This window comes from Condylostylus longicornis, unplaced genomic scaffold, assembly GCF_029603195.1.
Source record: "Condylostylus longicornis isolate FDR11 unplaced genomic scaffold, ASM2960319v2 ptg000010l, whole genome shotgun sequence".
Classification (NCBI taxonomy): domain Eukaryota; kingdom Metazoa; phylum Arthropoda; class Insecta; order Diptera; family Dolichopodidae; genus Condylostylus; species Condylostylus longicornis.
The window spans coordinates 19,408,553-19,480,641 of NW_026577979.1; the positions used below are offsets into that span (position 1 = coordinate 19,408,553).

Below are 72,089 nucleotides of genomic sequence, written 5' to 3' on the forward strand. Positions count from 1 at the left end.
TTAAACTTTGGTTAAACTAAAGATGATGTTTTTCTTTTAAAAAAAAGGGGTGCTACTAAAAGTAACTACTGTTTATAACATCTAAAATACTTTTAACGTAATGATTAAAATAAGGAAAATGATGGCTTTTTTGATTACATGCATATGATGGAAGTGTATATAACCAAAGACATTATTATTAATGTTTGTAAAATCTTTGGTATAACACAAATGTTCAACTTTAATGCTAAACAAGGTTTTTACTACTATCTTTAAATTTACGTGAGCGTTTGCGTCGTTTATGTGGGTGGAAATGGCGCAAAACTTGGAAATTGAATTATTGCTTATCTTATTTATTACGTCATTCTATTTTACATTAATTAGTTATTTCTTCAACAAGAAAGACTATATGGTGACTAATTTTAAATAAAGAATTTTAATAATTTTTAATTGGTAACATATAATTTAGTCATTTGACTTGACACTTGAAAATTTAATTTTTGGTTAAATGCAAATTCATTAAAGTTGTATTAAATAGGTAATGTAGTCAAACTTCTATAATAACGCGAACTCCTGTGGTACAAAATTACTCTTAATAAAAACTATTTTTTAGTACTTTGCATCAGCAAGAGAACCTATTGGAGGATTTGAATGTTTTGCAAAATATTAAAGTTAAGGTTGAAACTTGATTCAATTTGATAAAAACAGGGAATCGTATTTAAAGAAAATTTGTAGAATCTTCAAGAACAACAAAAAGTTTCTAAAAAGCAATTTCAATATAATTAAATATAATATTAAAGTATTATTGACTTAAAATTTATCTAGAGAAAGTAGATAGATGTGAAAATTATCTTACTACTTTGTAAGAAAGTTGAGAGCTTTAATTTTTTTTTTGGAATGTGGTTGAATTTTGTTTAACTAAATTCAAAATATATAACTTGTGAGTTTTAAAATGAGTTTTATGTCTAAAAAAGCCGTGTATATACTTCATAACGTAAGAAATTGATTCTGCAATGAGTTTAAATTAATATGTAAAGTTCTAATTACAAAAAACCACCGAATTGCTAATTTCATTTTCATCAATTTATACTTGAAATTCGAAATTTTATTAAAATTGGTTAATTTATTTTCAAAAAAAAACTTAAAATTAAATAATGATATAAAAACTTATGATATTTAAATTTTTCAACTAAAAATATAATACATAATCTTATTAAAAAGTATATATCTATTAACTCCTGAATCTTATATAAATATAATTTATTCCACTATACATAAATGTCTAATATTTTACTTTTATCACAATGTTCGTTTAGATAATGTTATCGGAGTGTTTTAGCTACCTTTATATTTTTACAAAAAAGAATAAAAAAAAAGTTTTCATTTTTGGTATATTCTCTCTTAAAACTATGTACATATTATTATTTAAATTAATTATATTAGGGAATTATATAACTTAAGCTAATTATTTTGTGAATTAATAAGAGTAAAGTGATGCTATAAAGATTACAAAGATAAAAAATTTTAAGATTAAATCATAATTAATTGGATAATTTTCATATAAAAATTTTTTAATATAGTTAATTTAAAAATAAAATTTATTTAATTTAATTAACTAGTCGTTCATCATCTCCAAATATAAAATCATATTTTTCAATTAAAACCTTTGCTAAAGTATTCATTCGTCCAATATCGAATGGTCCTGTATTTTCGGATAATAATATACAAGGGCCCCAAACTATAGCTAAATTAGATGCAGGCATACGATTTTCTGAACTATATTGCGCCACACTAAAATATAAATTGAAAATTAATTTTGTTATTTGTATTTAAATTTGACAAAAATATTTTTGCTTTTAAACTTACGTTGTTAAGTGCTTTAATAAATATTTTAAGGTTCCCAATGATGGTTGTGGTATTTCATTCAATATTTCCTTAATTAATGGTAAATTTGAATTGTCAACTAAATTATCGGGTAATTTACGATAATATGATTCTGGTATTAATGGAGTTTTTAATTCTCTAAAGAATAATTTTAAGAGACCAGTTATCGTATGAATATCTTCATTTTTCATTAACATTTTATAATCAAATATATAGTTTTCAGTTAATCTTTTTTTTAAATCATCAATAGCAACTTTATTTCCAGATGCCCGATATAATCCATCAATTTGTATACAGTCTTTTTGTTCAATAATCTCAATACAATCAACTACAAAACGTGGTACATTTTCACATATACCATTCATTTCAACTTCTTGCAATTCGGCATCAAATATAGGATATTTTGGTTGATCTTCAAAGCAAACACTATTCACGTTAAGACGCTTAAAGCTTTCCTTTCCTTTTTTATTGCCACTATCTTTGACTTGACGACTATTTCTATAGAGAAAAAAAAAAGAAAAAAATTACATTTAAAATTGGAACAACAAGCTACATTTAAGAAAAGAAATAATAGTTAATTTTAGCTTTAAAAATAAAATTTTTAAATCAATTACGAAATTTTTAATTTTTATTCAAAAAATTTTTTTTGTCGTAAGTGAAACCTCAATTTTATTTGGAGCCTATAAAGGCTATATTGGATTGTAATAGATTTGAATTAAATAACTAAAATTCAAATGGAGGGTGACAAAACTTTGATTCGTTTTTAAAAATTGGATGTTTTAAAATACAAAATTTTTTCTTATCGAAAACTGTCAGGCTTCGATGTAATTTTACCTATATATACAATTTATATGAAAGGACACAAACATGCGCACACTTGCGCTGAAGCGCTTACAATTATTTTAAACTTAATAAATGAAATTTTCAAAATAATATCCAATTTAAATTAATAATGCTATATGAATAAGTTAGATTTGATGGCTTTAAATTTACAATTTTACTAAAATAAAATTCATAAACACTTACAATTTTAGAACTCCTCTTTGCACTAAAAAGAAAAAAAAACAAAGAAATGGTTAATTAGAAACAATAATACGGCTACTATGTAAATAATAAAATATGAATTTTAGAAATTTGCTATTGGCAGCACTGAAATCGTTCATTGCGTTTAAGTTAATTGCAAGTTTCAAAATCTCATACTCCTATAAGGTGCTGTTACGGTTCTTCTATGACACAAAATTTAAAATCTAACCTGAGTTTGATGAAAGTTTTATATGTAATTATTGTTTAGCAACAGATTTAATCTAACAACAAATAATAGAAATTACTCTACTCTCATCAAATTTGCTCTTAAATTTTCTAAGATCAAGATGACTATAATTTAATTTTTTTATGAGCACGACAGCAAATTGGAAATAATAAAGTGATTTTGTAAAGAAATAACTCACACTTTGACATACATATAAATATTCGATATGAAAACAAAAAAAATTTCTTAAAAACAAGTTTTGATGTTAAGTCTAAGTTTTGTCAAATAATTTTACTATTGTAAGACAGCGTCGTAAATTTGATCTTATATTTTGTCATATATGTAAACGGCACCTTACAGTTATAAAATGAAATTTCAAAAAATCATTATGTAAAGTCATAATTTGCTGCTGTTACTGATTACTGTGCATTATTTACAAATATACTTAATTTAATTTTTTTATAATTATTATTTAATATATGCAATAATTAAATTACTAAACATTATTCGCAAAAACTTTCTCTTTTCTTAAAAGAAATTGTAAAACAGAAGATTTTTTTTTCAAAACAAAAATTTTCTTTTTTTGTTTTAACGAAATAACAATGCACATTTCTTTTTTAACTGCTTTTGCATACAGCAAAAAAAAATTTAATAAAAAAAACTTACATTTATTTCGGAATCTTTCACGTATTGATTTTTTATCTTGAGCATCAGGTATATTATGTAAATTATCAGTTGATTGACTTTTGAATTTCTGAAAATTATTTTGATCCGATTGTACAGCAGTTTCTTTGAGTTTTAATATTTCTTCCTCGGAAACAAACTAAAATAAATAAAGAAAAAAAAATATTTGATTATTAATATGAATGTTGTACTTACAAACAATGTAAAATTTAAAAAAAATCCTAATCTAACCAATACTAGTTTCCGCCTCCTAAACAATATAATTTATTTACAACAAGAGCGAATTTATACTCTTAATAAAATTACGAGCCATATTAAATTTTATTTAATATTATTGACTAAGCAGAACTAATTTCCTAAAAATTTCAATACCTGTAAAGAAATTTCACACTATAATAAATAAAATTTGCTACAATAATCACATATTAGTGTTAAAAATTAATTTTCAAAATGGAAAACGTATATGAGACCGACTTATCATTACAATAATTATAAACTCTTGTTATACTTAATAAAAAATTATCCGGATCTCTTAATTAACTTTCAAGGATTAACTTTTAAATATGAATTGTTTCAATAATATAGAAACAATGTAATTGTAATTACTAATTATGATGTAATTAGCTACAATATCTTAAAAAAATATCCACTTAATTATAATTTCTCCTGCTACCAGTATCTTATAAAAACTTACAAAAACAAATGCAATTATGAGTTTATTAAAAATTTTACTTTTAAACAATATTAAATTATGAATTGGTAATAATTTCAATCACCTTTTCCGTCTTCGAAAATACTAAATAACAATAAATTTACCTTTTTACAATTGAAACAACAAAATATAATATTAATAATAAAATCTATGCATGTTCTCAATATAAAACTCTTTGTAATACTGAATAGTCGCCAAATATTTCCGTCCATTTCTATTAACTAGTTATTTCCAGGCCTTAAATAACTGACGATTTGATCGCGACCAAAAATTTAAGTTTGAGTATTTTACGGATATCGGTACCTGTAATATTTTTTTTTATTTTGTAAAAACTAATCATCAAAAGTGTTATTGAAAAGAATTACGCATAGTTTTGTTGTGTTGATGTAAAATTACGAAAGTAATTAAAGAGCATTATTTTTTACCAAAATCCTCAACAAATACTTGAAAATTGTACCAATTCAATGATTTTGAACGATTAAATTTTTAAAAAGCTGTATTTTAATTCTTGTCAGATGTATTAGTCAATTAAAAAATAATGCTTTTTTATTCTTAACATCTGCAGTTTTTTAAGTTGCAGCAAACAAAAAGTTTGCTAATCAAAAGTCATAATTACTATAAAAATCTAAAAAATCATTGAAAATCTACGCCCAAAGCCACAGTTTTCAGGAAAACTTTTGGATGTTTTTCTTTAAATTAAGTCAAAAATACTGTTGCAACAATTTTCATGTTACAAATAACAATTTTTTGCAACAATTCATTCGAGATTTCATATATAAATTGTAATAGCCGATTCCTTAATTCTGTCGTAATTTGTCGCACCATACAACTTGGGCTTAGTTGAAATTACCGCATTTTTCATATTTTTTTCTTTTATTACTATTGCGGATAGAGAGGAAAGAACAGTGTATAAATAAGTATATAATGTCAACGTATTTACATTGTTCGGAAAAACGAGAGAAAAATTAATTACTCAAATTAAACGTTCCTATACAAAATACGATTATAAAACAGTTTTTCTCTTTTTTTGTCTTCTTTAGAGTAGAGTTAAATAAGTTACTTACTAATAGATAAGGTGCTAATCTTTAGAGCTACAATTTTTTGTATCTTAAATTTTGTTGTTTTTGTTATAAAAATTCTTACTCAAATGCTAATTTGTGTACTATGAACATTAGTAATTTTGAGTTATTAATATTTTTAAGATTTAATATCAAATACCAGATAAAATTTTAACTTTTGACCTAGTTTAAAATACTTATTAAAGAACACCAAATCATAAAAAAATAAACAAATTATTTACGTGTATAACCAATTAGTTTTGTACTTTTACCCAAAATCAACTTTAAATTAATATAATTAAAAGCATCTTATATAACAAATAAAATTTTTTCGTTTGAAATTTACGAGTATATTCTTTAATAACAAAAATTAATATAATAAAAACAGCCAAAGAGAATACAAAGCTGTTCACCTTTTTTATTTTCACAAGAAATATTTCATCAGAATTCAACATCGCCTTTTCTTCCACATAAAATCATTTAACCTTTCAACTTCATTCACATTTCGGAATATAAAACTCACCTAAATAATTAAATAATTAGCTAATCTAAATACTGTGCGTGTTGAGCGCACAAATTGTATATTACACAACACTTTGGTTGTATTTCGAATATTCATTGTAACATGCAATCACAATAACGAATCTTAGTCATTAAACTTTAATAACAAACATTTTGTTTTATTTTTTTTTATTTTTTTTTTATTTCAGGTTTTCACCTTTTTCAAAGGTAATTTTTATATAATGAAAAAAAAAAATTGTTTTGTTAGCATTTATTCCCTTGTTTTGATGACGAATCTATGATGCTTAAAGATCATTTTTCTTTGATCTTTTTTGTAGGTTAGTTTATTACCTGAATTTTTCTGTAATTCTATGTACCTTTGTATGTGTAAATTGTGTATATTAGTATAATTGCTATTTTAAATGCTTAGCTTATACTATGACGTACATGTATAAAATTCAATGATATTTGATATTTCTAATAAGAGAAAAGAAAAATAAAAAGATTATTATTGGCATTAAAAAAATACAGCCTTCATGGTCATGTAATTTAAGCTTCAAAACAAAATCAAAGCAAAAAATATTTTTCTTTCTATGATTAGCATATTTGAATAAGTAGTTAGTAAATCACTTTTCACTCAAGTCAACCATAAAGTTCTTCAACACTTTAATTTTTGCTTTTCTGCATTTTTTTTTATTTTTTTTTTTTTAAATATTAATGCTAATTTAACAATAGAAAAAAAAACTGATCACTCATTTTCATCTTTAGGCAAAAATTAGACAAATTATGCTTGCCATTCGAGGTCATCAAAATTAAAATGAAAAACTAAAAATAAATAAAGTAAAAAATGAATGTTTTTTTGATGAATGGTTTTGAAAACTTCATGTCATACTAAAAAGAAAAACGGAATGATTAGATATTTGAAAGTATATAAAATATAAATAAATAAATAAAACCACATTTTCAAAACCAAAATGGAATTCCCATGTTACATGAAAATGAACACATCCCATAACAGTTAAAATACTGTATTATCAAAAATAGGTTGTATGTCGAAAAGCATTTTGTCTTTAAAAGAGAAATTTGCAATTTTTGATGATCCCATGTCAAAATTTTAAATCAGTTTCATACGACATAAGTATAATCACACATAATATTATATACAGTATATATACTTACTAAGAATATACAGTATGTATGTGTGACTATTGTTAAAGGTTTTTTAAACAAAAGAATCCCTCACATGTTTTCTGATATTAAAAACATGATATTTAATTAATTTTTTCTTTTATTGTTTCAGAAAAAATAATATTTGAACGTTTTTCTCTACATTATACGTAAAACATCAGATCATCAACTACTACAATATTAAAAATCCTGATGTGATCAGCACATATTCGACTGCAATGTATATTGTCTAGTTTAGGGAAAATGTTACAGAAGATTATGAAAATGTTCTTTATACACTTCTCTACAATATTAAGCACACTAATAAGCTTTTAGTTAACATTTTCTTGAAACATGTAAATTTTGCTCTTAGTATAGAGTTTCTCTTGTGCTAGAACTCAAATATTAAATTTCAAGGCCAGAATATGTAAAATCGGCCTTCAAAAAGGTTCAAAAGTTTATTAACCAAGTCATGGCCGAAATAGACTCACATAAAAAATTTCATTAAAGTCGGTTCAGCCAAAAACTCGTCCACGTACAAGCCGAAAGACAGACAGGCTGACATCTTTTAAAAATAGTTTATTTACGTTTCTTTATTATGAAGAAATGCGTTCCCACAAGAAACGTTCTTTCATTCGAAATTTGATGCCATCACATCACCTTCCTTCTTGTATTTAATACGGTTAGTAAAAATAGGCGCTACAGTTAGTAAAGTTATAATCATTAATAAATGTGTGCTTCTATTATCTACTTCATACATATCAGTCTGTTAGTTATATACACATTATAAGTGTATATACTATATATACAAAAATTGTATTAACTTATATGAAATTTTGCACGTACATTTATGAGCGAATAATTATTATACGTAGTATCGAATATGTAATGTCATTATAAATTAAAACATGTGATTTCTGACACAAAAGAAATAAGTATATTTGAAATTTTTACTATACATGGAAAAATATGGGATTTACTTACATTTATTCATCCGTTTATAAATTAGTCAGAAATTGTTTTTTCATAAAGTCAATTACTCTTAAAAACAACATTTTTAATTTAAACGTGTATTATTTTCGGAAACCAAATTTTAATATAATTCAGAAATTCAATGTACTCTCTTTTATGGAATTATTTACATTCAATTGTTTATGCATAAATATTTACCACAAACTTTTCTATTTTAAAGCAAAAAACTATATATTTTCATTATGTAAATTAAAGTTTGTGATTAAAGTTTAAAAGAATCGAAATCGGAAGATATAAAATATTCTTGACCACTCTCGGAAAAATTGGGAGCGATTGGCAAATGGAAGACAGTTTCTTTTGTATAAAAAATTATTTGAAAAATATAAAACCCGATGAATCTACCAGAATAAATTGTCGTTATTAAAACACTCAAAATCCTTTATAAAGAATGGTATGCAGTGCGCCTGGTGTGTTCATACATTTTGAAAAGTTATACAAATCTTAAAAAGTGAAAGATATATGGCCTTTGTCCGCTTTATTATAAGCTCATGTTCTACACATATTGTACACGAATATATTAATAATCTTCTAATTTTTGCTCCAATATTTTTAGTCTACGGAAAAATTGATCTTCTTAGCTTAACACAAGTTCGTTAGATTTAGTTTTAAAAATTAGTGTAAAACTTTAAAATTGAAGGTAATTTTTGTTTTTTGTTATTGTAATTTATTGTTAAATTAAATTCAGCATATACATATGAGATAAAGTTATTAACATTTGTAATAAAATTGACATTTATTTGAATTAAAAGTTCAATTCGAAACATTTAATTCACATTAATTAAAGCGAAATAATGAATTGGAAACAAACTATTATTCCAAAAAATATACACAGACAAAAAAAAAATATGAAATTTAATGAAAAGCTAATTCTTTCTTAAAAAAATTAATTTGTTTAACTGGGGTCAGAAGTTTGTTCATCAAATTTATTCAAAAATTAAAGCAGTTTGAAATAAAATTATAAAAATTTTGTACTTAGTAAAATGAAATTCTCAAATGGACGCCACTGATCTTATTATTGAAAATATGTTTGTATCTACATACTGTAATAAATACATAAAAATAAATACATATTACATATGGATATATAAGAAAAAATAAAAAATTAAATTAAAATAAAAAACTGACTAAAAAAGAAAAAAAAACATTTTCATTCACCTGATTTCAGAATGTGGAATAAATTCACCTGACAATAATGTTGAGGTTGTTTTCATTTTGTTTTCATTTTTTTTTTTAATACAGTGCTTTGCTATTATATTTATTATACAGGTAAAAAAAACGGTATCATATACAAAGCAATATAACAGAATACACACATTTACATACTCACAACTAACTATGAATGCTATTAAGATTAATTGTTTTTAGTTTTTATTGTACTTTGGTTTTAATTCTTATTCATTTTGTTTTGTTGTTTTTTGCACGTTACATTCAATGATTCCAACAATTTAATTTATCTTATACTATTACTAATTTTAAATAAAACATTTTTGATAATAGTTGTGTATACTACATAATTATATGTATACATGTTTATGTCAAATAGATATAAACATTGCAGTAAAATAAGTTAGAAGCCATCTTAACAAAACTAAATTAATATAATTGTATGAGATTCAAAGGGTATTTTAAGCGCGTCTAATAATAATATACCCGAAAATATGTGCGATCTTATGAATAACAGAAGTTTGTCAAATAAATTTAAATTAAGCATAAACTTAGTGAGATTTACGGTAATGCAATTTATTAAACAATTCAACTAATTTGTTGAGCTTCAGATTTCAATAAATATAAGAAACGAAGAAAGAAATTTATAATATCTCACAAACATTAGGGTATTGCTACACGATAAAAAAATTTATATTACTTTTAAATTTAAAAATATTCATCAATCACATAAATTTTTCTTAGAACAGGGACTTCACTGTAAATTTTTCATAATTTTTTTTTTTATTTACATTCAAAGTAACGTACGATCAACTATTATATTTTAATATGTATTGTTTGTATATTATATAAAATTTAATACATACACATGCATGTATAAGAAAAACACTAAATTTAAATTGGAAATAGAAAAAATATGGAAAATTTCAATTTAATTTTAATTCAATTTTAACATTATTTAATTAAAAAGAGAATAAGAGAAAAATAAACAGAGAATGAAAAATTCCGAATAACGTCATGTCTTACCATATTTCCGTATCACAGATAGATTATTTGATTGACAGCAACTATGTACATAACGTATGTTTGTTGATAAAATACAAATATTTTTAATAGGGAAATCGGAAATTTCAAAAGAGCGCCATGTAGGTAACCATAAGTTAAAAGTTATGAAACAAATTCATAAAATCAGCGAATATTTGCGTTTTTTGTCACCAGAAACAAAATTTCCAATATCGGAAACTAGAACTCAATGTCATTGTCGATTTTAGATTTTAAAAGCTGATGTTTTCACTTTTTAGCATGCGAAACCAAATAAATCAAATTCCACTAACAATTCTTTTTTAAATGGAAAGTAAATTGCACTTTATATGAACTTATAAGTCTATATAAAAAAAAGTTTTCAAGTTTCATAATATAGTATGTACATATGTGCATTTATAATAATTGATACGTGGTTACATATGATACTTCTTGTGGCACTCTTGTGAAACTAATATGTAATTAGACGTGTACTGTACAAAAAAAATAATTTAGTCAAGTGTTTGCAATTTCCATAAAAGAATAAAGTGTTAATTAATTATGCAAATACAACTAGCATACTATTTATGTACATACATATGTAAACTTTGTATTGAAAAAAAAAACTATATTTTTTTTAAATTGCAAAATAAAAAATAGCAAAAAATTAAGTTTCTCTTGAGTTTTTTTTAGTTTGTTTGAATTTTCAATTTTTTCTAAATAATAAAAATTATCTGAAATGATAATTAAATTCTCAAGCTTTCCAAATAAATCGTAAATTACTATGATTTTACTGTTGGCCAATGCAATTTTTTTTACCAAAGCAATGAAATGAAATGAATATACTTAAATTGCGTACACGATCGACCAGATATTTAAGATTACATAAATACGTAGAAAAAGAAAGGCCTAAAATAAATTTAATGTAACAAGAGCAAATAATTAAAGTATAAAAAGACCAACCTGTAGCAAAATAGAACGTGGATCAATTCAAAAAATTTATTCTGAAATTGTATATCACATATATACTAAAAATTGAGTTTAAAAATGCTTACTAATACCTTTTAAATGGAAACTTGTAAAAAAATCTCCCAATAAAAAAATAGAAATCAGAAAAATACTAACTTAACAAATTCGGTACTTCCCGAACTATAATTTGTATTGTACAAGATATTTTGAAATTTAGAATATTCTTTCAATTATATATGCAACTTTTTGAAGGTATTATAAAAGGAGTAAAAAATCCCATTATTTCAACCAATATTTCAATATAAGCACCATTTAAAAATTAAATGTAATTCTTTATTAATGCTACAGTTATAGTCATATAATTGCTTTGTAAATTACTTTTTAAATATTTTATAATTTTCTGCTGCAATTTATAACCTCAATAATTTACAAGAACTTACACATTTATTATGTTAAAATTATATTCTATAAATAAAATGATATTTATGAATTCATTCAACAAAAATTTCTTATATTTAAAGCTCTTAAACTAACACAGAAAAAAAAAAAGATTTCTATTAAGAAACTTGAGAATTAAATTGAGTCAATGAAATTTAATATTTTCAATCCATAAAAAGCATGCAACAAAAATAAAGATCATTCAAGTATATTCTCTTTATAGAAAAATTAGCAATTATTTATACTGATTTCGAACTGCATTATGGATTTATAAACAGAAAGAATAAGTTTAACACACTATACAAAAATTTTGTTATAATAAAATTTAATAGATATAAAGCCGACTTTCGCAAAGAATTTTAATTAGATTGCAGTCAAAATAAAATAAAGTTGAGTGCATAACTAAAATCAATGAGGAAGTACAAAATTTTTGAAACTGAGCTCATGTTCATATTATGATAAAATATATTTGCCTAAAATTATGTACAATAACATTTTAAAGGTTTAAAGAAATGCTGCTTAATTTAACTAAAATTCTTACATTAAACTGTTTAAAATACTACTTAATAGAACTCAATCAAATTTGCTAGTCAATTAAATGCCATTAAGTTTTGTAAAATATTTAGTTAAGCTTCAAAGACCGTTTAATTTACAGCTAAAACTAAATGATAGCTAACCATTTAGTCTAATTGGGTATTTAATTAATTGAAACTGTATAAGTACTCATAATAGCATTTATAATATTCCCCAAATAATTAACCCTTGATGAATACCCAAGGTTGACACGATCAACTACGAATAATTCCCATTTCTTTGTAAAGTTGGTAAGAAACCGACAAATATTTCAAAGAATTTTAGCAAACCAAAAACGAATTTGACGTGTTTTACTTATAATTATGTAATTTGTCGATTCATATGTATCTTCAATAACATATACCATATTCTATAATAATTAGATATACTAATAAAAATATATTCTTGCTTAGAATGTAAAGCAAAAATATGTTTTAGTATAAAGAAAAAAATGTGTTATTGGTCGCATACATATGTTAAAGAAAAAGAAAGTTTATTAAAGAAAAATCAATCAATTTTAATGTTTGGATCTTGGATTTTCTGAAAAGGTTTCACATATATACATTTATACTCTGAATTTTATGTATTATAATTAAATTCATAACTTTGAAAATTAAGCAATTTCAATAATAAAACAGATGTTAATCGAATCATTTAAAGTAAAACTGATATAATCTTGGAATGTAACTTAAGTTGAACATCAAGATCGGAAATTCTTACAAAGCGTGATATATGACGCAACCAAAAAATATGTTTAGCGCTTTTATAACTCCAGACAATTATATACATACTCGTATTTACATATAAATGTTCGTAAACTTAAAAAAAATTTTTCACATTTTTTACCACTTAAAGCATATTGTAACTTTTAAACTTTAAATAAAAAAAAAAACAAAAAAGATAACATTTTTTAGCGAATTTTATTTTTTACTTTTACCGCAAGACATACATAATATCTTAAAGATTGCACATACATATACATACATATCTATTTGTGATTAAAGCAATATTAATTTATTTCTACCATATATTCTACATTTAACTGCAGAATTCATACATACACACGTTCGTGCAATATAAGAATGTATGTAATAAAACAAAAAGTAAACTAATAATCTAAAGTTCATTAAAATATCTTTGTTCAGTGATTCAAAATGGACGTCATGAATTTTAAAATTAACAATATGATTTTTGAACGAAAAAGGAGTTTCCCTATCTACACTGATTAGTCATAAAAAAAGAGCATAAAATTTTATTAACAAGTTGTTTCTTCTTCCCTTGTTTTCCTCATTATAAAAAATAAATATTTATGATGGCGCGGTTATCTTTCAAAGTCGGAATATACATACAAAAACCAAAGTCAATTAGATTTGTAGATTAGCACGTGTTTCTTGGAATATGTAAAAGTAAAAATATTTACAGTCCCTAAGATTTAATGTAAAGAGAAGCTAAATTTTTTGTTTTCGGCACACTTTAAAAAATTATTTGAAAAATATGAACCACCGATTTGATTTTGTCTTGTCTCTTTACAAAACTTCTACACCGTTTCAGATTTCCATTATCTAAGTTATAACTCAATAATTATGAAAATGCAAGTTTTTGACAAACTACTGAATCAAAATCTAACTCAAATTCTAAGAAAGTTCAAAAACAATTTCTTCGATTGAAGGAAGCTCGAACAAATTTCACAATTAAATGTCGAATTAAACTTTCACTTTGATAACCATATCAAACCGGTTTACTATACGGAAACTCAAATCAGTCTCAAATTTCAACAGCTTCTTAATTAAGTACTATAGGTTATTTCTGCGATACTACACAAATTAGGTTTGAGAGTCTATGTAGTTTTTATATTTTTTGAGTAAAAAAAAATTTATAAAATTTATTTTTGGATATGAAAATATCTTTATTGTGTTCAATGCTGACCTGCAATAGTCTTTAATTTCTTTCCTTAAAATTCTTAACTATAATTTTATTTAATTGCAGTTAACTCTACCGGATTGCAATTCGAAAATTTGTGAATTATCAAAATCTTGGTACATATATGATGATTTTTGTATTAAATATGCAACAAATAACTGGAAAGATTTCACAATAAATTCCATTTAAACAGTCAAATATTAGAGGTGTGTGAAATTATGAACTCAAGTTCATCTTGACAAAAGTTAAATTAAATTAAAATATTAACAGCCCTATTTACTTTTAACACTTTAGAGTATTTCTGAAAATTCAGTGCTTAAGGTTAGAGCTGAAAAGCTTGCAAAGCTCTATATACAAATTAAATGTAAAGCTTCTCTAAAGCTTTGCAGCTGTAAACTTAAGAATTGCATTTCCAGAAATACCCTTAATTTCAACTGATTCTGATTATTCATTATTATATTGACATTCATTCAAATTATACATACATATATATATATGTATATATTTACAATTTTTCTTTCACATTGTTAATTATGGACAAATAAAGAAGCCAGCATAAGTACATATATAAAAAATATTAAAATTAATTAAAATACAAATAATTAAAGTTATTAATAACTCAATTCATACTAATTTTAGCTTAAAAAATAAGTTCCGTAAGGGGAAAATTACATCTGCTTTGGAAAACCTCTTATAGAATATTCATCACAATTCTTATTCCAAAATATTTCCAAGAAACAATTAAATTGAATAAACCTACAGTTCATTCTATAACTGGTACGACAATTTTATTATTCTCATTGTAATATTCTGAAATCAAATATGAGTTAAAATAAACAAAATTTTTTGGAAGCGTACCCAATCTTAAACCTTTTTTGGAATGTTTAAATTATTTCAGTATGTACATATAAAATTACTCAACATTTTTATTAAAAATAATGTGTATATTTTTTAAAATTTTAACATATAGAAATTGAATTATTCAAAGAAATTGTGACTAAAACGCCCACTTTATTTATTTAAATAAGAAATAAAAAATAATCAAGGAATTTATTAAATTATTGAGAAAAAATAATGATATAATTAAAAAAATATTAATATATCAGTTTAATATTTGAAACACGAAAATTATCAAAAAAATATGAAATTTAAAAATTATAACTAAATTCTTGTTTATGTAAAACGCGTGACTTTTAAGAAAATTTAACACTCTAAGCATACAACACTCTTAGCTCCGCCGACCTTAACAGAACCGTGCGTTTTCGCTAAGAAAATATTTCCAAAACCGAAATATTTTGAGTAACACCCGGGAATCGATAAATACTTTTTGCATATGTGGTGTTATGTAGTTATACAGCAGAGAGAAAGACACTTAAAGGCAAAATTATTTCGTTACCAAATATTGTTTATAGTATAATCTTGGAAATACCACAATTGAAATTTGATCCTTAATTTTTTCAACGAATTTCAAAGCCAAAATAATAGAAATAGTAAATAAGGAAATGTGCACTCCAATAAAACAATCAAGAAGAGGTTTTTTTTAAAAAATTTTAAAAAATTTTAAGAAGAGTATAAATCTAAAGTCATATTGGATTTTACAAGTGTCCCAATTATTTTGTTTGCCAGTTAATATACAGTTATTGTATATCAATCATATAACGGCATTTGCCTATTGTACAATATTATGAAAAGTACAAAATTCTTAATTAAAAAAATAAATTAAAATATTTCAAAAATTTTGTTACATATACGAAGCTATAAACAAGCCAAGAATTAAGTGCTTTTTTCAACTTCTTCAATTTGTGAATCCCCTCATGAAATCATTGTTTCCATTTATATCCACATCAAATTATTCATATAGACTTCAGGAATTTTATTCGACAATTCAAATTTTTTTATGAACATTTTTCTCCAAAGTAAACGTTCTCCAAACATAAAAACGTGAAAAAAAAAACAGAAAACATAATGATTTTTTAAATATTTGGACTTCCTCTAAGAGACCAATTTTTAATAAGGCCATTTTATCAAAAAAATTCTATCAATCAGCATAATTGCTTAAATAAATGCAAGAATTACCAAAAAACTTGATTCGAAATTTAATTTTATATGATTTTAATGGTTTCTTATTTATACTCATAGTGGTATTACTCATAGTGAAATTACAATTTACTATTATGACAATTTTTTACCCTTGTAACACAAACAGAATTCTAAAAACAGTAAACTCTTTTGGCTCTTTTACTTGAACTAATATAGAAACTTCCTAAAACATTTTTTTTCGTTTTACGAGGAAATTAGTGTTTAAAAAATAAAACAAAAAATTGTTTAATTTTGTGCTAGCCCTTCTTAAAAAGGATTTCTGTCCAAAAAAATAAAATAATTTCACGTTCTCTTCTTTCTTTTTTCTTATTTTTTGTTTTCGAATAGTTTATTTTTAATTTTGACAGAACAGTGTTTCCTTTTTTATATGTATATTGTAGTTGTAACAATTTTATTTTTGGCATATTAAATATGACATTGTCGTATAATGCGGTTCTTAAAGAATTTATGGCCTAACCAAAAAAAAAATTCTTTTTTTGAACATAATTTTCAAAAAATAAACAACTGAAAAAGAAAAATAGTTGTTTCTTTTTTATTATTTTTTAAACAAAACAAAACTTCTTTCATTCATTCATTCTTAAAGGTCTTTTTTCAGACGTACATAAAATATAGGAAAGAGATATTGTCGACACTATAAAATCAGAAAAGTTTAATATTCAAAACGCATATAATTACAACATTTTCTCACATAAACAACAACTAACAAAATTTATTTTTTATTGTTCCGTTTAAACAAAAAAAATTTCTATAAAGATGAAAAACTCAAGAAGAAAATATGAACAAGAACTCTTTTCCCATCATAAAACTCTGCTGTTAATAAGAAAGCAGAAACCACTCGAATAAAATTAAAAATATTAAAATTTTATTTAGATTTTTACAAAATATAAATTTTGTATAAATTAACATGCATTTAAGCAAGTATATCAGCAATTTAGATTGTTTATGCTAAACATAAAAATATCCAAAAGAAAAATAAGAATAAAAATATCATGTGTATATCACTAAATCTCAAAACTTACCATATCTTCTTCATCTTCAATAAGATTGATATTCATTAATGTTTCCTTCCATGCCAGTATAATACTTTGAAAATTATTATTGAAATTTTGTTTATAAAGAAAACCATATTTTTCAGATTCATCAGCGACAATTGTAGCATTAGTTAAAGTTGTTAATGGTGTACTTTCACTTGTAATATTGTTATTACAATTTGTATTGCTACTATTCTGAGAACTAGCAATTGCTGCCATTGCAGTAATTTTTCTTTTTAATGCAATATTTTCATAATTTCTATGTAATGAAGTTTTCATACGAAATGAATCGGAACGTAATATAACAGTATTATTATTATCATTTTTATTATTATAATTATTATTTGTAATATCTAAATTAAGTGATTGAGGAAGAGGTTTCGTTGTTATCCTTGATTCCAATTGAGTTTCATTATTATTTTCAAAAGAATTATTATTTGAATTATTATTATTATTATTTGTAATTGAAGTATTTAATTTGATATTGTCATTTATATTTAAGAAATTGTCATTTAATTTAAAATTTATTTCATTGCTATTATAATCATATAATATTTTACGATATTTTGCAACAGATGGACTATATAAAATGCATACTGTTTTCCATGAATTAAAATTATTTTGATTTGTATTATCAAAATTTATCATTGTTGTTTTTTGATCATTTTTCACATTGTACGAATTCGCATTATTAATTAAAAATGATTCCATTTTTAATTCTGGATCTGATTTTGATATTCTTATACAATTACTTCCAGTTAAGGTACTTCCGGTGGAAGTTGATAGACTACTACCACAATTAAAATCATCATCATCATTTTCCTTATTTGTTTTTATTAATAAATCATTTGAATTCGTGTTCGAATTTCGGGGATAATTTATGGAATTTGATTCTTTAATATTCATTTTGGTTGAAAACATAAACTCATCGTCTGTTTCCCATTGACTGTGATCGTCTTCAGTTGTATTTATGGTTATCTTTTCTGATGAATCTTCCGTTGTTGATGAATCATCTTTAATGTCAGCCCCTTCAATAAAATCTAATGAAGTTATTTTAAATTTCGGTTCTTTATTTTTCAGATATGGTGATAATAATGGTGATTGCGACGATTTGAAAGATGTCTTGTCTATATAATATAATATATTGGCTAAAGTTAATACAATAAATTCAATTTTTTTTAAGTTGATGAATATTTCAATATTGCATTAGTAAACTTATAATAATTATTGTAATATGAATTGATAAATTTCCGAATTTGTAATTTTCAAAAAAAACTATTTGCTTAATATTTGTTTAGTAAGATTTAAGTTCAAATAAAAATTGAGTTTATTGAAATATTGAAAATTAAAATTTTATAAAGTAATCTATGTATTCTATACTAATGTTAAATTTTTGTTGACAATCAAGGTATTTATAGACTTAGTCGAAGGTTTAGACATCAAATATTTTTCAGAAATTTTATTGGATACAAATTGAAAAAAGTCCGCATAAAAAAAAATCTGCCGACTTTAGTCTAGTTATCAAACTTTCAACTATGTTTGATAGCGTAAACCTCACTCACATAGATCTGATATGCATAATTACAGAAATCTAAAACATCCATAACTAAAGAAATTTCCTGATAATTGCATCGGCTAAAAACACATAACATTTAACGCAACACAGTTGAACACTTACTCGTAGAAATAATAAAATGTTTAACTCATAAATTTCAAAATTGGAAAAATTAAATTTAGAAATTCTTAATTAATTGCATACCCAGCTAAAATATCAAGTTTGAATATCATACCAAAACCAAATTGTTGTTTTATTCTTTAAAAAGGTTTTAAATACACATAATATTTAGTCCTGCTCTTTATAAAGAATTTCTTTGAAAAATAGTCGCAATTTCTAATTTTAAAAAAGTATAAATTATATTTTAGTTGTATATTTAATTTAAATAAAAACCACAGCCATGTATGTATGTACATAATAAATACAAGACTCTCATAATTTTGCTTTAAAAACTAATTTCACTGTAATTTCAGTATAGATATAATGTACATAAATACATTACAATACAACATAGATAACGAATAAGACTATACCTCAATTTTAAGGTAAAAAGTGATAACACGAATAAAATATGAATAATTCACCAATGGAAACCAAAATAATACGAGAAAGTTTTACAATAACTTTATAGTCTGGCGCCGACATATGTACATAAAAATACGCGAACGCGACTATACGAAATATGTACATAATATGTCATGCGTAATTATAATGAAATATAAAGAGTAATCGAACTGACTTAGAAAATAGAATAATTTTCTTAAAAATATTTTAAGTGTAAAAATAACTTACTTGTTATTTTTTCAATCATTTGCAAAACGTATATTTTTACCTCAAAATCCTAAATATTTAAGAGAAATTAAAATAAAGGTATTTAAGACAGAAAGAAACTAAAATATTCCATTTTCATTACTTAATTACAAAAAAAAAATTAATAAATTCAAAGAGAAAATACTACAAGGAGATGTTCTAAGCAAGTTTAGCATTAAGTTGAATTTAAATTGAATTTTGGTCCAAGTGCTCTGACGGATATGCAATTTTTAGCTTTGCAATTGTTTGCTTACTTATTTGTGTTCCATAGGTTCGCATTCAAGCGCGCACGGATTTGTTTGTGCACCAAGTTTTATCTTTCTATCTTAAGCAGTTTAGAAGTCTTATAGAAAGACAGACGAATGGACTAAGAGGCACAATTTTTCCATAATGTTTTTGATAATGAAAAGAGTTTTTAGTGGAAAACGAAGCTATTACTTACGCACTCTTCTTGATAACGAAATTAAAATATCTAAGAAAAGCAAGTACAATTAATTTTCTGTCACTTACTAAATAACAAATTGGAAAACTTTATGATACAAAAAAGATATAAAAAATGTTTACGAGAACAACTGCTTCAAGTAAAAATTCTTCAAAACAAGACTCTTAAGTTTAGAAACTTTTTTATAAAACAATTTATTTAATATTGTGAAAAAATGAAAAAAAAATACAAAAGCTTATCAACAAATGTCTCTTTTTATAGCGTTAATGTATCGCGCTCTAGAATTGTTTGTTTATTTTTTAACTAACACAAATAAAGTTGAATCTACCTTGATTTTCGTATATAATATATATGTATGTATGCTATGTACATATTATACAATAAAAATATTTTGGAATAATATGTGAATATGAAAATATTATAAAAATGTTTGTGTTGGCTTCTCAATCTTGTAAAAATAACGCCGCTCCAAGTATACATTTTATGTAAAACGTTGATTTTAACACGCATACATTATTAAATGAAGCAATTAAATACACTTAAATCTTTAAAAAGATACTATTTATCACTTTATTTATTATTGATTACTATTTTAATCGAATTTATTTCAAAATCGACCCAAAATTAATTAATTTATATTAAAGTTGGCTAAAATAATGTAAATTAAATGCAAGTAAATAGTGCAAATAAGCAAAGTTATTTTTCAGGTATAAATACAGATGTGTTTGTTCTACAATCAAAAATTTCAATTTATTACGAAAATTTTTTTCGAAATTAAGCATATTGACCTTTATGAAATAAGTACATATTAAAAATAAATTTTAAACCTCACATGTTAAGCCTTCTGTTTTCAACAATCAACTTTTTGAATTTACTTTTCCTTCGAAAAGCGTTAAAATTTGGGAGCACAGTTTCATACAATAGTACTTACACGCAAAAATCAAAAAAAAGAAAACGTGGTTTGAAAGGAGGCATGTGTTCTAGTTATTATTATTACGAGTATTATTAAGATAGAATATTAGGTTATTAGCGCAACTCAAAATTCAATTTTATTAAAGAAATTAATTGGTTTTAAAATAAATTGTATGTTGGTTATAACAACACCATGTATTATCAATTACATATAAGAATCTTATTTAAATATAAAGAGAAACCTAAATTAATTGATAGACACTTAAGTATTGCATTTATGCAGGTTGTGTAAGAATATGTTATAATTAATTTAACAATTTAAAGTAAAATGATCTTTTAAAAACAGAATGATTTGTTTTTTTTTAATTACTTTGTCAGACTATCAATAAGCTCATTAAATAAACATTTTTCTGTCTATTTAAGTATATAAAACGAATCTTTGCTAAAATGTTAATTTCCATTAACCTATTTTGCAATATTTCTGACTCATTTTAATCTTTAAAATTCTAAACTAGTTTCACAAAATCTTAAAATTTTCATAAAAATTGAATAGTTATTTAATATTATGCGCATATGTATAAAATAGCGTTTGTTTAACTACAATTACACATTAGTAATAATTATTATTGTGTACACCAACATATTTGCAAAGCTAAACGTTTTTAATTATCAATTATTATAATATGAATGAATGCAATTCAAAGGAAATATTCATCAAAATTAAAAAAAAAAAGGAAAAAAAAATTCAAAGCTCTTATTAAATCTTACCTTTATTATTTATATCTGATTCATTATTATTACTAAAAGACGACGCCTTATTATTTCCTACATATTTTGATTCAAAATCAGATTTACTATTATTATTATTTTTCTCTACTGTATTTAAAGTTTGACATTTCCATATTGGTTGATAAATATCATCATCATCTTTTAATTGTGATCTCATATCATGAGGTGATGTTGACAATAATGATGATGATAAATTTTTATTAGCTGTACTTTTACTTCTTGATGATACAATTGGAGGTGAAACTTTTATGGAATTTGTTGGATTTATTACCGTTGTTGTTGTTGCCTGTTGTAATTCTACAATTGTAGCCTTTGATAGATTTCTGGGTTTTAAAGGTGGTGTTGGTGGTAATGTTGGTGCCATATGAGGTAAAAATCTTCTAGGTGGTGGAATTGGTTTTTTACGATTTACTTTATTATTAATTTCACTATTTTTATTATTAATTGAATTATTATCCTGAGGATTATTTTTATTTGGTTCACTACTCATAAAATCAATTAAATTGCCTTTATAATTGTTAAATTCTTTCGTAATAAAATTATCACGTATACAAATTCTGCTATTACTATTGTTAGATTTTATTTCCTTATTTTCTTCAATTTGTTTTTTTCCAAAATTTTCATCAAAAATCAATGTTTGCTTAGTAAATACAAAATGTTGGAACTTTCTAAATAATTTCAATAAATATTTTTGTTCGCACCTAAAATATTTTTCATTATTTTGTATATAACTTAAAAATGAACTTAAATTTTTATCATAAAATATTATTATCTTATTTAAACTTTCCGATAAGTTTAATGCTACGATAATATTTTCTAATTTAATTATTTGATTTGGAAATAAATTTGATACGATAACATTTAACGATAAATTTGTAATATCAGTTGTCTTAATAATATTTTGACAATAATTTGAATTTGCTATCGTTTCATAATTGAAATTCGAATTTAACTCTAAAGACTTTGTTTTATAATTTTTTGTTGAAATAATTAAATTTTTATTATAAGCTTTTAAATTTGGTTTTCTTTTAGTAATTTCATTACAGTTAATATCAAATTTAGTATTATTATCACTGTTACTATTTCTGTTATTACTATTATTACATAACGCACTTTCTTCAGATTCAAGATCACGATATTTTAAAATTGATTCAGATGTATTTGTTAGGTCACTTTCAAACTTGTCACTTGTACTATTAACGTTATTACTATTATTTATATTAGTATTTTCTGAAACACTAAAATTAGTATCAGCTAATGTGCTTGAGATTTCATTTTTTAATTCATCTATATCATTAGATTTTTTTAATTTATTTATTGCACTAACATCATTTTGTTCAAGGTCACAATCGTAATAATTAGAATTATTACTTGATTGATATGGTTGTAATAATAAATTATCCGAAAAATTTATATTATCACGATGATAGTTTAATTGTAACTGATGAACCGTTTCATCATCAGGTTTTAAATATATTGCTCGACGTTTTGAACGTTGCTGTTGCCTTATAAATTCGTTATATTTTTGTTTTTCCATTAAATTTCGTTTAAAATTATCAACCATATGTCGAGTGTATTCGTCATTTAATTCACTAATACTACTACTACTACTACATGTAGTCGACGAACCACTACATGTACTACCACTACTAGAGCAAGTAATAAAAGAATTATTAAATACTGTTGTTTGTGTAGTGTTTTCACTATCACCTTGTTGTGTGTTTGTATCTGGTAATTGTGAATTTTTTTTAGGCTCATTCAAAATTATTTGTTGTTGCTTCTGATGCAATATATTATGATTCTCTTCTGATTTTAATTGTTTATATTGTTGATTCTGTTGTTGTTTTTTCATTTGGTTTCGCGTTTCCTGACGGGAATTAACATTTACGGTTCGTTTATTATTCTTATTATTATTATTATTATTATTCACGCTACCACCGGTTGTACATATCACCTGTTGTTCAGTACTTGAGTATAAATGAACTGACTCTATATCTCTCGATATATTCAAATCATTGCTGAATTCATAAGGTAAACAAAAATTTTTTGTGGTTGGCGACAAAGTTTCAGAATTATCGCAATGTGAATAAACCTGACTTAAATTTGAGTGTAAATTATGTTGTGGAGTATTTGTTATGGAATCATTTACTTGTGGTTGGCTTAAACATTGTTTAGCATTATCATTTTCTGTATGTAGTTTGTCTGAAATTTTACTCGTACTTCTATAAAATTTAGAATTGCCAGATACAATTTCTTTATTGTTCTCATCTAAATGTTGATCTTGAGACAATTTTTCATTTAATTTAAAAATTTTATGTTTGTTTTTATACTTTTTCATTTTTATGTCATGAATTGGATAATTGCAATAGTCTTCAAAATGATTCGGATATCTAGTATTATAGCTATAACAACTTTTATATGATTTATCTGAATTGGTTGTCGTTGTAATTGTTGCTGAAGTTGTTGCAGTTAAATAATTATAACCAAAACTATCATAATTTGTTCGAGATGGAATATTTTTTATGCTAAACATTGAATCATCATAATCAAAATTATAATAAATATGTTGATCATGTCGTGTTGTGCGCAACCAATCGATTACACTATCAAAAAGTACACAATAATCGCGCGCAGAATCTACTGATGATTTTATTGATTGTGAAAAATCCATTGATAAATCAATATTGAAATTATTGGTGCCGTCATTATATCTAGATTGTTTTTCTAGTGCAACGGAAGTGTTTGGATTATTAAGTTGGTAATTACTTTTTGTAGTTGTTTTAACTTTCTCCGGAATTCGTTTTCTAAAAATTTTACTGCTATTACTGCTATTGCTTCTATTAACACTATGAGTAGATTGTTTTGGGGTAGAATGTGAAAATTTTTGAAAATTTGTTAAAATATTTTTTTTCGAATTGAATTGTGTTGAACTTTTATTTTGTAAACTTTTATGAAAATCATAGCTATTAAATGAATCTGATAGTAAAGGTTCTGCAAAAGAATTTGATTTTTTAAGTTTGTTTAAATTTGTATCAGATTTTGAACTTAATTTTTTATTTTTTCTTCTTTCAAAGACATCCTTATTATTTTTGATAGATTCGTTTTGATGAGAAATTTTATAATTGGGTTTATTATCATCATAATTTAAACTACTATTATTGTGTAAAATTTCTATATCTTTGGTAGTTTGACTAGAATTCGCTTTTAATTCTGAAATTTCTTTAATATCAAATGTATTTTGCGTGTGAAAAACATTATCATAACCATCTATATTATGAACAATTTGTAAACGATTTACAGATGGATTAGAACTATTTGGTTTTTCAATCTTTTTATTATTTTTAACTCTTTTTAATGTGTCTATAATACCGTGAAAGAAACGTTTTTGATTTTTTGTATTACTTTTTGTAATTTGATTTTTATTTTTATAATCAATATTATTTAAATATTCATTAATATAAATTTTTTCTAAATCATTTTGCTCAAATAATAATTGTTCATTACGTATCGTTTGGCAATTACGACATAATTCTGCACCATCTCTACCAAAAAATAATATACCACATTTCATGCAAATTTTATCTGGAGTTTTTTTTCTTTTTAATACACTATCATCAGAATATTGGCATAGATCACATACATTTGAATTCAAATCATTTGGAATATCATAACCACATTCATTACAAAAATTTTGGTAAACACATTCACTACTAATTATTGTGTTTGATAATTTCTCAATATAATTATTATCATCTTCAGTATCATAATCATTATCACTATTATTATTATTTTTATATTTTTTATTTTTAGCACTTGCAGTAGTGTTTAAGAGAAATTCTTGTAACAATAAATTTTTTTCTAGATATTCTTCATCAAATTTAATTGCTTCCCTTTTATTTAAATGAAGATTACTACTACTGCTAGTAGAATGATTAGTTTTCCTTCTAATAATGTTATCAGAATCTTCACTATCAATAATTTCAGTTGTTTTGTAGGCATTAAAATAGCGATGATTTAATTCCGGTATTGAATCATTTTCATATTTTGCATATTCTTTTATTTTCTGAGACGATTTTTTAAAACGATCTCGAGCCGGTACTATCGCGTTCTCGTCTTGTGAGCAACTATTTCTTTTTCTTTGATTATTTTCATAAAAAATTATTTTTTCCATATCGTTAGTGTTAGCATTATTTTAAAAATTCTTTTTTTTTTATATTTTGCTCTCCTTTAATTTGTATATTTTAAACACATGCATAATATAAAGAAAAGCAAAATAATTTTTTTATATTATTTTATTTTTCATTGCTTTTTAACTTTTATTTAAAATTATATTAAACTCAATTTGTTTTTTATCATCATATTCGAATTCATTTTATAATTTATAATAAAAATATCTCAGAATGTAAGTATGTACAATTCTTTTATAATGAGTCATTTTCAATAAGAGAATCGGATAACTATACTTTATAAATTTTAACGACAATCACGGAATGATGAGAATTCGCAATATAAAAATATGTAAGTATAGATAAAAACTATAAGATTGCCATAAGAAACTGCGGGATAGAATTAACTTGGTTGGAATTATCTTAAGTTTCCTTTTTAAGCATTTACTTTTTTTTGTATTTCATTCACAGTTTCTAACTTTATATATGCATATACATATGTATGTTTATGGAATGAATAATATTTTAATAAAAATATCAAGTTTATTAATATAAAAAACAAAAATTAAAAAAAAGAGTAAATTTCGAGATTTATTACAATATGGGATTAAAATTATAAATTCAATGATCGTATTAATTATTTGTTATCGCATTTCATTGATACTTGAACTCCTATACTTTATACAAGTAATATTTAAATTTGTTTTTATGAATTTAAAATTTAATTCTATATTATTTTTACATTTAATTAAAACTTGTCTTTTTAAAGAGTTTAACAATTTTATACAATTAATATAATATTATTATTGAATATTAAACATGGCACATCACAGCTGGTTGCTCTAAAGAAGAAAAAATACCAAAATAAAATATTAGAATTTTTTTTTAACTAATTGCGAATGAGCAAATTTCAATTCTAAAATGATCACTCTTGATTCTATTGTGAACTTAAAACGAAAATAAAATTAGAAACAACGTAATTTCATACTACAATTGAAATTAATAATTATTACGGTTTATTTATTACACATTTATTTTGGAACAATTATATAATATTGAACAAATTAACTATATACACATGCAAAGAATTAAAAATCATATTTGACACTCAATTTTTTTAATGTAGCTTTTAATTAATATCACAAAAAAATTTAAAAATCAAAGCTATTAGAAGAAGAAAGAAAAACTATATTGAAATTTTAATTATTAAATTGTAAATAAAATTCAAAAGAAAAATAATTTATTTATTATTTTTATAAATTGTTTGAACGCGATATTACCGCGATTGAAGTTAAGACCACGTCGTGTCTATCTCTTATAGGGTGCTTAATCAAACTAATCTCTGTTCGAATTAAAAATTTTACAAACCTTGGCCGGTTCTATAGTAGTAGAAAAAAAATAAAGATGGTGTTTTTTTTGTTTTGTAATTTTCTTATTCACTCATTGTAGTTTTTTTTTCTATACTCTGCCTCTGTTATACATAAAATATGTTCATTTTTTTTTCATCATTTTCTGGCAATTTAATTTTTGTATTTTTTGTTTTTTTTTTTTTGTGTCTTATTTAATAAAACATCTTTTGAATAAAATCATCATCAAAAATGAAAACACAAAAGAAAAATTAAAAATGTGTACAATTTTTATTGATAGAAGCAAAAAAAGTAAAGCACTTTATAACAAGCATAAAAATGATTAATGACAACAAAACTGTAGGGGATACTATGGGGCTATTCAAAATCAAGTTCTAACTAACTTTTAAATAAGATATGTAACTAAAAGTTGTAACAATAAGTTTTAACTAAAATTTTCTAACACATTTTTGTTCATAATATATTTAAATTATTTATCAAATTATGGAATTTTTGCATTAACAATAAAGTTTTTTATTATAGTACCGAAAAGTAATGTACGAAATGTAAGGAAGGTTTGTCATCCATGAAGAAAAAGTTTTTAAAAATATGCCATTTTCTCTTTCAGTCTAGGGACTTCTAGGAATATTTCGCAAAAAAGATATATGGCTATAATAAAAGAGTTCTATAAATCCTAATTATTCGCAGACGTCCTTTTATAAACTTTTATAGTCACCTTATTTTGAAGTTATCTAATTTCTTATGGAAAAGTCATTAGCAATATCCTCTTAAAATAAATACACTTTTCGTAGACTTTCATAAACTTTTTATTTAAAAATTGAGAACTCACATAATATTAACGAATTTGTCTACATTTACATACAATATAAAGATACCATAAATATATAATTTTTTTGAAATCGAGAAAACGAGTATGCATGTGATTATTGCGAATCAGCCATCAGTAATTATTGTATGTAGCGCTTATATAGTAATGGTGTTATGATTGTGAATTCAATTTGAGAACATAATATTAAAATATGGAATATACAAACCTCAAACGAGAACCAACATGTCATAACAATTATAATGTTTTATTATTTTTTTTTAATTCATAAATTATACTCTATCAGTATGTAATGTAATGTGTGCATTTATAATACTAAAATTTACTAATTGAAATACAAAATTGTATCGCCACATTCTCCTCAAAACTTATTTATGCATATGTACATTGAAAATACTACATCTAAACATAAAGATATATACATATATACAAACATATATTCCAATATGAATACATACGAAATTGCAAATTTTCTTTAGAATTTTATTAGCCGCAGCCCCATTTCGTTGTCATTTTACTGATTTCTCGGTTAAATGTGGTTTTCCTCGAAAACAAAATTTTTATTTTGAATGAATAGCAAATACCATGGAACCCCGTTATTAAAGAAATTTTAAACTGTATAAAATCTGATAAAAAAAAAACAAAGAAATATAGAATAAAAAGAATAATAAAAATTAGTTTATTTTTTTCTCCAAAGAGATTTGAATCTTCTCCCGTATCTGCGCACATTATAAAAGATTTCAGTCAGCACAATAAATAGAAACATATAGAAGCTGCTACTATATACAGTGGACATAACAATTGTAATCATTGTATTTAATTAGTACAGATCAGAGATCAACGTTTTTACAGTTAACCAACTGAACCCCTTTTTTATTGGTGTAAATTTTTATTGTTATATTTCTTTTTATTATTTTTAATGAAGGTTATACCGCTTATAAAACTCTAAATTTATCAATTACATTTTATATATTGGAATACACATGAGAGTAAACGAGAGAAAATTTGAAAATAAAGCGATTATAAAAAAAAGAATATAGAATACGCAAATTTTCTTTTCCATCTTGTTACAAAAAAAAAATTATTAGATCTTAGATACAATTACGGAGAATAGGAATATGTACAATATAAACATACATCGCAGAGTTGAAAAACCTTCACATTACAGGCGGTCATTTTGCCAAAAGTAGTAAAAATGACTTTGTTTTGATTATAACAAAACAAATGCTTCGAAAAGTCGCAAACCCAAAAACCAACTTTTCAAACGTTGGAAACCTAAAATTAACAAATTATGTTTACAAATTTTCGGAATAAAATTTTTTCCCACCTCCCTTGTCTTTAAAGATATCATCTCACACATCAGCAAACTTTCAACTTTTAGCTCCTTATTTTTTCCGAATTTTTACAAAGCTAAGGCTAAAACAGAATTATCTTGCCATCGAAAAATATTAATTCATTTAGTCAGCGCTTGAAATTATGTAAGCGCTTCATTAGGTTAAAAAAATGCAATTTTGCAATTTAAAAAAAAGCATTTTCCTAAAAGTATGCTATATAATTATTTAACATCATTTTGCCGTACATATTATATAATTAAGAATAATTTAAGTGGGAGGCTTAAAAAAATATTCATTTCCACTTGTTCAATGGAAATCTGGTATCTTACAAATCATTGATTTTATCCCAAATTATTATCAAAAATTTTGGTATAAAAAGATCAAAAATCCAAACATAACTCAATGCAAACAATATTATACTACTGGACGCATATTTTCTTCCTTAAGAAAACTGGTGTCACATAATATATGGAAAAATGTTCTTCTCCTCTATTTCAAGCTTTTGTATTTTTTAAGTGTTTACGTGAATATTGTATATTGAAATAAAATACTAACATCCTATGCGTTTAATAATTCTAATAAGAGACTTGAAAAAGAATGTAGATCAGAATATCACGATTTAAAGTATGAAACCGACCGACTTTATATTTTCATTTATTTGTTTTTATTCTTTAATTTGTTATAAATTTGACCATTAATTCAAAAACGTTCTATTATTATATTGTAAATTTTATTTTTTTAATTTATACAAAATGTACGTATGTGTGTATATATATTTGTGTATTATTATGTTTCGGTTTTGTTGTTTCAGCATTTTAAGAAACACTTCAATGAAACTGCAACTGAAATTAAGAATGATGGGTGCCTAAACATCTCTTTTTATAAGCGCAAAACGATACTGTATGAGTCATTTTAATTTTTATGTTTAGGATGGAATGAAATTATCGTAATTCTTTAAGGATTAGACAATGTATGTTTTTCTTTTGACTATATTTTTAATCTATTAGTCGCTTAAATAAATATTAACACTTTTCGAAACAACAGTAAAAGTAATTAAATTAACCTATTTATAAGTTTCACAAAATAATTTTACAAACTAGTTTCATGCGAGAAATTACAATCTGTTAGAATTGTGTCTGAATTGCCGAAGCTTTCTTCTATTCTTTCAGTAAATTAGAGTTTTTTGAAATTTCAACTTTATTTAACCAGATTCCTCTTTAACTGTGATAGTTTTCAAGTTAATAATATATTTGATTTTATAAATAAATTATACGAGAGTAATTTTTGAAAGTGCTATGTTGTAGACGTTCTGCATGTACAAGACATATAAAATCAAATAACTGGTATGTTATATAAAATTTCCTGGCGTTCTTTTGGGAGCGAACTTTTGAGTATATTCGAAATTGCATACAATTACCACACTATCGATCGTTAAATATAAAACTTTGTTCTGCTCGAAAAAACAGGTAAATCATGAATGAATGAGTTAATATGCATATACAAAATAAACTTTACTTTTGTGTTTTGTATTTTATTACATAACACAAATTTAGCTGTATAATATTAATATTCTTACTTTCATAACACTAAAAATTTGTTGAAAATCTACAAAATAATGTGAATTATATTTTAATTATTGTAACCTAATAATTGTGGCCCCTTTGTCAATCAAATCATGTGTAATTTTTTGTACTGTTAATCATAATTACCTCCTGTAATTTTTATAATTGTCATATAAACATACATCCATCGTTTGTTGTATATACAGATATACAAACAATATGTAATTTATTTTAATTTTAAAACAAAACTAATTTGTAAACATAATTTGAACAAATAAAACTGAAAAAACGACAGGAACCCAAATAATTGGGTCAAATCATTTAACAGAATAAAACAGTGTAAGTGCAATGTTTGTTTATTTTGATGCAAGTGGTTATCATTATGTAAACTAAGAAGAATTGTTGAAAAATGACCCTTCTTGTTTAGTTTATACAATGACCTGTAAACAACATTTTCTGTTTACACATTTATAAAAATAGCTAGTCTTAAATATCGAAAATATCGGAATACAAAAATTTCATGAATACTCGTATTTTTTAGAGAAAAAATGTTGTAGCAATTGGTTTTACAAATTTTTAAAAACATTACAAGCATGAATGTGTGTGCAGTTAGTTATTCATAGAATTTATTCTTGTTTCCTTTAAAACTTTGTTGCTTCGCTCCACTTTATTGTCAGTTTTCAAAAAATTTTAATAAATTTTAATGTACAAAAACAAAGAATTTGCATTTTCAGACAGAAATTTACGAAAAAAATTTTTTCTACACATTTGGAATCTTCCAAAGATGTTTTGGTTCTTCTTGTAATTTTCAATAGCGGAAATATCAAAAGATTTTTTTTATATTGGTTTTACATACATAATATGCATTTGAGGAATGTAGCCTATAAATATATTATGTATATAATTTGAATACACATATATTAACATATATAAAACTAATTTATTGAAAATATTGCTAAAATTAAGAAAAATTACTTTATACTTATCGATGAATTTCAGCTAAAAACTGAAATTCTTAGCAGCCAAGTTAAACTTAATTTTCCAAAATAATAAAAAAAACTTAATAGTAAAATCCAAAATGAATGGTTTAGGTTAGCAAACCACATCGCACATTATTTTAAAGCAGACTATATTTTAATCAAATTAGACTTCACTTCCAAACAAAAACTTTGTTTCTTATGGGTATATGCATGTGATTTGCAATGTTTCACATTTAAATCTTGTAAGAAAATTGTATTTCCAGAATATTTTAATCAAATGATTAAGTAAAGAAATGGCAACTTTTAAAATATATTTTAAACTTAAAATTAAAAAAATCAAACAGTTGTAATTCACCTTATACCTTAACATTATAAAAAGGCAATAATGAAAGTGATATTTGTTATGTTAGATAAGAACCATGAGCTAAATAAGCCAGCGTTAAAAGATTTTTAAATGTGATTTAAAATTCTGATGCGTAAAAATCTAAAATGCATTATTCTTGTTTACAATTTTTTTAAGGTCTTCATATACATACATTACTTGGAAGCCGACACTTAATCAGTTACATTCAATTTTCTTTTCTGTTTGTGAGGTCAGTCTAAGTCGTCAAAATCGTCATTCAATTCAAATTTAGAATTTTGATTATTTTTCGAAACTAAATGGTAAACAATTAAAATTTACTTTCACTCGCCACATTTTTTTTTGATTTATTTTTCTATATTTCCATATTTTATTTTTGCGCCTCTTATCTTTTATACATTGTTGAGTCCAGCGGAAAAATATATCTACGTATGTACGTACATACCTAATTAAAATGAAAATAAAACAACAGTGAAGCAGAAAAAAAAATATTATTAAAAAAAACCGCTTGCTTATATTACAAAAAAAATATGAACTCATTTTTCACTGATAAACCACACACATAAATATTGCGAAGCTTGAAAAAATTAAAATACAAAAAAACAAAACAAACAAAAATAAATAAGAAAAGTCGCGAAACAGATATGCACTTAAGATACAACTGTCATTTTTAGCAACGAAATGATGAATTTTCGCAATCATTGAATTTTAGTTTTAATACCAATTTGGAAAAATGAAAATTAATTGAGAGCCTCATGTTTTAATCATTTTAAATTTAAAGCCAACAAGGGTTTAAGATTTTTTTCTTTCTTTAAATTTTTTGTTTTGAATATTTCTTTTTGTGACGGTTTTTTACTAAATTATTAATTTATGAGACTTAAATTGAAAATTTCAGATTAATTATAATTTATGAAATTACAGCAAGGCCGCGATTATTTGAAACCATTGTCCTCCGAAGCTATTAAACTTTCTGAAAATTCTATTATGAGGCGAAATACTTTTCAGTCTACTTCTTAATAATTACGAAACTTTTCAATATTTATTTTAAATTTAATTCAACTCAATGATTTTGTTTATTAGAAGAATTATTTAAAATTTTATCCTTGTTCTCAGTATAAATGCGGCTTCTTTTCAACTGGAAACATAACAAATCAACTTGACTGTATCCATTATTTTACGAGGGTCTTTATTTCAAGGGTCTCACTCAAATATTAGGTGAATTTAATATAAAATAATACATGGCAATTGCTCTGGAAAATAAATATTTAATTTAAAATATATTTTAAAAATATGACCTATTTAATTGCAAAAGTCCTGTAGTCCGTGCTTAAATGTTATAGTTTTGAAGTTACGTTACGTAGTCGGATATTTATTTCTAATTTAGAGAATAAAAAGATGATGTTTAAAATATACTTTGGGGCCCGACTGAAAACTGAGTTCATAAAATTTTACATTTTACAAATGAAATGCAAATAACCTTAAGTGATTAAATGTAGCAAGATTTCTTGTAATAAGATTATTTTCTAATTTCTTGCTATTTTTTTCAATAATTTAAGAGTAATTTTAAAAACATATTTTCAGTTTAGTTTCTTACAAAAAATTATGGTAATTTATAAATTTCTTACTTGTAGAATTGGGTGAATTACTTTACAACTCATTCATAAATATTAAATAAAAAAAAATATTTTTAAATTTATTTGTTAATGAGCTGAAATCATTGGTTGGTTGACTGAATTGTAAAAGTTCTAGAATTACAAAATTATCTTTGGATAAAAGATGACTAAATAAATTTCGAAACAAACACTTGTATATCGAATTAAAAATTTACATAAGTAAAACATTTATATACATATGTATGTATACAAAATATGTATGCTTATGTAAAAATTTTATGTATATTTTCTTTAACATTTTTGATATTTTAACATTGTCGCAAAGCAAGTGTAAATCCATTCTTAATTCGACACACTTAATTTAATAATTAAAAGGCAAAGTGTAAAAAGAAAATAAAAAATTCAATTTTGTGAGTTTGAAATGCATGTTGTATGGAAGAAGAATTCATGTAACATTTTTTGGACAAGTAAGACTGATTTAGTGGTCTCGGTACAATACAAACCATAATGATTACAAAACTAGTAGAATTATTATAATGAGACATAAAAATTTTGATCAGTCAAGGCTCTCAATATATATATATATATATAGCACTGTTTAAACTTATCATAGAGCTAAGGAAGCGTATCAAGACTATATTTCAAAATATAACTGCACAAGCTGGAAATATCAGACCCTTTTGTGCTGTTTCTCCAAGGGTAGTGACGAAAATACTATACACAACCTCTGTGACTATCCAGTACTCGTACTATCTAGTGAATTGTTTCGAATAGAGTTTCTTCGTTATTGCGGAACTGTTTTCCAATTCCCTTAAGGATATCAAGTAGTCAAGAGGGAGAAAGTTCCCTTGCCTCTATTCGGTTCCTGTAAGAATCTTAATTATGCATAAGATTATATAATTCAAAAAAGAAAGGTTAAGTTTACAAATTAATCTAACCTTTTATTTTAAAAAAATTTCGTAAAATTTTCTGATTTATAAAAATCTAAAATTCTATGAAAGCTGTAAGAAATCGCTACAATTTTAATCTGAGTGAATAGATAATTTTTATCTGTTTTCAAAGATCTTTCTGCAGAATGGCGACAATACATGAATATTTACTAATTTACATACTTCTCATAAAATGTTTCTGAAGAAGCTAATTTTTGAAATTTTTATTGCTTTATAAAATATCAACAGAAATATGAGTTCAAGTGGTTAAATATTGACATAAAGTAGTTGAAAACATGCTTCAATATTAACAGTATAATGTAAAATACTGTAAATGTATTTTAAGATGCGCTCATAATATATACATAGATGAAATTTCTATCAAAAACAAATTTTATAAATTTTCTCATTGGTAAAAGTTATAAAATATCTAAGAATTAAAATATTTTGAGAAATTTGTAACTCTAATTAAAAGTGTTTAATACAGCAGCATTGCAGTACACTTAAAGTGTATGATTTTCATACAAGAAAAAAAAAATAATAAAGTAAAAGTATCTCACATTCAGAAAGTATAAATTGATTTCGCTCATCAAACCCTTGATTTTCATTTATTTAAAAGCAAAACAGCTTATTAATTTTAGAAAAATTTCATTCCAAGCCCTCATAATCTTATTAAAATTCTAAATATGTGTATAAATTATGAAGTTTTAAATTTAACAATAAACATTTAATTCCCGAATATTCAATTAAAAATTTCACTGTAATTTTACTTAAAACAAACTTTTTAAAGTGTTCCCTTTAATTCAACATTTATGAGGAAATTCCAAGTGGAATAAGTGATTTTACTTTTTAAATTAAATGTATTTGTGTGATTCAATTAAATCAATTGAAAATTTCGCATTATTTTTCATTTCAAAAAGAGTTTGCATTTCAAAAATAGCATTTTTATTTTTATGTTTTTGCGAAAAGTATAAATTTAATACTTATTGGACTTCATAAATAATTTTAAAAGGAATATTTTACAAGGGAAAAGAACAAGAAAAAATTTTAATAATAGATTTTAATTACAAAATACAATTAAGACGGTTTTATTTTGGTAATTATTAAAACAACTACTTGAAAAAAAATATGATTTCAAATTTCAAAAACGCATAATAAATTTACAAAATCCTTTTATAAACCTTTTACGATTATATTAAAATACTAAATTAATGCTATCGGAATTTGTATCATGGAATTAGTTATTCTTCTCATATTGACATAGCTTAAAATTTAAACTTCTTCTCTGCACTATGTTCAGTTAAGAACATAGGGCAGCGACGAAGTTTATTTTTTAATAAAACAGCAGAATAAAAATTAATGAAAAATAAATTGATTGTCGATCAAACCCATATTTTTTTTAACGCAAATTAAGTCCAGCGGTTGTATTTATAATTTAAGATCTAAATAATGAAAAAAATCTATATAGCCAGCTATTGACATGCGGTCAAACGCTCTTAATATCAACCTGGTTTAATAGTAAAATCCGGTCGTCCTTACAATATTTTTGAACAGAAAAAATCTTCATATTTGTTATCGCATATAGATTAGAAATAACATACTTTAAAGAAAATCCTCGCGAAAATCACGAAAATCTCGATATGAAAATAAATAATCGCCATCAATCTCAAATGCTTGGTTGTTTGTGGCATTCATTCTGATGGTCTTTGTTTTTCTTGTGTTTATTTGTAGGCCAACTTCTGCTGCGCAGTTCTTTAACTTCTCTAATTTTTGCTTCATATTTTCATATGTGTGTGTGAGGAGGCATATCATCCGCATACTTAAGATTATCCAGGGTGTTGAAGATATTCCAGTTAATCCCATTTCTGATTTCATTTGTTTTCCTCATAATTTCATCTATAACAATGTTGAAGAGGACTGGCGAAAGGAGACAACCCTGCCTAACTCCCCGCCCCGCATTGTCGTTATGGGCTCACTTAGTCTTCCCTTGTGAAGAATCTGAGTCTCTGCATTTTCATACATCGCCTTGATAATTCTAGTTCTAACCTTGATAATTTGTGTGAATACAATAATTTAAAATAAATATTTTATGAACTTTTTAAATAAATACCACCATCAATAAAAAAATTATTTCACTTTATCCAAAACTTGGTTATAATTTTTACATAGTTTGCATTTATCCGAGCATTTTATTTTTAAAATCGCAAATTTATGATCTTAAAGTAATAATTACCAAAAAGTAATTGTATACTGGTATAGTGGTGGAAGTAGACTGACAAATAAAATTATAAATACTGTCACATTTCTTACATCTTACTGTTACTGTTGATTCTAAAAAAGTTCGATAAGTCACTTGCATACTGTAATTTTGCATACTTTCGGGGTAATAATCCGAAAGAGGCAGAAGTTATAAAGTTATTAAAAAAACATTTATGGATGTCTTGAACCGATTTCTAGTTTTCTCCAAAAAAAGTGAAATTTGGAGAAATTAAGAGTTTAAATTTTTTCGAAATTAGATTTTTTATCTAGGCTAGATCTTCAATAATCTGAGATGGACGTGAGTGTAAGAGAAGCATTACTCCGGAAATTAGTAAAAAGCTGACGAAATTTTTCAAAAATTTTTATTATTACTGAAAATTTATACAAATCCAAAAATGAGGCTGTATTATCATTTTAATATAATAAGTGAGATTACCAATAAATATTCGGAAATTCGAAATAATCGCATTTAAGTAGAACAAATATTCTTCGTATATTAATTTAGTTTATTCGTAATAACTGTTTCAGTATTTATTGCCAAATGTATTTCGGGAAGTCTTAAGACAAGTTAGAACAATAGATAAACACTTAACTTAACAATACTTCATTGTTATTTGCAATTTAATTGAACGATACTTAAACATTATTATTATAGTATTGTGATAAAGATTCTACATGGTTATACATAGTTTTTGCATAAATAGAGAATTTAGCTGTAGGTTACAATTTTCTGCTATTTTAGGCAATGTTTCTATAAATCAATTTAAATATGAGAAAATATAGTTTTCTATAATACCATGATATGCCCAAGGGAATTTATGGCTTTAAATCACAACCTTGTTAAATTTTAATATTTTTAAAATTCATTTTATAAGAATTTTTAGGATAACTGTGTGAATTTTTCTAAGTATCTCAGAAGTTAGAGAACAAAAAGAAGAAAAATTTTAATAACATATTTAAACAATTTGCTTAAATACGCACAAACAATGAAATCACAACAATATAAAACAGGTGTTACCTATAAAATATCAAGAATGAAATATTAGGTAAAATTCTCATTCTAAGTCGGCCATCGCCTTTTTCTTTGACTCTATTCAGTATCCAGTTGGCTCTTAGTTCTATTATTTTAATGTTATTCTACATTATAAAATTAAAATAAAAGCATTCTTTCATATTCATAAATCTGTAATAAATTTAATACTTCAAAACTTTTTATTTCTCATACATATTTCGTATTTCTGTTTCTTATCTTGTCGATTAGATTATTTCATACTGTTCACATATAAAAATTCTTTATTTATAATGAATAAAATTTAATACACAATAAAATTGTATTAAGTTTTAAAATTTCTTTGGATTTTCTCTCAATATAATTTTTTTTTCTTTATTAATAAATTTTCATTCAAATTTTATTCATATAGCGTTTAAATACTTTCACAATTGGTGTTAATTGAACTCTTTGAAAAATTTGTCTTTTATTATTATGATTCCTGGTTGTATGTCACGTCTTTGGTCTTAAGGTCATCTATTCAGTAATTTAGAAAAGAATTAATTGACAATTGAAAAAAAAAAGTATATTACTACCATATTCATTAAAAAAATAAATTTAGAAATAACAAAAATTCAATTCATTAAATGATTCATTCAACTCAAATTTTTTTTTGTAGAAATTTAATACCAAAAACACACACACTATTATTATGAAACACACTAATCTATACACACTTATAAGCAGGCAAAAACATTGAAATAAGATCGAGCGTGCCGTTTAATACCATAAAACACGCGTACATATGTACTTACTCACACCCGTAATGGAATACAATTATAAAAGGAGGAAAAATTAAATACGTGTGTACGTATTTAATTACTAAAAAAAACTACGTGTTAATAGTTAAGAAAATTCTATAATGTCGTATTCATTCTGTTCTGTCATTTAAAAATTTAGGTGGCCCAAAAAACAATGAATTTGAGAAAACTTATAGTTTACTTTAGGGCACATAACTAAAATCAGTTTACTATATGTAGTTATAACCCCTATATGTATATGTAGTTATTTAATTGTTTATTTAATATTTGAAAATTAAGTTTCAAGAATTCTTTTTCGAAATTTCGGAACAAGAACTAAATTGTCACAATATTTCACTAGCTGTGTAATTGTTTGTGTATACATGCACTTAAATTATGTGTGAAGAGGGTGATGAACACACAAAAAAGAAAACTTTTATGGAAAATGAAAACAAAATTTATAATGATCCAATAGTGAGGAAAATGAAAAAATTTGTAAAAAAAAACATATGAGTACTTGCTCGCAAAGAATACAAAATTATTAAACATTCAATATACGAGTACAATAACCAATTGTGTATTAAATACTATATGTTACAATATGGTCACTGAAATTAATTATACCACTAACATTTTGAAATAAATAAAAAACTAATTGGTTAAATTTGAATTGCAGATACTTTAGTATGCAAGAATAATTAAAAACTTAAACAGAAAATGGAATCGAACGGATATAATAAAATTTATTGTAGATCAGAAGTGTAAATAAGATCCAGCCTTTAAACTCATTAGCTGGTGTAAGAACGTCTATTAACAGTCTATAATTATTAGTCTATTAACGCCTTGTTCCTTCTATTGACACCATTCTCCATTTTATTCGAATACAATTCCAAATCCTTTTCTCTTCTAGAAATGAATTGATTAAAATAAGAAGTTAAGACTTATTGATTTCCATAAGTAAATCACAAATATCAAAAATAATTCAATATGAGCTGGTATTTTTAGTATAGAAATATTATTTTTGTATTGCAGAATCTTTTACTGGATTGATAATCCCCGAAAAACATTAAGTAATTATAAAATGTTATATGCATTATCCACTTGAAAATTGATAATAAAACAATGCAAGACTCGATGCTATTTACAAAGCGTGAATATAGTAGAATGAAACTCATAAAAAAAAATAATGAGCCTCAATTCAAATTACCTTTTTACTTTACAAAATATTTAAGTACACAAAACCAAAATTTTTAAGAATTTAATTCAATAATCTTTATCTTTTACCGTTGTTTAATCAGAATTGTGTGCAATCAATCTACAAATCAAGTAAAAATTGCTATTCTGACCTTCATTATAACATCAAATATTTGTCAAAACGTTTGAAATGAGCAATGGTCACTTGAAATAAAATGAAAATCAGAAGTCAGATCACTAAAAAGATCAATTAAAACAAAATATACTTGGATATCTTGCATATTAACAACGACATCCAATCAAAATATTTTTAACCCTTCTGTACATAACCAAAAAATTTATGTTCCGTCAATCTCTTAAACAATGAATTTTATATGGAAATCACATAAATTCAACAATTTAAATACTTCATGTCTACATATCAATTAGAAATAGTGAATAGATAAATATGGTAACTATTCCAAAAAAAAAATTTTGAAATATTAAATCCACCAACAACCTAGGACTTAACTTATTTCTTTTTTTCATCACGGCTTATTATCTATATCAAAATAAGTTAAGTATCGACCAGCTTAACAATCTTATTAGGTACTGTTTTGAACTGATTTATTTCATTCGTTAGAAACTACAGTGAGCTTCATACTTACAAACTTTTATAAACTATAATTGAAAACTTATTGATTATTAATTACAATCATATTAATTATTGATTACAATAATATTTAAACACATTCTATGAATAATAAGTCCATAAATTCTAAATAAAAATATACCTTTCAAAATTCTTATTGCGTAACAATTTAATAATTACAATTTATTAAAACTTTTATTTATACACAAACAAAGAATTAATAACGGGAATAATAATAACTTTTATTTGATAGTAACTTCGATAAAACGTTGATTATTTCTCTATAATACGTGCAAACGTACAAAGATAAAAAAAACCAATAAAATGCATTTATACTTCGGTTTTCATGTAATGGATGTGCTGTACTGAAAAATTTTATTGAGATTCTTACTAGACCAAAATTCTTGTTATGATACGTAACGTAAAATTTCATCTAAATACTTAAATAAATTTAAAGAACGTGTACTTTTCTCCAAAGTCGTCCTATTAATCCTGGACTCATTATTTATCAAAATTTTTCCAACTTGTGTACTTTGTTAATTATTTAATATTATACGTGTATAAAGGCACACTACCTAATCAATGCTTTTTTGATTTAAATTTTAAACAATCATTGAATATTTTGAAATTTTCTAAAAAAAAAACATTAAAAAAATCAATTTCTTTTACTTACACATTTTATTGCCATTAAATTTTCCAAATCTGTAGTACTCGATTTCCCAATATCCGACCAACTACGTTTTATCATTGCATTAACATTAATTGTATATTAAACAGTGCAATTTAACTATTTAGTAAAAAATACAAAAAAGAGATAATTAAAAAAAATCATACAAAAAACTATTAAAAAAATGCGTAAGTTAAAAGCATTATTCCGCAAAGTTTTCCGTTTATGTACTAAAAATTCAGTATGAAAAAAGTTAATAGACACTTCCTCAATTAGTTTAACACATAATTTAAAATAATAATAATAAAAAAAAATTAAATTAAACAAAACTTATCAAATACTTTATTATGTACCTTGATTATAGATATACATTTGTATGTATATGTATATATGTATGAATAATGCGGGAATATTTGTTTATTTACCTGTATTTAATCCAAATAGTACTTATAATAGTACCGCCATTACGTTTATAAGGGCCTTATATTTTTAAAAAAAACTGGAATACTACCACACTATCAGACCACAAAACATTCATTTTCTAGTATCCATATTTTGATGCCAAATAATAAGTTCAAATATTCCAACATTTTGAAATCATAGCTTTTGAAGTTTTGCAGTTATGATGGTGTTAAAACTAATCGTTAAGAAAAATAAATATCCATAAAAGGGAAAACACGATTTTCAAAAAATTTTAAGAAAAGTGTAATATGGATTTCGTACCATTTTAAACCAAAAGTTTCTAATAGAAGCTAAGGATTAAGGTCAGCTTAAAGAGTCAAAATTATTAACAAACCTGAATACTAATAATTGTTATAATTGTTAGTAAAAACGACGAATAAGTAAGACATATGCTTCATTTCAATGTCGAACAAATTCTAAAGGTAAGCCAGCTCAGTAATTCCGTGTAGGAAATTTATTTCCATTTATTTGGAATCAAATCTTTATTATACCAACATTATTTAAAAAGAATACCAATCTAATACTTTTCTTAAACAACTAATGAAAAATAGTTTACGTATCATCACGAACCTATATTGACGTATCGTAATCCTATAGTGGTATACATACATAATAAATTTTATTTAAGCATTTTGAAATTGATTGATCTAAATTGTTATTTTAAGTATATACTTAAATATCATACACATAGAATACTGAGGTGAGGCACACCATGTTTTTATAGCATTTTATAGCTTTCTTATCATAATTTATTTGTGTTTTAACTTTTGTGATAATAATTTATAGGTTCAATCTGGACAACAATAATTTATACAGTCAATATTATTGAGTTAAAAAATGATTAAAAGTAGTACACATATAGTAAGCATGTGGTGGAAAACAACTATAATAATATTTTTGTAAATTATTGATTGATGATTGAACTATGTGTTTCTCATTTAATTAAAAGCTCCAAAATAATATTAAGCTTGAAAATTGATTATTGTTTTGTATTACTGCAGTAAAAAGGGGAACAAAATTTTTCCTAATATAAAAAATTTCAACACATAAGTACATACTAACATTGTCAGTATTACTAACATTGTTGTATAATTTCGAAAATCTTTTTTACTGCAATAAAATAAGGAAAACTTGGACTAAGAATTTAAGTAAAAGTAACAATTACAATGAAAAATAAGAAACAATACATAGTTATTTTTATGAATGAGGATTGACATGTATGTATATATGTATATGGAATATGAATATTTTGAATTATGTGCAATTTAAAGAATTTATTGAGCAAAAATAAGATATTATAAGATTTAAATACCAAAATACTTTATTTACTTTATTGTTAAATTTATTTTTTTTTTAAGAAAAAAAGTATACTTAGCCTCAAATAAAATGTACGGACATTCAAACAGATGTTTTAACAAGTCAATAACAGTGCCCTTTAAATACTTTAATAATATATTTAATTAATTCATTTGTTTATCAATTTATAAAATACAATTAATTAACTTAAATATAAAATAATTCAAAATATGTGTATAAATACATAATCTTGTGCGTATGTAGATATCAAATAAAATCGTAAATCAGTGATAATCTCCAAAAACAGAGATTAGATTCATGAAAAAACTTATATTGCATTTATCAATTTCAGCATAATAGTCATTGTACCTTAGTTACTTTAGGTTGCAGTAGTTCCTATCACAAAACTCAACTTTTAAATTGAATACCATGTATCAATTTGAGAATAAAACAGAAAATGTTTTTTATATTGCAAAGAAAACCGCGGCATTTTTGGTTTTGTTTCTTCTGAGTTTTCCTTTTGTCTTTTATCTTTATTATGTACTTTAAAAAATTGAATCGTATCGACGGTTTTTCAAAATTATAAATTTAATATTCTATTTGCATTTATTTACTAACATTTTATAATTTATAGATAAGAAATAAAAACTAATGAAATAAAAATTAAGTTTAGAGTAGAATAAAAAAGTAGTGTTTACATCTTTAAAATTTTTATTTTGCAAAATTATTACAAGATTTTATTTTCCAAATTTTACGAACATCATAAAAATATTTTATAATTATTTTATTATTACTCTCTTTTTTATTTATTATTTTACATTATTGATTTAATTTTTTAATATTATTATTTCTTCAGTTAATCTGTTTTTTTTTTAAACTACCCACAAAATTACAATATGTATATAAAAATTTCCTTTTCTTATTTTGTTTCTTTTTCTGCATCATTTATAAAATTATAGAAAAAAAATTATGTTTAATTTAATATAACCTACAAAAGTTCAAAAATAATTTTTAAAATATTAAAACAGCATCAAATTCTTAGACTACAAAAGCATCAAATTATATAATTTTATATATTAATTACACAGAAACTGAGTAATTTTGCTCAGCATAGACTTGGTACGAGTTTTCTGAAATTAGATAAAAAAAAAAAACAAAAAAAATGGAAATTTCAAAAGGATGAAAATAAACCTAGTTGAAATATTGTTAATTTGTAAATAATAAAAGTTTTTTGAGAAAAAGCCAAATAAAAAGTTAAATTGATAAAACCTAAAAATTCAAATGATTTATCATGAATTACAAAACATAAAATAAATTTCTCATATTATTCATTCCTTTTTCATTTTTTCGTTTAATTAATATCCAAAAGCAAAATATATAAAGTAAATAATTCACAATGTAGACAACTAAAGGAGTATTTTCCATTTTATATGTTTCCACAAAACTACGCCTTAAAATATTTATTGAAATGTAATGCTTTGCAAATAATTTTTCACCTTGCTTTATTAATGCTTAACTTTTAAAAAATGCTCAGTGAAAATATTAAAAAACAACTGCTACAAACACAGACAAAAAAAGCCTGTTTTTGCATAAAAACAGTGATGTTTTACAAAATATGTACTTATATTAAATATTTAACTAATGGAAAGATAGAAAAGCAACTTTATTTCAAAATAAAAAAAACAAAAGCAAAAACGTTCATGCCATTTTCAAAACAGAAAAAGGAGTTAATAAAACATGAAAACGAAAATGTTACACTAAAATAAAAAAGGCCCGTTGCGATTGTCATTCATCAAAACTTTACACGTATCTTACTTTATAAATTAAACAATCTTTTAAATAAACGTTATGCTAATACAATCGTATTTCTAATTATCAAATTTATCGTGGCAATATATCACATAAAATTATTGTAAAAAATATATGTAAATGTACTTTTTAAACACAATTTTGATAAATAACACTCACTAAGGATATATTGTTCTAATCCATTATTATTTCTTATAACAAAGAAAAAATACTACATAAATTGGAAAACCCGCTAGAGCAAGATAAAATAAAAAATAAGTTAAGCTTTGTTATTTATTTGCTACATCACAAAAAAGCGTAAATAAGAAGGATGAACGTGAACTAGTTTTCTATTTGTGAGTAAACGTACAGTTAAGATTAAGTATGTACCTTAAATTTGAAAATTAAAATGTAAAAATTTAATTTAAAATTGTATTTATGTAACAAAATATTTTACGATTATTATGCTTACTTAAATTGAAATATGTAAGAAATTATTAAAAAATATATTTAAAACAAAATTATTTTATATAAATTTGTATTATTACTCTCATTTCTTATAAAAATTTTAAAATTAAAAGGAAACAAAAGAACGTATGATTATGAGATAAAGAAACAAAAGTTACACCTATGTTTCATCTGTAATATCAAGAAGACACGAACCAGAATTGTAAACTGAAGATTTTAGTGAATTTGCTACATCACGTCTAAACATTGACAAATTTTGTGTAAACCTACAAAAAAATTTTATATGGAATACATTTTCAAACAATTTTTAAGAAATATTGGAAAAAAAAACAAAAATATTTTATACCTTTCCCTATTTTTCATTGAAATATTTCTTTCTATTCCATCCATTAAAGCGGCGAACCATTGTGCCATTGTTGCTTGTTTTTCTATCGGTTGTGAATGTATGATATTTTCTTTAATTGATCTACATTCATATACAAAAAAAAAATAAAAAATCAATTTATAAAATTAATAATTTGCATTATTCTATAAGTTTCTTTATTACCCAAAATAATCTTCATATAATAAAATCAATACTAAAAGTGGACGGGACATCGACCTAAAACAAAAAAAAAAACATGTATATTTTCTTCTTCAACTACTTAATTTTTAAATTTACCATTGATTTCTACAATCTTCTGACATTACTAGATTTAAAAGAGTCGACATCATTCCTTGAAGGATATCAGAATACATTTCAACAACCTAAAAGATCAAGCTAAGTGTTTATTTAATATGTTGAAAAATATTTAAATTTTTATGCCTTAAGGAACTGCTCATTTTCAGGTGTAAGGCCATGTCTCAACTTTTTTTTAGGGAATGTAGAAACTAAAATAAATAATCAAATCTAAATTAAAACTAACATTTAACATACTAATTCAAAAACTTCAATACCTTTCAATTGTAATTGCTTGAAAATGTATGAAACAATATTATCTAAAGCGGAACAGCATACTGATGAATCTACAAAATCAAAATTGTCAAAATTGATATTAATATGAAACTGTCGTTCTTAATAAAATACCTAGGGCTGTAATTCCTTTCGATATACTTCCTAAAATATATCCGAATGCTCGTGGTTCTAACGTTGCCAGAAACGTAATATGATCTTGTGCTAAACAGTCTAATAATATATAGTATGCAGAAGATAACTTAGGATATTCCTGTATACCAATAAAAAATGCAAATATAAAACTATAGTACACGCATATGTTGGCAAAAATTAGTAACACATTAGTAACTGACAGGTGCTAGTCATCAGTAAATATGTTAGATATTATTTATTTTAAAATAATTTTTTACCAGAAGATCATTTTGTTGTATAGACATAATCATTTTTGCAGTAACATTTAAAACATTATCCAGCGTATCATCTCCATATAACTTGAAAACTCCGAAATTAACATAATTTCCACTTAAAGCATGTTTTAACATTAGAAAACACACGGAAATCCCTTTTAGACGCATTGGATATTGTTGATCACGTGGAACATCTATGTGCAATACTCTGTCACCTAAAACAATTTTACAATTTTCAAGTCAAAGCAAAAAGGGTTGGAATCAGTATTGCACAATTTTACCATATAAGCATATTAATTTTGATGTTTCTTTAAACAATAAAATTCCATTCGGACTAGAAACATTTCCTTGTAATCTTTGTGATCTACAATTAACAAGTTCAGCAAACAGTTTTAAAATGGGAGTTGTTAGTCCGGGGTCATGTGCCCATAATTCAACAGCTCTGATTAATATCGGTGTATAATCGGGGTATCTACAATCAATACCAACGTAAAGTTCAATATATTTCACAATGAAAGAAAAATAGAAGGTAAATTTTTTATTGATAAAATATCCGGTCTTCAAAACTAAAAACTTCCGAATGCTCTGTAGATTTTTTATGTACACTTACATCCAATCAAACAGCATCATATACGGACTTTTTGAGTTTAATGAAAATGCTAAACCTCGTAAGTCTCTCGCTAAACCAATAATAGCCTTTTTTGCTTCCTCATTTGGAAAACTGTTATTACCCATCATTATAGATCCTAACGATTCAAATTGATCTAAAATCAAAATTTTTAATATATAAGGTTTCCAAGCAAAATTTTTATTTCGCATAGTTACTGGTTAAGGGAGTCATAAAACTGTAAAATCTCTCTTCGTCTTCACCAAGATCAACAATAAGTAACCGCCCAAGCGATGTATAAAACATACTTCTGCATCTCATTTCTGTTAAGGAAGTATTTGTCCCCAAAAAAGGGAAATGTTCGCTCTAAAAATTATTTTATAGAGATGAAATTACTAGAATTTTTCTGTTTAAATATTTATAAAAGTCAAATACCGTATGATGTGTTAACATAAATTGCACTTCTTCTAATTTTGCCATTTTGCGAATGCAACTAAAATTTAAGGATAAATCATTCAAAAGACATAAGGTCTTAGTTATTACTTGCTCTGACCGGACCCAACATTTCAAATTCGTTATACTGAAATTTAAAAGATAAAGTATACAATGTACAAGAAATACTTATTTTCATTACATTTTTCTATTAATCATGCTTAACAACATTTGCTCATCGTTTAGCCCAAAAACTTCAGATAAGCGTTTATAAACCTTTGCCTTATTACTTTGTTCGCTAATATGAATTTTTCTAACTTGCTCTAAAAAGCTTAAAAAAGATAACTCTAGTTTCTCACAACCTGCTTGTGGAAGTCTTGCATCAGTTAAACTCATTAATTGCAGGACCTATCAAGTACCAGTTAATTATTTTCTTTTATGTTATTAATTTTTCTTTCTTACTCTTATAACAAGTTCACTATCCATTGTATCTTGTTCTTCACTAGCATTGAATGACAACCTGCCTCCAATAGCTGAACCAATAATATAAACCAGCCATGTTAATTGGAGTTCATGAATTTTAACATCCAAAGCATTTGCATTAGGGTTTTGTAAAAGTTCTTGATAAGCTCGTGCAGTTTGGTCGAAATGTTGAACTAATAATGTACAAGTTTTTTCATACTCGCATCGCTCAATTACTGACAATTGTTCCAATTGTTGTTGCACCATCCCTAAATCATCTAAGGGGTCCTCCAAATCTTCCCTGTAAAAATATTTGAAATATTTAGTATATAATTTTCAATACAATGAAGACGTCATCAACCTTGCTATAACAGGTACAGATTCTAATCGTGAAGTGATGTAAGCTTTTGTTAATTCTGGGGTATACGTTCCCAATAAATGAGGTTCTGTTGTCTTAACATATGGAACTGAGGCCACCATTTTTTGCCACAACAAAAGCAAATAATGCACACTATTGGGAGCAAATTGCCACATCTAAAACACAATTAATCAGTTAGTTTATTTCAAATATTTAATCATCTGATAGCATTAAAACTTACCTGCAATGATTGTACAGTGAATTTAGCAATAAGTTGAATCGCTTCTGGATAACATTCTACGGAAATCAATTCTCCCAGTTGATAATTTGATTTTAATCGGGCTAAAAGACGACAGAACTCATGATAGTTTTCTGGATCACTTAAGCCCTAAACATATTAAAAATTAATAAATATTTGCTCATATATAATGCAATAGTTTTTACATGTAAATTCTCTAAAATGTTTTTAACTCCATTAACCAGATGAGTAAGGAATTTTGTACGTTCGGAATTACTAAATAGCGATCTTCTCACTGATGTCATCTAAAACCAATTTTTTAAAATTTAAGACATATATTAAAAAAAAAATGATATATTTTTACGTTACTATATAATTAAACAAACCTGAACGAGACATGAGAGTGATAAGCTTGCAAGACCGTTTGGTAATATTTGATACAGATCGAAAAATAACTTTAAAGTGTTTGAGTCAAGAAAAGCTGGACGCCAATTCGCGGGAATCTTAAAAGAGTATTTATTTAAAATATATTAATTAACATTAAATAAAATGAATTTACCTGTACACTACTCATGTCATCTGTCGATTCATCAGTAGAGCTTCCAATAAAGTCAAAACTGAGGCAATTTTTGGTTAATCTCAAGACATGTGATATTAAACTAAAACAATTTAGAATAATACATTTAGAATATTAGCAAAATCACTTGCTTTACATATTTCACTTATATATTTTAATGAGACAATTTTCACAAATAGAATTTACCTTTGTTGAGCTTCATCCATAAAATTTAAATTTTTACTATTATCGCGGGCTGTTATCAAAAGAGAACAGGACAGTAAAAATATATCATACAATAACAAATCTCTGAAAGATATTGCTATGTTGCGATTTTTTGAAAAAGTCAAATTTACATCAAGTTCAGCAGTTGAATTCATCTCACAAACAAGTTGTGATAAAATTTGGACTCCAATCGTACAATGCTCAACTGAGCCCTATGAAAAAGTTAAAATAAGTTTTCAACCTTATAATCAATTATTCGATAAACCTGTAGAAATTTTTTGACGTCCTCAAGGATATTCCTAAAAACATTTTCGTTTTCATAAGTATCCAACCATCCATATTTAGTAATTTTCGCTAATAAAATTACTAACGCTTGCACAACAAAGTTTCGTAAATTTGGGCGAGTTGCTAAGTAGTTGAGAACATAACTCCTAATAATGTTTCAGATGCACAATTATTATTTGTTTTATAACGTAAACATTAAAGTATTTTACCTTATATCCATTCTTTGCTCTAAGCTTAGGCCTTGACATAATTTTGTCAATGTTGTGGCGGCTAATAGTTGAGCATAGCTAGAATCTGCTCTATCAAGAAGCATCTGACATTTTGGTAGAGCATCTGGAGCACCCACAAAAGAAACTAAAGCCTTTTCTGCCTCTGCACGTATTATTGAATCTGCGGACTCATAAAGTTGTTTGCAGAGTACTTCGAGTTGTTGAATTTCCTATAAGATTTACAAAATTTCAATATCTTATAAGGTGCGACTTAGATTCCAATAATTATGATTAGTGGTTTAACATAATTCATATTCAGAATACACTTTGTCATTGATAAACATTGTAAAATTCTTGACAAGTTTAAGTTATTAAATTAAAAACAAAAGTGTAATATCGCCATTACATTGAATTGAAATGTGCAAATTATTTCAACTACTTGATCCATACGCTTTATATCTACTTATATATTTGTTTCACTTTTCAAAAACAATTATATTGTTTTTGATCAGTCATAAAATTTATAATGGAATCAATTAAATTCGAAAATAGAACGAGTTTCATGTTATTTTATGCAAATATTGCATGAAAAAAACATAAGCTGGAACTGTATTGTTTAGCCGACTATAGTTTTTGTTCTTTATGAACAAGAAAAAAAAAAATTGAGATTTCCGACACAAACATACGCTGATTTTATACTTTTATTTTACATATAAAAATCACCTACCATTTCCAACTTCTTGCTTCTTATTATCAAATTATCTTTTATTAAAAAATAATTTACTTTAAGGATTAAATTTTAAAAAATTAATTTATTTATATTTAATGAATTACAGCTCCTTTACCACCATTCTAAAACGACAAAACATTAAACTTTAAAATATTGGCAACTCCAATTAAACCAGTACACATTTAACTCAACATCCACAATAAACATTTATTTCTAAATTCACAATGGTACGAAATTAATGACAGTTGAAATCAGTATTCAGTAATAGCAACAGACAGACCCTCGGATCTCACTCGGAAATAAATTGCAGCACTCGGAAACAAAATATGTAATTGCTGACTCATACATAAAGTTGTTCTAATATTTCAAAAAACATAGTATATTATGAATATATAACTTTTTCTTAATATTCTAATTTAAATTTTTTCCCGGTTGAACTTTGGCACATTTGCATTCTTTGCGCGTTATCACCTCCTATTTCCGTCCTTTTGTATACTCTTTCAACAATAAATTAGAAACTTTTTTGACGTGAAAGCTTTACATTTTTTAATCGAGGAATCCTAAAATTTCCAGCATTATCTGTTGTTAATTCAAAACACATACCATCAGCACATTTTTGCTGTCAGTTTTAAACAATTTAAATTATTTCGGTTTTGTGATAGAAAATTTCAAAATAAAATTTTTAGTCACACGCTCAAAATGACAACTCATGTGAAATACTAGAGTATATTTGAACTATTGCCCTTATAGCTTTTGCAGCGTTTTTAAAAATACAAGGGCACAAAGGCCCAGATTAAACTCAAAATTTATATAATCATTACCTGTGTTTGCACGCCGCCTTTATCATCAATGGTCGACTTACGTTTTATTCCCCATTGTCCAGAAGTTGTGTTTGAAGGGAGTGAAACATATGAACAATACAATTCCTAAATTTTAAGTTGAAAACGGAAAAGAGCAATTTTCCGTGGTGAAATGTCAGAATTTATATAGAATACACATAAACATACCTAAAAGGTACTGCCAAAATCAAGGGAAAATACCGACGCGATTTATTAAATGTCTATTTGTTATGCTCGTACCTTACTTCGGCGCACGAAAAGCAAGCATGTCAGGTTTGTTTCGAGAAGTGGAAAGCGACTGTTCTATAAATCAAATACTTATGTATTTGATCTAGTTTAATTTTCTAAGACCACTGAAGTAAATTCGAAATTTTCCGAAAACTGTAATTAGAATAAATCATTAAAAACCGAATTCAAAATGAATTTAACCTACATACATACTTTTCCATTTTCTGTTGATATTGCAAAACTTGATGCAAGTTTACAATCAGATTGAAACCAAATTGCTGTGCGATTCTGTATTAAAACCAAAATTTAGAGAAGTGGAAATTACTAAATTTTATAATAATTAGCCTGTAAATAAATTAAGCTTGTTTTTGAAGTGTTCGAAGCACATATTTGTGTAAATAATTGCTTTCGATATTAAAACAATAAATTACTAAATTTTATAATAATTAGCCTGTAAATAAATTAAGCTTGTTTTTGAAGTGTTCGGAGGCACATATTTGTGTAAATAATTGCTTTCGATATTAAAACAATAAAACCGCTGAAAAATCAAGATACATATATATCAATATTAAAAATTACAACTGGGAATTATTTCAATCAAATTTCGAAGATTTAGTAACAGAAAAACGTTATTTTATGTTTTTTTGTATATTGACTGTATTACTTGTGTTTTTTTAAATTTTTTTATGTTGACAATAAATAACAAACACTTATGATCTGTTTGTCGCATCACTTTTGTTTGACGCGATGAGTTGTTATTCAAAAATTTTGTTTTTCAGCATAAAATCATTTCCAAAAGTTGAAACTTTATACTGAAAACCAAAATACTTTTCAATAATACCCCATCACCCCGAGTGATGCAACTAACAAAATTTTTTTTTGCCCGTGATGATGAGTTTGACATGCCTTATTTATATAGCAGAGATTTTCATAAACGCAGTACTGCAAAACAATAAGTGCGAAACGCAATACTGTAATTACATTACATGATGAATATGCAACATGCATATTTTTATATAAAATCAAAACAGTTTATATGATAATATAAATCTGCGCTCCTAATATTGTTCTTGTTTATGAACAAAATAGGTTAGCAACATTTGTTTACGAAAACAAATATAGCAGTTTTTTCGCAATATACAACAATATAATTATATACTGCGATTATGAAAAGGCTTAGAATGTGAGCTACCTATGTGCTTTGTTCTATATCGCGTGAGTACGTTATTCTACATCAAAGTTGAAACAATTTTTTTAATTCATCTGGTTTTAATTTTTATGCAAAATTTTTTAATAAGCCTTCTTTTAAGAATACTTTATTAAAAATTATGTTTACTGTTTCATATAAGTATGAACAAACCAAAAGTTATAAAAACAATCAAGCTATAACTTAATCTGGGCTCTATTGCAACAACCTCTTATTTTTCTTAATTTTTCTTAAACAACATTCAATTATTTAATAAACAAAAACATTAAAAAAGCCAAAGTGGTTGGTTGAAGCTTTGACAATATCCTTGCCTTGCGTTTCCAAGAATATTATTTAGTTTTGATACTTAAATGCTTTTTGAACTCCAATTTTTTCACTCTTCCAAAGCAAGAACTTTTCGGTATTTGTTTTCAAATATAATTTTATTTAAATTTTTTTTTTGGCATATATATTTTTCCCTGTGACCAACATTATTGACCAGAAAACTAGTTTTGTAAATTCATAAAAAAAAAACTTTTATCCCATTTATTTAAAAATCGGCTTTTTTATCGAAAAACATGAAACAGTATATATACATTGCGTACCATATATACATACATATGTATATACTAGATTACAATCAAACAAGTTTTTTTGATGGAATTATGATATATTTTGTCAATGTTTGCATTTACCTACTTCACAAAATTAAGATATGAAAACAATTTTTTTTTCTGTATATCAAGAATAAAGGTAACGTTTTTTATCATGTAATGTTGCAAACTATATAATATTTTCTTATTTTTTTATATCAACTTACACTAATTTGAAAGCGCTCCAAAAGTTTAGGAAAATGATAAAGAAAAAAAAATACTTATTTTTAGTTAGAGTTATTTTTGTCACCTGGCAGCTCCTGATTTTTTAATTTAGGAAAATAAAAGATGACGCGAATTCGATATATAAATTTATTCTGTTGCGGCCATAGCTCTGGCTTGAGCCCTTACTCGTTTTTCGTATTCCAATCTGTTCTGGCAATATATAGTATAGGCCTCAGCTTGTGCTGGATCTTTAATATTTGGTTCATTGAGCAAATCTTGTATACCCAATAATATTTGCTTAATTGTAATAGCTGGACGCCAGTCTTTTTCTTCATCTAGTAATGACAAACATACTGTACCCGAAGGATAAACATTTGGGTGAAATAATGGTGGCTCAAATTTGCATTTTGGCGGGCTTGTAGGATAATCGTCTTTAAAAATCATTCTTAATTTATACAAACCACCTTCCCAAGGGGTGCCTTTTTTGCCAGGAATTGCGCATTCCCAATTCATTAAGTTCAATGTACCATCCGGATTCTTCGTTGGACGAGCAACAAAACCGAAAGGATGATCTTTTCGCCATGCTTTTCTTTCTTCTCCCAAACGAGCCACAGCTATTCCAGACATATTGTATTTCAAGTATTAAATCTCAATTTTTTAAAAATTTAAACAAAACTTTATTTTAAATTAAAAACCTGATTTTTAATTCTTATATTTTAATTAAGTTTGATATTCTAGTCCAAAATAATATAATTCCTCCTTCAGAAAAATTATTGATGTCAAAATTATTAAAAGAAAAAATCTACGACTGATATCGCCGTCGCGTATGGAAGCCGCCTGCGGTGTCCTCTAGTATGACATTAGATATTTTAGCAATAAATTTGAAATTTATTTGATTTGACAGTCCACCTGGGGATTTCTTTGTACGACTCGACAGTGCATAGAAATATCTTTCTATGTATGTACATACTTCAAAACAAAGAAACGTAAACAACCAAAACTGCTATAATCGTTATAACATTATTATGTTCTTTTCCTTGTTAAGAAGTTGTTTAGTGTAGCAACGTATAAGAAAACTGCAACAAAATAGAAGTTTGCTTGATAATGTCAAATCACATACAAAATTGATTAAATTATTTTTTCCATTAAATTTAGAAAAAAGAGTTCATAAAAAGATAATTGACTTAGAAGAAATTAAAAAACAATTATTAGGTAAAAGGAATTTGTGGAGAAAATTATATAAGAGCAGGTTATTTCCAAATGCCATAATATGTACATATGTATGTGTGTATATAATACGCGAATATTAATTTATTGGTTTAATCTTGAAATATAAATTAAAAGTCTTTTTTGGAATATTAAAGTTTCAAAGAAGCCGAGAAATTACCACTAAACCACTATTGAAAAGTCATTTGCAAATTAAGAAAGAGAACATTCTAAGGAATTTGCAAATAGTTCGTTTATATTACAAAAAGCTGGTTAAACGTTTTTCTTTGTATAGGTTTCTCGATTTGTTTTACTACACATCTAGCATGTGTAGTTCATATTTGGCTATTATTATTATTTTCTCAGCTGGAAGTATTAATAGCACAAGAAAAAACTAGTTGTCATCAGTTTATTCGTAAAAAAAATTGATGGAAAAACAATAACTTTGAAACGAGCAATGGGCTCTACACCATCACGTACGTTTTAAAAAATCATCGTAGCTTGTTATTATATATAAATATTTAAATATTGGAACTTATTTTAAAGTTAGAAACGTTTCTCAAAAATTTTCATTTTACTTTACAGTCTACTTTCCTTTGCAGTTTACGTTACAATCTTTACGTAACTGTGCAAATTAGTTTAGCATTGACACATTTTCGCAAATTTATGACAACGTTGTGTTGTTATTGGTCGATGCTTAAAAAAATATGTTCGTTGGACTAAAATATACTCGGTCTAAAGCCTATTTAAAAATTTAAAAAAAATTGCTCATGCGTATTTTTATTTATTTTGAAAACTCGTTTGACATTTTAAAAATTCCAGTAAACGTTTTTAAAAAGAAATTAATAAACATTAAAAGAGTGAACATTGCAATCATATGTATAATTTAAAATATTTGCTCGTGCATATTTTTATTTATTTTAACAACTCTGTAACGTTCATTGAAAGGAAAGTAAAAATATAATATTTGGTATACATAATAATTATGGTAAAACTAAAAAATAAGATTTATTTTTACTATACTTAATGCTGCACGCACAATTACGGAGAAAAGGATAGGGTGGGCTGTTGGCACTTTCCAGCCCTTCAAGGCGTCGGGAGTGAATGGGATTTCACCAGCACATAGGATTCTGCATAGGGGGCTGGAGCCAATTATGCCCTTTTTAATAAGAATATTTAGGAGTAGCTTGGCTCGGATACATTCCCGAGTGCTGACGGGTGGCTAGGGTTGTCTTTATTCCCAAAGTGGGAAGAAGGGACATGGTGCCCAAGTCATTCAGACCGATTAGTCTCACATCGCTCTTATTGAAGACGATGGAGAAAATAGTTGATAACCATGTCCGGGCGGGGAGCGAGGAGGCCGCTGAGCGATTGCCAGCATGCGTATCGCCTTGCTAGTACCCTAGAAAGCACAATAGAACAGGGAGAGGTGGGGCTATGCGCGTTCCTGGATATCGAGGGGGCCTTCGACAACACTTCTCATGAGGCGATTGCGGGCGCCCTGAGGCGTAGGGACGTGGATGATGGCACCTCTCTATGGATGTCCAATATGTTGGCTAGAAGAGTTGCAGAGGCACTGTGGGGCAGAGCACCCTAAGGATGCGCGTGACAAGAGGATGCCCACAGGGTGAGGTTCTGTCTCCGCTAATGTGGAGTTTGGTGGTGGATGAACTCCTTGATGAGCTGCTTCGTCAGGGAATTGGTGTCCAGGCTTATGTCGATAATATAGTCATCATCGCTAGAGGTAAGTTTGAGGGAACTCTTTGTGATATAGTCCAAAGGGGATTACGGGTGGCTCGGGCCTGGTTCGATACTGTGGGTCTCAGGCTTAACCCTAACATGACGGCCCTGGTGCCTTTCACTAGGAGACGGAAGCTAGAGCATCTGCGCACAATATACGTGTGCGGGCTGTAGAGAGAAAATCGGAGGTCAAATACCTAGGAGTGGTGTTTGATTCCTTGGTGTTCTTTGGCGAAGTCACGAGGAAGCTGTGTGTACACGGGTAACCCGGGCACTTATTATTTGCAGAACCATCTCGGGCAGGTCGTGGGGCTGCTCCTCGTCTGTCATGTGGTGGATGTATACCATGATGGTCCTGCCGCTCCTAACTTATGGAGCAGTGGCATGGGCAAGAAAGGTGGCTCTTGGTACGGCTAGAAAGAACCTGGAACGATTGCAGAGACTCGCAAGTGTCTGCATCACAGGGGCTATGAGAACTTGTCCAACGGCGGCAATGGAGGTGATTTTGGGACTAACCCCCTTGCACCTTGTTGTGGAGATGGCAGCGAAGGTAGCCATTTTCAGTTTGGGGAGAAATGGAGCCGGAATAATCGGTGTGAGAGATCGGGGTCTTCTTGTCGGGGAGGTTCCGACATGGGAGGGACGACATGGTAAAGAGGTACAGCTTCGAGAAAAATTTTGCCTCGTTGTTAAGTAACAGAAGGGACTGGGAGCGTGACTTTTCGGCCCGCCCAGTTGGAACACACGTTATTAGATGGTACGGAGATGGGTCAAAGACCAGTATTGGGACGAGTGTGGGGGTATTTGGGCCAAGAACCAAATTCTCCGAACCTATGGGAACTTTTCCGAGTGTGTTTCGAGCTGAGTTGCACGCCATTGAAATGTGCTTGCAGTTCAACCTGGAAAGGGGGTATCGGGGACAAGAAATAATGATTATGTCGGATAGCCGGGCTGCGAATGGAGCGTTGAACTCGTTTTCAGTATCCTCTGTGGCAGTATGGGGCTGCTTTGAGAAGCTCAATGAGTTAGGCAGACGCAACCGGGTCACACTGTGTTGGGTGCCGGGTCATATGGACGTGGAAGGAAATGAGGCCGCTGATGCGCTTGCAAGGAAGGGGCAAACAAACCTCTTCTTGGGCCGGAGCCCTTCTGCGTAATCGGACCATATACTATTCGTTGGAAATTAAGGAAGAAATCAGAAAGAAGGCGGTCGGAGCTCTGGAAAAGTCTTCCGGGGCTGCGGCAAGCCAAGGAGCTTCTGGAAGATTATGACCAGAAGTGATTTAAGAAAATTGTAGGGATGAGCAAGGTGAGAGTCCTCACCAGAATTTTGATGGGTCACTGCAGGCTTAGAGGACACCTCAGTCGGCTGGGTCTGGAAAATGAGGATACTTGCAGATTCTGTGGGGAGTATGGAGAGACCTCGGTGCACCTCCTGGGGGAGAGTGATGCTCTTGCTCGTAGGAGGGGGGAGGTGCTGGGAGGCTTTGCTCTAACGGTGGCGGAGTTACGGTCTTCTGGTCCTTACAAGTTGCTTGAGTTCATCAGGAGGGTGGGTCTCGAGCGTGTGTTGTAGGAAATGCCCCGCACTCGGATGGGGGCGCACAATAGATCCTTATTCGTGGTCGCGGTGCACTATTGCCCCCGTTATACAAATCTACAAATCTACTATACTTAATCGTATTTGATTTTTCTTGTTATAATTCTTACAGTCTAAGCGTACAGAACCGTTAGCTTAAGTTTTAGAAGCCATTCTACAACTACGTTAATATGAGAGCTTTTTCAGAATTTCTTAAGTGATTTGACATTTTGTTTATACATATGCACATATAAATTTAATAATGGTCTAAGATCCTAGCTTTTCTAAGATAAATTTTCTAAATACGACGTAATAGTTTTCTAAGCAAACATATACCGAAATTAATATTTAAAAAAATATTTAAAAAAAAAAACAGAATAAAGAACTTTGCAATGAATAAATTAACAATGAAAAAAATAACAAAAACAAAGAGAAACAAAACAAAAATCAGAACCTACTACTTGTTGTACTTAAAACTTATTAAATGTCAGTTTTCGGTATATTTAAATGTCGTAATTTAAATGTAACCTGTTAAATTTAATGCAAATGTACGTAGCCATTTAAATTAGAAACTAAAGAATGCTCAAGAAAAAGAATTATTTACTATTTTCAGAAAAGTAAAGTAATATTTTTTTTCTTGGGCATTCCTTAAGAAATTTTTGACAATTTTATCATAGAGTTTTATATGGAATTAAAACTATTTACCCAGCAGAGTACTATTCCTTAAAAAAAGCGACATTAAGAACGTTTGAAATTCGCTCGATTTAATTTTAATGTTTTTATCTCAAAATTCATTTCAGTTATTCAAATGAATTCTCCGTCATTTAATTCGCTTTCTGGATACCGCCTACTTTAATTTTTTTTTTCATTTTGGGTTTTTACTTACCAATGTATAGAATGGTTAATTCTCATACTTTGGAATGAGAATTTCAAATTATCTATTTTAGTCACGGCATAATGTAGCTGTGATTCATTATTATTTAATGACGTCATCTTTAAAAATAATTCAATTCATATTTCATATCAAAACATTCTTTGTTTGATAAGTTATTTTGAAGAATCATTTGCATGAATACGACAACGTAGAAAGAAAATAAATCAACATGTCTGAAGGTACAGAAATTGTAAGTGTAACAAATGAAGAATGGGAAGATTACAAGAAAAAATTTAATAAAATATATGAAGAGGAAGAAGATAAGATGCGACGTTTAATATACGTCGAAAGCAAAAAAAAGATTAGTGAACATAACAAAAAATTTGAGGCAGGGGAAGTTACATATAGTATGGGAATAAATCAGTTTGCAGACAAAAAGCCAGAAGAAACCTGCGGATGTATGGGGAGACGTAAACCGGATTCCACGACAAAGCAGAACTAAAACAATCATTTTTTTTATTTAAGGTTGAATATGTTTTTTATCTGTGAATATATACTTTTTATACAAAATAAATATTTGTCTTGCATATATGTAGCTCTTGCTTAATTTAATATTTAGTTTACCAATTTATTAAAATAAATACTAGAATATGTATACTTCTTACATAGATAATTTTTTCTTTAAAATTTTCTCTTATTGTATTTGATATCTGGGTTTACATTTTTTTGCATTTGTTGCATTTGATGTAATTGCATCATTTGTTGCTGTTGCTGCATTATAGGTGGATGCATAGAATTACCAGAATTAATCATATTCACTTGACTACCTATTTGGCCCCCTGATGTACTTGGAATTGGCACGGTTCTTTGTTCAGGAATCATATTTTGTCCAGGAGCCGTCTTAGTACAACTTTGTTGCTGTTGTTGTTGCGTGTCGGCGAGCATTGCTTTCCATTCCTCTAATCGTTGGTAGTGTTTGTTAATTAAAGCGTTTTTTCTTTTTATTTCATTGTTGAGTTCTTGATTTTCATCATTAAGCAGCATTTCTGGTTTCAGAGTTGATATTAAATATCTTTTTTGTAAAAAAAATGCTTCCATCAAACGCGCTACGTCTATAAATTTGTTTGCTGTTTGTTGAACTTCTACATCTATTTCATCTTTATCTACTCCATTAGAAGATTCTTGTTTCGTTAAAGCATGAAGGCATGCTTGAAACGCTTCTTCAAATTCATCCATTAGATTTCCATTCCCCGATGTTGTGGAAACCATGTTGATATTTTATCTTCAATTAAGTTATTTCCTTCGTCGCAGTATTTAGTAATCTCGCTGAATTTATCATTAATTTAAAAAAATTCTAATTTTTTAGAAGGATAAAAACAAATAATATAAAAGATAGTAAATATTGACACAAGGATACAAATTGACAGTTTAAACTAGACACCCTTAAAACAAATTTTGACATATTTTGACAAACAAGTTTATTATTTTGTATATGATATGTCAGGGATCGTTCAAATACTATCTTCTATTAACAAATATAATAAACAAAGTAAAGAAATATGTAAAACTAACGCTCGATAATCTGTGATTGAAACAACGAATTCAATTTTCAAATATGAACTTCATGTCAATTTTGATATAAAAGTATATTACTCAGCTCATTTTTCCATTTTTTACAAGAGTTTAAATTCATTATAAACTCTAGGTAAAAATGTCAAAAATTCCTTAAGTTCAAGAAACTAATGTAATTCTTTTCAAAAATAGTAGGCATTCAGTGTCAAAGAAATATTCTACATTATTCTATTCCCGAATAGGAGGCATCACAACAAAATATTATTTTCTTACATACTAAGTCAGTCTGGTATAAGAAAGTTTTTGAAAACTTAAACGTCTGGGATAATCTCAATGTTTAATTTTTTCAAGTTTTGTTAAATAAAATTTAATGTTTTAAAAACTTTTGAAATCATACAGCTGTCAAAACATATGTCTTTCTTGGCTATGTTTGTGTTTCTCTTTTTAAAGTTTTTTCAAGTTATATCCCAGACAGACATACTGTTTACGTATATATGACAAAATCCAATATTTAATCTGAATCTGACGAAAGTCAGATAACCTGTTTAACATTATAATTTCATTCAAAATTTTGAAATGGAATGAAATAATATCAAAAAAAAAATAAGTTCAGCCCATTCAGACGAGGCGATGAATATTCATTAGGTACATGAAAGCATCCGTGACTTCAATAATGCGCTTACGACGTAAACTTTACAAAGTATCACATTCTAGAAAGTTTAGTAAAAGTTCTTGACATTGTACACTTTTCCAAAATGCGTTCTATACGTGGCGGATACGTAAAATAAAAGCAAAATAAATGTATAAAATTGTATTCCAAAATGTATAAAATACTTTAGCAGTTTTTTTTCCCAATATGAAGGTATTGAAAGCTCTGAGACGGTACTACAATCGTTTTAATACCGTACTCAAACTTTTTATAAAGCATTAATGAAGTCACGCCATCTTTAAAAGTAGACTGTCTTATAAAAACGTAATTTGAATGTAATTTAATCTAAGTGTAATGAATGTGTAAAACCTGTTTCTTGATCTGATAAACTATGACTAACACAACTATGGTATACATTCGAAATTTCATATGTTCCCTCAGAAAATATGAGAACCCAGTTTTACCTAATAATTCATAACTCTTACTAATTTCTAATGTAAAGCTAAAATAACATTTTTATGGTTTTTACACTAATTTCCGTTAATTTGCTACTAACAATATTTAACAAAAGTATTCGTGTCATAAAATGTAATTCATAATTTTTTCAAGTTGCAACTTCTGATTTACAGAAAATGATGTTTGGATTAAATTTTAAAACGTGTCTTGCGCTTTGCTTTGATTTTTGTACATAACGATATCTTACACTAAAAATTTTTTCTTAACAACGTTAAAAGACAATTGAATTTTCGTTTTTTTAGTACCGATATATACAGGGTGATTCAGAAAGGTATACAACAACATATACCATTGGTTAGAGGGTCGAAAATGGGTAAAACTTTTGTTACGGAGTAGGTGCGAAATCTCAAGGGTTTTCGAGATACAGGGATTTTAACGAATTTTCACGAAATTTCTAGTTATCTAAGCTATTTTGATTATAACTTCCATTCCAAAAAGATAGGGGCTTCAAACAAACAGTTCCTGAAAGGTCTAGTAAAGGGCTTAAAATAAACACCTTATTTGATTATGTATTTTGTGTGCTTTCGAAATACCAATCATTCGAACTTTAGGAAAATCTGTCACATCTGCGACAGTGAAATAATTTAAAAGTTCACCAACTGGAATATTGTGTCATACAACATTATTATTAAATTATGCTGTTAGGAGAAAACATATTGAGTCCAAAACTTTAAAATTTGATTTTTTCAAATCTGCAAATTTTGAATTATGTCAGTTTTGCATTAAAAAATTAGCGAAATAGTTCGCATTAAAATCTTGATAATTTTCTAAAATTTTATTTAGTTATTGTTGAAGTAACGAAAATAATTTTGCTGTTATTGTATTTGTATGTTTTACTATACATACTCTCCTTCAATAGTTTCCGAGAATATGACCAATATTCTCGGACCAATAACTTTCGAAATCGTATATAGCAGCTACCATAAGGACTCATGAACTTTTCGTTTCGTTTTCACTATAGAAACACTGTATTCGTCTGGAAAAAATTTTCATGCTGCATAATATTATACCCATTAGAATCGTTATCTAAATCACGTCTAAATTAAATAAGGTTTGGCATAAAAATATACGCAAATTTAATTAACTGAGTTCTGAGAATGGTAACTTATTAGTGCGCACTTTATATGTACATATATCAAATCACTTTATTCATGTTGTTTACTGGCAATAAAATTTATCTAATTATGGGCTTAGACAGATTTGCAATTTTTAGTTTTGTAACTGTTTGATTTCTTATTAGTATTGCATAGGTTTATATTAAAGCGCGTATGATTCTCACATGCAATTGTATGATCTCATACATTTAAGCAATCAAATATTTTGCAAATGCTTAGAAGTGCAGGGCAACGATTTTGCAATCGAGCAGTAATTCCATACAAGTCTGAGCCCTATAACTACTTTCTATAAAAGTGTACGTACAGATATACGCATAAAATTTGCATATCCATACTTAGGTAATTATGCAAATATTGCTAGTTTTCATTTAAATTCACCACAAACTTAAAATTTTAGTATTAAATACTAAAAATATAAATTTTTATTTTATTAAATAAAATATTATTAATTATTTAATAAGTTATTCAGAGCTTATAGCACTTTATTGAGTTGCAGTTTATTTGACGGCAATCTAAAACCTTTAGGAACTTCTTGTGGTCGTTTATCTGTGAATTGATTTATTCCTTTTCTAAAAGTTTCATCACCAGCATCGTATCTCTTGTTATGTTCTATAATTTCCTTTTTAGTTGCTTCATAAATTTGACGTCTTATTATATCTTCCTCAGTGTCATATTCCTTATTAAATTTCCGTTTATAATTTTCCCATTCTTCGTCTGTTACTTTTGTATCACTTGATTTCACTGAAACCAGAGTTAAGTGAATCAAGTAGAGTAAAATGATGAATTTACAACAGTTAAATTTAAACATTTTTATAAGCAACTTCTTTTCTCTTACAACTTCAACAATTTAATGAAATAATTTATCTGTCTTCATTTTAATTTAAATATCTACATACATACAATGTAAATGATAAAGCCCTTAACCACAATTTTCCATTAAGATTTTACAATTTTTGTACTTAAGTAAGTATTATTATTTGTTTACTTTGAAAAGTTTTGATATGTTATTGTCAGTTTTGCTATATGAATATTTAAATAGGAATGACAATATTATCTAATGCGAGATTGGGACACTTTAATTTTGCGTGCCGTTTGATACAGTTATATAGAGTACTACGCTTTTAGAACGTTGAGCTCCAATGTGTTACTAATCAGCAAAATGGAAATTCTTCACAAAGCCTGTGTTCAGCGGTGCGCATAACAAAAATTATAGTACGTCCCATGTATACGTATCACATCTCTAAAACGCTAAAATTTGTTTTTGGTGTTCAATGATTTTATAAGTAACAGAAAAATGAAGTTAATTTCTGAGAAGAAAAAATCCGAAAATATATAATTATAAATTCTTAGATTATATATTAATTTCTCTAAATTTTGGAATTACACCTGTGATACAAGCGAGACATAACGTAAGATTTTTCTTCGTTCAGCGGTGAAATGAAACAAAATTTTGAGTACAAAATTCGCAAGTAAAATTACTGACATAAACATAATTTATTGCTAGTGTACGAAATTTAAATTGAATATTAACGTAGATCGTTTATTTATTTTAAATACTAAGTACAGGTTTGACTGTATATAACCTAAAATAGATTCTTGTTTTTCCAGATATAAATTCAAAATTCAATCGAACGATGTCCAGTTGACACAAATCTTCAAGAAGTTTTGAAAAATGACAAGCTATTAAATATTTTTATGACTTAAAAAAATTTTGAACTAGATGCTAAATTTTGAACTTTAAAAAGACAGTCCGGCCCGCATTTGTTCTTTTTGTAGCCTGTTCGACTAAGCTTTTCCATTTTATACTATTTTTTATTTTAAATTCACAAAATGTCTTTTTTTCCATCTGTGTGGAGTATCTCAAAATTCTGACTGCAAACAAATGCGGCTGTTTTAGAATAAAAAATTTTTATTTGTCAAAATCTGCACTTGTTTAAATATCAAAATCTTATTACTCAACCCAGTTTACTTCTTTTAACGTCTTTTAATGTTAACCAGTTTACTTCATTCAATGTTAAAACGTGTATTGTTTGAGGAACTTTATGGATTATTGTTTTTTTTCCTTAATTTTTTGGGGTCCGCACACGCAGTATCCCAAATTCTAGTGTAACAATTTGATTTATTATCCCAAATTTATAATCCCCATTTCTAGCAATTATATACAAATATATATACTTATAGTAATTAGTTTCTTAGTAACGGGTATCTATGCTACAAAGATAGTAAAGTTATTACAAAGTTTTGTTAAAAAATTATTTCAAATTTCAACTTAGTTCCAAGCAACAAAAACTTGAAAGAAATATGAATTTTTATTGTCCAATATAAGAATACTTTTGTGTGTTTATTGAAAATTCTTATCACGTTGTATAATTGAATGCATGTTTGCGGTTACAAACTAAATTTAAGTAAAAACTGTGTAACACAAAATTTGCTTGTTATATTGTTGGCAAAAAAATTTATAATAAAATTGAAAATAACTTTCAACTGTAGAATTCTTTCATTACGTTTTGTTTTTTTTTTTAAATAACGACAAATGTCCATGATTAATAAGAATGCGGCTCCATTTTTTAAGAATAGAAGATCATTATCTAATTTTTATAGCAATTTGTTTTTCAAAATCTTTTGTTAATTGAAAAATAAAACAATTCTACAGATTAGAGGTGAACAAAATTTTTATATTTTGATCTGGCCAGCAAAAATGAAGAAAAATAAAATTAAATGATTTACGGTCCTACAGAACAAAATCAACCAAAATTTGAAACGGTTCAAGCAGATTCTCGCCATTAAAACTGCCAGTCTTATGTAACCAATGAGTTTTTTATATTCGAAACAAAATTTTTACAACAACAATCTTAATTAAAGTGCAGTTTAAGAAAGCTTTAATGGCCATTTTAGTTATCGATTTTTAAAATCAATATTTAAATAAAATATTTTATTTTTAATAAATTTTTTGTCCTTTTAAATCCGACTACAATTTTTTTTTTAATAATTTATTCAGAAACTTAAAACTTTATATAATTAGATAATCATTTTTTTTTATGAGGACTGAGAAAAAAGTAAATAAAAACAAACCATTAATATTATTATTTTTTTATATTTAGAATTCCGAGCAGAAACTGGTATAACTTGAAATTAATTTTATTTTAACAAATTTTACAGGTTTATAAAAAAGAAAACTGTCGTTAATCTTTGTATTAATACTCGTATATGTATAAGTTTTTGTGATAAGAAAATGAAGATTTTTTTTTAAATTAATTTAAATAGCAATTTCAAATTGTCCTCATTTTAATTCCGATTCATAACAGTACGTAATAATGAGAAAGGTTTATTGTTGCTGCATTTAGCTACATGAAGCCTGAAATTTTAAAAGCTTTAAGATACTAACAAATAGTTCAGTTTCTTAGAAAAAAAAAAATTTTCTCACTCCACCCCTCTGAAGCTGTCATCTATCAAAATTTCTAAAATTTCGGCACCTTATTTCCGAAACTGCAAACTTTTCCAAATTTCTATAAATGCAGAAAGTTAACGGTAAGTGCCATGCCATCAAAAAATGTAATCTTTTTTAACCTACGCAATCAAGCCTTAAATTCAGGTGTTGTGAGTCTTTCAATTTTTTTTTTACTTCATCCTAAATGTATGCAATCCTTGAAATATTTCATCATGAATAAAAGCGTTTTAAATAATGCAGATTGTTTTTAAAAACAATATTTTCACTTGTTAATCGGAAATGTGCTACTTTACAAATCATTAGTTTGACCCAACTTTATTTTAAATCTTCGTTTTCTACTATATGCTATAAGCTTTTCTTTTTTTCTACACTTTATAGCTCTTATTTACTGTTAACTTCGTTGTCAACTTATTTTATTAAATATTAATAATTAGCGACAAATTAAATAAAATTCTAATACTTTCATCACCTAATACGATTTTCACCTAATATTATAGCTTACAGATTTTGGTGAATAATGAACTTTTTCTGCTAAATTAACATAAAATATCTATAGCTCATAATATTTTCACTTTGATAAAAAATCTGCATACTTATATGCAAAAATGTGACAAGATAAAACGAAAAGCAACAGTACTTCATTCAAATATACTTGAAATATGGCATACAAACTTGATGTTTTAGGAATATGGTATGTTTTAGGAGTGGTTTATTCAAAACTGATAAATTCTATATATAGTTCTCGCAAAAATGCTTTTATTCGAATTCACCACATAAAGTTTTGAAAATAGAGTATATTTTTATAATTTATGAGAGCTCGAGTACTGTCATTAAACAGTAACCACAATTTCAATAACACTTCATTGTGAAATAGACTTTGGTAAGTATTTGTAATATGTTTATTGTTTTATAACATTTTTATAATGATATACTTATGTACATAATGTATATTATATTTTTTTGGTTTACTTATACGAGTTTTTATAAATCACAGTAAAATTTTCATACACCGAGCAACCCACACAATAAACTTCTTTAAGTAACGAACAATTATTGCGGCGTCTGTAAATTTACAATTTTTCCAAGTAAAACCCATTCTATACATATAATAAACTGATTTAACTTTCTATCCATTTAACTTTTTATCCATTTATAATACTTAAAAAATTACCATATTCCAAAAGAAAATAAAACACGAAAATGCTTCGTGGATTTGTATACATTTGCCATAAACTCACTGACATTAGATGACAAATTCAATTTTAATTCATACAATGGGTTGAATTTTAAAAAATATGTGTACATATATCTTTTTATTAATTTTATATTAAGCGAGCTTTTCTTTATTATACGAACTCAATATTTGAATTTAGATGGTTCGTTATATTGAAATTTCACTGTGATGAAGTTATCTGACTAAATTCCGATAAATTAATAAATACCATTTTTTCATAATACATTTATGTTATTTTTTTAGTTTCAATATAATTGCATATTATGCATAAACTTTTATAAATTTTATTAGTAATTTTTATCACATTGATTGTATTGAACATTTTTTTAATATTGTCTTTAAATATGAAAAGTGTTTCATTTAACAAATATTTTTAAGACAATCTTAATCATGTTGTTTCTTTAAACCGCGTGGAACTTCATCGGGTTTTCTGTCTGCGAATTGATTAAATCCTTGCGAATATGATACTTCGCCAGCATCAAATTTCTTGTTATGCTCTATAATATGTTTTTTAGTTTCCGTATAAATTTTACGTCTTTCAGCGTCTTCTTCAGCCTCATATTGTTTTCCAAATTCTTTTTTATAATTTTCCCATTCGTCATCAGTAACTTCTAAACTATCTGATGGTTCATTTGGACGTGACGAAACCAAAATAAAAGTTAAGCTCAATAGAAGTAAAATTGTGAAACTGTGTAATTTCAACATTTTTATGAAAATCGTTCTTTTTCTCTTCAAATTTCAAACAATAATGATTAATTTTTTACCTGCTTTTATGTTAATCTACAGGAATTTTTTCTCAAAGATTCAACAATCAATAAATTAATTTCAAGTTTTAAGTTTTTTTTTAAATAATTTTTTTTTTTTTGAAATTTATGTGAAAAGGTTCCAATGTGTTGTATGTCCCAAAATTATTAAATTTAAATTAAATTAATCAAATTTTGGATATTTCTAAAATATTTTCTTGTGTATATTTTAAAATTTCTCATTTAGTGTATATATTTTGGGTGCAGTAAACTGAAGTGAACTGAACAACAAATTGTGAAAGTACTGAGGCCAGAATGCCTTCACTAGCGAGTTTTATAAATTAAATTTTTCTAAGTGAATTACTTTTTCCATTAATTTACGATTTATTTTCATTTGTATACAAAATCTTAAATATATGTACTCTAAGATTTTTGGGACTTTTTTCCATTAAATACAAATTTGTAACACAAAATAAATTTATTTTGTGGGGGGGGGGGTTAACAAGTTTAATCATTCAAAGCAAATATATTATATAACTTTTTTCAAAACTTGTATATATGTTTGTCTGTATTTAATGTGTAGATGGTTAACGCGACCTTTTCATTAAAAAAAACAAGAGGAAAGCTTTTTTAAACCCTAATTTAAATATTTTATTAAAAATTATTTATTGTTAATTAAATAGATTTTTTTCCAAGTTGTTTATTTTTTTCATGCTTGTTGCACTTTGTTTTGCTGTCTAAATAATTTTTTTTGTCTAATTTTTTTCGATTTTTGATTTGTATTTTAAATTAAAGCTTTAACAAAACTTACAAGTCTGCAAAATACTTTATTTAGAAAGCTACGGCGTGGCATCATAATAAAATAAACATTTATAATTTAATTTTTAATTTATTCATACTTAATTTCTTTTTTTTGAATAACTTAATAAAACGAAAAAGTTACAATTGCTATGTTTTGTAACAAAGTAGAATCATTTGCGAATGTTGTGCGAAAAAAAACTTTAACCGAAAAAAATATAAAGAAAGCTTTATCATTGCAATAATGACATTTTTAATTTAAATTTTTCGAAAATCCTTTTATTGTGTTACAATTTTACTAAATAGTATTTGGAAGTCTCAATGCAGTTGTAATGTTAATTTGACCTGCTTACCTGTGTAACAATAGTTGCTGATTAAAACAAGCTGCACATTAGTTGGCACATAACTACAGGTAATTCCTTTTTGGCACAGCGATTCCTGCTTACAGCTCCTTGTGAAACTTATTTTTTGGCGCGTTCTACTTTTAATTTTTGCAATTAAGATAATACTTTGATATCCCCAAAATAAATACCAAATTTGATGTATTAATTTATTTTTCAGTGTTGCAATTGCAGATAATGCGGATACAATTTAAGTAATGATTGAAAAATGTGGATAATGATACATTTTTAAATAACTCCAATATTTTTGGAGCCTTTTCAAAATTGATCCATCATTTATAAAATGAAAAATTAAATATCGTCAAACGCCTCTTACTCAAACTCTCTAGAAGTTAAATTTCTCTTTAAATTGAACAAAATTTTATTTTTTTCACGCTCTTAAACAAGCTTTTATTTGCTTTATGCTCTTAAGCATTTTATTGCATTTTATGTATTCGAACTTTACTGTGACATTCATAGTGGTTCAAGCTAAAAAGGTTTCACTGTGTTTATATATTTATTTTATAAATCAGAACAAAAAATATTTTTATGCACATACCAATTTTATTATATAATTATTTTGTGTATATTTTTACATTGTATATGATTGATTTAAAATTCAGGTGAAAATATATGATCTTAAATTTTTAACATTGTATTTACTACACTTATTGTAAAAATAAAATAAATATCTTATACACAATTTAACAATTATAAACTACTCTAAAAAGTAACTTGTTATTTACCTAAAGCCTTTTTCATACAACCACCCGCTTCTTCAGGTTTTCTATCGGCAAATTGATTAATACTCATTGCGAATGGTACTTCGCCAGCTTTAAATTTTTTATTATGTTCTACTATTACTTTTTTACTTGCTTCGTATATTTTACGTCTTTGCGAGTCTTCAGTCGGACTATAATTTTTTTGAAACTTCTTTTTATAATTTTCCCATTCTTCGTCAGTAACGTCCAAGCTATCTGTTTCTTCAATTTCGGCCATCACGTGTTTTAAAAATGAACTTGTAAGTACAATAAAAAGTTAAGACAATAAAATTTTGCCTTATAATTGCAGCTTAATTTTAAAATGATTTTCGAGTAAATATCTTACAAAATATAATAAGATTTTTTTTGATGCTTCCCTTTTTATATTAAAAATTGAATTGAATTTTATATCGGGTGATTTATGGATTTCTTTTTATGTTAATAAGCTATATAGATAAGGCTTTTAACATGATTTTTATTTTTATGTAGGATTCATAAAATTATTTATTTTTAGATCTTGAACTGCAAAGAAAATATTATAAAATAATTTGTTGGAATTTGCATGGGAAGTATTCACATAATTTAAAAAATTGAATCTAATATTTAATTTTTCTAAACATTTAAAAAAACTTACAACAGTTCATACTGTTTAACCCTCAATTAAGAGTGTCAACTAATGACACTACACATATTTATATTATACATAAATTTGGAAACTAATGACTTAAATATATCAAACAAGCATAATATTTAATTGCAAGCTTCATAGAGAAACAAATAAAAGCTAACAACATGAGCAAAATAAATTTGCATGTATATATTTACTCTTATAAGTATTAATTTGCTCTATAAGCTTCTCTCCTGTTCAACGAGTTTTAACCGATAGTGACACATAAAGTTTGCCGTATTTGTCATGCTATACATTTCAAGCAACATTTGCGAGTCTCTGCAAACCAGCGTAAATAATGATGAATTACAATATACCTATAATATGCAGATTATATAAATCCAATTATTTTCAGATATTGTCATAGTGAAATTTGAGTTTTTTACTTAAAGGTTAAAAAGAATTAATAATAATTCCAATTACTTTATTTATTTTTCTAATCTAATGACAGCATAAATATAAATTTCATTTAATTCCAAATACATTTAACACATAAAATAGCATTAAAAGCAGCTGTAAAAAATAAATAAAGCTTTCAAAAGTGTTTGTTCTAAAAAATATCGTAAAAAAACATAGAAACATTTCTATATCTTAAATATATTGTGTGAACTTG

At 26.0% G+C, this 72,089-nt stretch overlaps 8 protein-coding genes across 11 annotated transcripts; all 8 read right to left on the reverse strand.

The window, feature by feature from the left end:
• Positions 1 to 1,128: 1,128 nt before the first annotated feature.
• Positions 1,129 to 22,651, reverse strand: LOC129619024 (homeobox protein 2). Of its 3 annotated transcripts, none has more exons than XM_055534085.1 (6): positions 21,969 to 22,651; positions 17,470 to 18,521; positions 3,779 to 3,935; positions 2,890 to 2,911; positions 1,846 to 2,361; positions 1,129 to 1,770 (listed from the first exon to the last, which is right to left on the reverse strand). In XM_055534085.1, exons 1-6 carry the CDS (start codon positions 22,477 to 22,479, stop codon positions 1,587 to 1,589), a joined length of 2,442 nt encoding a protein of 813 aa, XP_055390060.1. In that variant the 5' UTR covers positions 22,480 to 22,651; the 3' UTR covers positions 1,129 to 1,586. The 3 variants fall into 3 exon arrangements, with proteins under 3 accessions (XP_055390060.1, XP_055390061.1, XP_055390059.1); XM_055534086.1 differs by having other exon boundaries at positions 1,130 to 1,770; positions 17,470 to 18,509; XM_055534084.1 differs by having other exon boundaries at positions 1,131 to 1,770; positions 17,470 to 18,608.
• A 267-nt stretch (positions 22,652 to 22,918) lies between these two features.
• LOC129618954 (GATA zinc finger domain-containing protein 8-like) lies at positions 22,919 to 37,486 on the reverse strand. The gene is made up of 8 exons (XM_055533994.1): positions 37,438 to 37,486; positions 25,908 to 26,102; positions 25,066 to 25,349; positions 24,402 to 24,777; positions 23,551 to 24,269; positions 23,361 to 23,487; positions 23,070 to 23,276; positions 22,919 to 22,950 (listed from the first exon to the last, which is right to left on the reverse strand). Exons 1-8 carry the CDS (start codon positions 37,484 to 37,486, stop codon positions 22,919 to 22,921), a joined length of 1,989 nt encoding a protein of 662 aa, XP_055389969.1.
• Positions 37,487 to 44,134: 6,648 nt separating this feature from the next.
• Positions 44,135 to 51,256, reverse strand: LOC129618643 (ran-binding protein 16). 2 transcript variants are annotated; one of them, XM_055533511.1, is made up of 24 exons: positions 51,121 to 51,256; positions 50,394 to 50,623; positions 50,165 to 50,330; positions 49,882 to 50,111; positions 49,678 to 49,777; positions 49,505 to 49,621; positions 49,325 to 49,423; positions 49,122 to 49,268; positions 48,884 to 49,056; positions 48,523 to 48,823; positions 48,263 to 48,468; positions 48,064 to 48,208; positions 47,847 to 47,994; positions 47,632 to 47,785; positions 47,303 to 47,493; positions 47,025 to 47,236; positions 46,747 to 46,885; positions 46,617 to 46,685; positions 46,486 to 46,550; positions 46,342 to 46,427; positions 46,228 to 46,281; positions 46,027 to 46,146; positions 45,876 to 45,946; positions 44,135 to 44,554 (listed from the first exon to the last, which is right to left on the reverse strand). In XM_055533511.1, the coding sequence occupies exons 1-24, from the start codon at positions 51,121 to 51,123 to the stop codon at positions 44,505 to 44,507; spliced, it is 3,276 nt and encodes a 1,091-aa protein (XP_055389486.1). In that variant the 5' UTR covers positions 51,124 to 51,256; the 3' UTR covers positions 44,135 to 44,504. The 2 variants fall into 2 exon arrangements, with proteins under 2 accessions (XP_055389486.1, XP_055389487.1); XM_055533512.1 differs by lacking the exon at positions 44,135 to 44,554 and having other exon boundaries at positions 45,704 to 45,946.
• Positions 51,257 to 54,147: 2,891 nt separating this feature from the next.
• On the reverse strand, positions 54,148 to 55,035 carry LOC129618924 (SUMO-conjugating enzyme UBC9-B). Its single transcript, XM_055533954.1, has one exon. It carries the CDS (start codon positions 54,819 to 54,821, stop codon positions 54,342 to 54,344), a length of 480 nt encoding a protein of 159 aa, XP_055389929.1. The 5' UTR covers positions 54,822 to 55,035; the 3' UTR covers positions 54,148 to 54,341.
• Positions 55,036 to 60,096: 5,061 nt separating this feature from the next.
• Positions 60,097 to 61,005, reverse strand: LOC129619021 (mediator of RNA polymerase II transcription subunit 28). Its single transcript, XM_055534079.1, has one exon. The coding sequence runs from the start codon at positions 60,860 to 60,862 to the stop codon at positions 60,275 to 60,277; it is 588 nt and encodes a 195-aa protein (XP_055390054.1). The 5' UTR covers positions 60,863 to 61,005; the 3' UTR covers positions 60,097 to 60,274.
• A 2,910-nt stretch (positions 61,006 to 63,915) lies between these two features.
• On the reverse strand, positions 63,916 to 64,270 carry LOC129619160 (cystein proteinase inhibitor protein salarin-like). Its single transcript, XM_055534263.1, has one exon. It carries the CDS (start codon positions 64,251 to 64,253, stop codon positions 63,918 to 63,920), a length of 336 nt encoding a protein of 111 aa, XP_055390238.1. The 5' UTR covers positions 64,254 to 64,270; the 3' UTR covers positions 63,916 to 63,917.
• A 3,934-nt stretch (positions 64,271 to 68,204) lies between these two features.
• Positions 68,205 to 68,896, reverse strand: LOC129619096 (cystein proteinase inhibitor protein salarin-like). Its single transcript, XM_055534182.1, has one exon. The coding sequence runs from the start codon at positions 68,830 to 68,832 to the stop codon at positions 68,512 to 68,514; it is 321 nt and encodes a 106-aa protein (XP_055390157.1). The 5' UTR covers positions 68,833 to 68,896; the 3' UTR covers positions 68,205 to 68,511.
• Positions 68,897 to 70,645: 1,749 nt separating this feature from the next.
• Positions 70,646 to 71,207, reverse strand: LOC129619135 (cathepsin 8-like). Its single transcript, XM_055534226.1, has one exon. It carries the CDS (start codon positions 71,045 to 71,047, stop codon positions 70,787 to 70,789), a length of 261 nt encoding a protein of 86 aa, XP_055390201.1. The 5' UTR covers positions 71,048 to 71,207; the 3' UTR covers positions 70,646 to 70,786.
• Between the last annotated feature and the right edge of the window lie 882 nt (positions 71,208 to 72,089).

What these genes read in the sequence shown, in the direction of transcription:
- LOC129619024 (XM_055534084.1), bottom strand. Translation starts at nt 22,479, where the DNA reads ATGAGTAGTGAACCAAATAAAAATAATCCTCAGGATAATAATTCAATT. An exon ending in ATCAGATATAAATAATAAAG is followed by an intron (nt 18,609 to 21,968) that starts GTAAGATTTAAT and finishes TATATTATATAG; the next exon opens with ACAAGACATCTTTCAAATCG. An exon ending in CAAAGAGGAGTTCTAAAATT is followed by an intron (nt 2,362 to 2,889) that starts GTAAGTGTTTAT and finishes TTTTCTCTATAG; the next exon opens with AAATAGTCGTCAAGTCAAAG.
- LOC129618954 (XM_055533994.1), bottom strand. Translation starts at nt 37,486, where the DNA reads ATGCAAGTGACTTATCGAACTTTTTTAGAATCAACAGTAACAGTAAGA. An exon ending in AACTAATCATTCTACTAGCA is followed by an intron (nt 25,350 to 25,907) that starts GTAGTAGTAATC and finishes ACGGTATTATAG; the next exon opens with ACACATTAAAAAGAGTTAAA. An exon ending in TAATAGTAATAACAGAAATA is followed by an intron (nt 22,951 to 23,069) that starts GTAACAGTGATA and finishes TATAAAACAAAG; the next exon opens with TCTTTAGAGTTAAATTCGAA.
- LOC129618643 (XM_055533511.1), bottom strand. An exon ending in TTATGTTAACACATCATACG is followed by an intron (nt 47,995 to 48,063) that starts GTATTTGACTTT and finishes AATAATTTTTAG; the next exon opens with AGCGAACATTTCCCTTTTTT. An exon ending in TACAACAAAATGATCTTCTG is followed by an intron (nt 46,886 to 47,024) that starts GTAAAAAATTAT and finishes ATTGGTATACAG; the next exon opens with GAATATCCTAAGTTATCTTC.
- LOC129618924 (XM_055533954.1), bottom strand. Translation starts at nt 54,821, where the DNA reads ATGTCTGGAATAGCTGTGGCTCGTTTGGGAGAAGAAAGAAAAGCATGG.
- LOC129619021 (XM_055534079.1), bottom strand. Translation starts at nt 60,862, where the DNA reads ATGGTTTCCACAACATCGGGGAATGGAAATCTAATGGATGAATTTGAA.
- LOC129619160 (XM_055534263.1), bottom strand. Translation starts at nt 64,253, where the DNA reads ATGTTTAAATTTAACTGTTGTAAATTCATCATTTTACTCTACTTGATT.
- LOC129619096 (XM_055534182.1), bottom strand. Translation starts at nt 68,832, where the DNA reads ATGTTGAAATTACACAGTTTCACAATTTTACTTCTATTGAGCTTAACT.
- LOC129619135 (XM_055534226.1), bottom strand. Translation starts at nt 71,047, where the DNA reads ATGGCCGAAATTGAAGAAACAGATAGCTTGGACGTTACTGACGAAGAA.